This window comes from Hordeum vulgare, chromosome 4H, assembly GCF_904849725.1.
Source record: "Hordeum vulgare subsp. vulgare chromosome 4H, MorexV3_pseudomolecules_assembly, whole genome shotgun sequence".
NCBI classification, from domain to species: domain Eukaryota; kingdom Viridiplantae; phylum Streptophyta; class Magnoliopsida; order Poales; family Poaceae; genus Hordeum; species Hordeum vulgare.
Genome location: NC_058521.1, coordinates 147,432,220 through 147,504,308, shown reverse-complemented (window position 1 = coordinate 147,504,308; position 72,089 = coordinate 147,432,220).

Sequence of the window (72,089 nt, the reverse complement as noted above, 5' to 3'; positions counted from 1 at the left end):
CCGGGATTCGCGACGCACATACCTTCCCGGCGCCTCCCGTCGCCTCTATAAGAAGCCCCACGTCCTCCTCGTTCCATTCCCGTTGAAACCGCCGCCTCTCCTCGCCTCTAGCTCGCGCACCCCTCGCCGGAGTCGGCACCGGAGAAACATTACAGGAGCTCTCTGCACCTCCTCCACCTCCACCCTTCGGCCACCTCTCCCCACCACCTCGGCCCCCTCCACCGCCGCCCCCTTGCCCCCCTTCGGCCCCCACCCTTCGGCTCCTCCCCCTGGAACCAGCGAGCAGCAGCACACCAGTAACTTTCACCTCGCCACCCCACCTGCAGACCCCCCCTCCACCTCGCCACCCCATCTGCAGACCCCCCCTCCACCTCGCCACCACCCCCTCCCTCGAGCCCCACCTTCGCCCCCCCTTCCCCACTCCCGCCGGCCCCTCCCCACCCCACCGACACCCCACCCCACCTCGACGAGGAGGCCAGCAACTCCCAGCCGAGGTAACCTTCCCCCTCCTATTTCTTGTTTTTTTTGTGTAGTAGCCCTTAGATCCATAATCTATGGTATAGATTAGAGTGACTTACCTCTTCGGTTTAGATTAGAAAAAACCAACGGTTTTTTTAGCCAGCAGGTTTACTAGAGCTAGGCCGTTTGCTACTAGCTTTGCAACAAACACCCCTCTCGGCCTATAGCAACATGGCACGTGTACCCTCTTTTTAGAACTAGTTATCTTCAGTTTTTTTTCTGCCTGTTTGTAAAAAACAGAAAGTTTCTGTTTTGTTTTGGCCACAACTTTTGATCCCGAAGTCCAATGATAGTGATTCTTGTTATAGTAGCTCACAAATTTCCTGTAGTTTTTAAAAACATATAATTTGTCTATGTTTGAAATTTGCAAATATAAGTTAGATCAGATTTAGTTTAATTTGATTCCTTTTGGTACTGTTCACTCGTGATCTTATTTATAAGTGGTAGAAATTTCAGATTTGTTTGATTATTTTAGCTCACTGTTTCATGTGAAACAATTTCTGTTTCACCTCTTTTAGGATTTCGGCTAATACCTTTTCTACTTTTGTTTTAAAATATTTTCTTTATTATTTCAGAGACATTATTATGTTTTGTTTCTGTTAGTTAAACAGTAGTTTTGCAACAAGTTTTTATTTTATATTTATTTGTTTTCACGCAATCAATTCTAGTTCCTTAGTAACTTGCAATTGGTTTCCGCATTGTTTCAAATCCCGTTTGGGAATACTTTCAAAAGGTTTTGTAAAAATTCCTTAGTTTAATAAAAATACTTTATTTTATCTTAGTTAAATTTATATCTTAGTTCGTTGTTATTATTTTCTATTAGACAAAAACTATTTAGTGTTTCACGTAGTAGAAGACTCCCTAGTCTTATTTGAAGTTTCTTTCAGAATTCCTATTCGCTCTCTCTTTTGTTTTGATTGCTAGAATGATTCCTAGTATGAGTGCTTATGTGAATGATATGTTTGTTATATAGATTTCATCGGAGAGTGGCGAGTAGTCTATCAAGTTATTTTCTCGAGAAATTCTTCTTGGTCAACATCACAGGCAAGTCACTTTGATCATACTATCACCTATGTTTTATGCATCATAGTTCTACCATCCTATGCCCAATTGCATGCTGCTTAGGTACTTGGAAATTTTAGTATAGATTGTAGTATCATGTGATAGGCACACAACAACCCCGATACATGGCCTCGGGACGACAAATTTCATATTGCTATGCTTGAGTTGACGGGATTTCGGTTGAGTGCATAACACGAGTGATGCGAGGTTGATTAAATAATCAAGACCGGTTAAGACAAGATTTTCAAGACCTCGGACGCAATGCAACTCTGGGTGAAGGACGGTTGATCGGCTCCCTGGAGAACCCAGTGGATGACCCGGGATGCTAGAGAGGCCATGACATCCTGCCGAAAGCTTCACCCAGGCTCAAAGGGACGGACGGATATTTTCAATACCCAAGGCTTACCTGCACAGCCACAAGTCTTTATGGGCTCTGGCTTGGTTGGACAACGGGGCGACTCTGGACAGGCGGTGCTAGCAGATGTAGAAGAACGGTAGGAATGGATGGGCACCGACAGGGATTCAGAGGCACCCGTTGAAAGACCATGTTTTGATCATCCGGTCTTCAAACATCCTGAAGTGCGAGGATATACACGGAGGCGATCAAATCTTGTGGGGAATGTGTGCAAAACTCTGCAGAGTACTCAAACCTAATCGATTAGTCGTGTCCACGGTCATGGACAACTTGAGCCAAAGGAACTGAAGTTATCTGGATTTCACAACACCATTATATATATTTGATGAGGGTAATTATTGACAACTCGGGTACGAGAACTGGTTGGCGGAACCATCTCGTTAACAACCAACAAAGTAGTAACATTTTTCTTTTAGCCCTCTCTTGTTGTAGGAGAAAAATTTGCTTTACGCTAAAACTTACAACCCCACCTGCCATATATGCATATAGAATAGATGAGATTTTACCCCTCTCTTATGTGACTTGCCGACATATTCAATATGCTGACCTACACGGCTGCAACGTCTTATGTTGCAGATATTTTTCTTCGACGAGTAATAGTACGATTCAGGGTTACGGTCTACGCTCAACTTGCCGTTGGTGTTTATTGGGACTCCACTCCCTTGACTGCTTCCGCTGAGATATTTAAGGTATATATCAGTTTTACGCTATTTACATGTGATTGCACTTTGATATATACATTGATGTACTGTGTGTGCCAGCATACTGATCCAGGGATGGCACAGATACACAGAGGCTTGACTCGTCTTGAGTCGGGTCGCTACACCCATCTTACCAAACTACACGATATAGCCACCCTTTTCACTAGTGAGGAGAAGATCCACTACTACTATATCCTTAAGCTGTTTCCTTTCTCTCTAAAGGATGACGCTAAAGCCTGGTTCACTTCTCTTGCTCCTGGATGTGTGAGTAGTCCCCAGGATATGGTCTATTACTTCTGTGAGAAATATTTCCCTGCCCATAAGAAGCAAGCTGCCTTGCAGGAAATATACAACTTTGCTCAACTCAAATAAGAGAGTCTCCCACAAGCTTGGGGGAGGCTCATCCAGCTACAGAATGCTTTTCCTAATCACCCTCTTAAGAAGAACGAGATACTTGATATCTTCTATAACGGACTTACGATGCTTCTAGAAACCACCTAGATAGTTGTGTCGGTCGTGTTTTTAGGGAAGGAACTATAGAACAAGCTGAGATTCTACTGAATAACATCTTGATCAATGATAATGCTTGGACTATTCCCAAACCACCTCCTAAGCCAACTCCTAAGAAAAGAGGTATTCTATTCCTCAGTCCCGAAGATATGCAAGAAGCCAAGATTTCTATGTAAGAGAAAGGCATTAGATCTGAAGAAGTCAAAAATCTACCGCCATCGAAGAGATCCATGGCCTCGATAACCCGATACATGTAGCAGAAGTAAATTCCTGCGTAGGTTTGATGAGAGTGATGTTCCTTTTGACAAACCTGCTAGCCTATGCTTTGATGAATTTGACAACTTTGTTGCCAAACAACAGAGTTTCAATGATTATGTTAGCAGACAATTGGAACAAAGTACTCGTATGCTTAGTCATTTAAGTGCTTGTGTAGACCGAAATGTCAATGATCTGAAGCTTCTGAGTAAACATGCCTCTATGATTACTACTCAGGTAGAACAAGTAATTAAAGCTCAGAATGACTTGCTCGACGAATTAAATGACAACTCTGTCAGAGTCATTACTAGAGGAGGCAAAATGACTCAGGAACCTTTGTATCCTGAAGGCCATCCTAAGAGAATTGATCAAGATTCTCAAGGAATTAATGCTGATACACCCAGTCATCCTAAGAATAAGAAGAAGGATGATAGAAACCTACATGTCAGTTCACCAAATACTGTCACACCTGAAGGACCAAATGATATTTATGCGTCTGATGCAGAAACACAATCTGGTGATGAACATGAACCTGGTGACAATATGGACAATGATGTTCATAACAATGCTCAACCTAGCAATGATAAGGATGTGGATATTGAACCTACGGTTAATCCTGATAACCCACAACATAAGAGATACGACAAGAATGACTTCACTGCTACGAAGCATGGTAAAGAAAGGGAGCCATGGGTACAGAGACCCATGCCCTTTCCTCCTAAGCCATCCAAGAAAAAGGATGTTGAGGATTTTGAGCGCTTTATTCAAATGTTGAGACCCGTCTTTCTGCAGATGCGGTTAATTGATATGCTCAAAATGTCTCCATATGCGAAGTACATGAAAGATATCGTGACCAATAAACAGAAGATAGCAGATCTTGAGATCTCCACCATGCTTGCCAATTACACTTTCAAAGGTGGAACTCCTAAGAAACTTGGTGATCCTGGAGTGCCCACTATACATTGCTCCATTAAAGGAAACTACGTAAGAAATGCCTTATGTGACCATGGAGACGGTGTTAGTGTTATGCCTTTCTCTCTTTATCGTAGACTTGAACTGAATAATTTGACACCCACTGAAATTTCTGTGCAAATGGCCGACAAATCAACTGCTTTCCCTATCGGCATTTGCGAGGATGTGCCTCTTGTGGTTGCTAACACCACTATCTTAACAGACTTTGTTATCTTGGACATTCCCGAGGAAGATGCCATGGCTGTCATCCTCGGAAGACCCTTTTTAAAAATTGCAGGGGCTGTTATAGATTGCAACAAAGGCAATGTCACTTTCCATGTCAACGGTAATGAGCATATAGTGCACTTTCCGAAGAAACGTCATCAAGTACATTGCATCAATGCTATCGAAAGAACTTCATCGATTCTTATTGGGACCTTTGAATGCCCTATTCCTCGTGTTAAGATGAAGTATGATTTGCTTGTTGGCGAGATACACATCCCCATTGAGGTGACCTAGTGAATATTCGAAAATTCTCCATTCTCTTTTGCAATTTGAAAAGTTTTATCATGAGGATTTGATCAACCCCATTGACGAATTTCTTTCGATGACCATGAAATGGATGAATAAAGGAGTCACAAATCTCTGTTTTAAGCTTTCACTTTCTGTTGCTTAGAAGAAAAATGATAGATTTAGTTTAGTTTTTCCTGTTTTCTGTCTTAGCGTCCCGGAGAAAAGTACCCCAAAAATAAAGTTCTCCGATGGTCCTGAAAATCAAATATGATTTGTTTCTGGATTTTTTGAAAAATACTGGGACTAAGAGCTGACCTGGGGGCCACACCAGTGGGCCACAAGCCCTGACGCCGCAGCCTCTCCCATGGCCGCGACCACCAAGCTTGTGGGGCCCACAGGGACCCCATTCACTCATTCCAGCTCCCATCCCCTTCTTCTACCTCCAGAAAAGATTGTTTCGCAGCCCAAACCCGTGTTCTTGCTCATTTGGCTGTGATTTTCGATCTCCTTGCTCAAAGCACCATACTCCGCACCGTTTTGGGGAAATTACTCCTTGGTAAGTGACTCCTCCATTGGTCCAATTAGTTTCTACTCTAGTGCTTTATCCTTCGCGTATTCTTGTTATCTTGGTGACCCTGTTCTTGAGCTTGAAATGTTGATTTTAGCTGGTCCCAAGTAGTTTTAGAGCATGATACGGTCTCTAGGCACTAGTAGGAGTAGTTGCTACGAGTTGAGTTAATCCTTACTCACTTTTCTTTTGAAGTCTCTAAAAATTTCAGAATTTTTCAGAGTTAGAAAAGGGAAAAGATGACGAGGTTCTCGAGAGGCTCTTCAAGACGTAACCCCAAGGAGGATGAGAAGAACCATCCCAAGTACGTGGTTCCTCGATTCACGGAATTTCGAGCGTGCGAGTGGCCAAGTGATGAATTTTTGCGTGCTGCTGGGCTTTATGAAGACTTTTATTACTTGGGGGAGAACGCAGGTCTTACCACGTTCGTTGAAGATAAGTGCCCACAATACCTCCTCCTCACCAATATTTTCGTTCAAAGCTTCAACTTTTATCCGAGGAAGAATCCTCGTATGGTTGAGTTCATGTTATACGATATCCCCCAGTGCATGACACTACAATATTTTTGCAATGTATGCAAATTACCTTATGTTGGGGATATTCATGATCCTCGTCCACGGGACTTGGAGGATTTCATAGGTTCTGTTGCTGTTGGAGAGGAGAGAGGAGTGTCTCACGCTACAATTGCTAGCATACACTTTCCTGTGCTTCGGTACTTCTCATTATTTGTGGGAAAATGTTTGATTGGCCGTGGGGAGGCTGGATCACTTAGCTCTCCACACCTTGCGGTTTTGCGCGAATGCCTTTATAAAAATAAGACTTATAGACTAGGTGCTATAGTAGCTCAGCGGTTGAACACAAACCGTTCCAAATGTGTCGTCTACGGAGGTATCTATGCTACTCGTCTTGCTAGACACTTTGAGATACCTATTAGACTTCGCGAGGAAGAAGAAATGCTTCTTCCTGATGAAATATCAGGATTATGACAGCATGGTTCGCCACAATTTTCTGGATAGAGATGCTAGTAGACGGATGATTTATAACCTGGTATTTAGTCAGGGTACTCGAGAGACTATTACTTTGCCTACTCCTTCTTTGTTCAACCTTTATGCAGGCAGGTACACTATTATGCCCTCGGACATCTACGCATATTGGGGTTTGGTCCAACCACAGGGGCCCGTGCCCGAGCCGCCAGTCGAGTACCAGACGCCAGTTTATCAGTGGGAGCTAGAGGAGCTCACATAGCAATGGCATCCACAATCCGCTCCGGAGTATCCCGGAGCTGGTTATTTTCCTCCTTGGGAGTAGACAAAGCTAGGCCAAAAGCATAAGCTTGGGGAGTACGTGTTTGCACCAACTTTACATTCATGCTTATTCTTTCACTTTGTTAGTCGGTGTTTACACTTTGCCACTGTATTATCCATGCTAGTTTATTTTCATTTTCTTGTTTTCTTGTTTTGTGTCCTTTTGAGAAAACCCGAAAAGATTTTCCTTTCTTATTTTATTTGTTGGGAGCTTTCTCGTGTAAATAGTTTTCTTTTTCTTTGGGTCAAGGTAGAAGACATTGTTTACAATGTTTAGTGGCTCTTGCATGCATACCTGTTTAGCTTTCAAAGAGCCATATTACTTTGTCTTCTCCTATTGTTTTCCTGCAGATTTAATCTTAGTCCAATGCACGAGCACTCTTATTATTGTTCACATTGTTCGATCGTGCAAGTGAAAGGCAATAATGATGATATATGATGAAGTGACTCAGACTGGAAAAGCTGGTATGAACTCTATCTATTTTGTTTTTGTAAATATGACTAGCTTGTCATCCTAGATTCAGCTTTGTTGAGAGAGAACCATGTTTGCAATGACAACTTCGAGATCATAGTTTCTGATGCCATGCTTATTTAGCTAGGAGCTTATAATGGTTTGTCTTGAATGCCAACATAGATTTTGAGATGACTATGATGTAGTATGATAGGATGGTATTCTCCTTTGAATGATTCAAGTGGCTTGACTTGGCGCATGTTCATGCATGTATTTGAAACAAAATCAACATACCCTCTATGATGTTCGTGTTCATGGTGATTTATATCCTGCTCATGCTTGCACTCAATGTTAGTCAAACTCATTGCATCTTGATGACTGTTGTCGCTCTGTAGTTGGTCGCTTCCCAGTCTTTTGCTAGCCTTCACTTGTACTAAGCGGAATACTGCTTGTGCATCCACTTCCATAAACCCAAAAGTTTTTCCATGAGAGTCCACCATACCTACCTATTTGCGGCATCTACCTGCCGTTCCAAGTAAATTTGCATGTGCCATACTCTAAACCTTCAAGAAATAATCTGTTTTGCATGCCCGAACCGCTCATGTGGCGATAGGGGGCTATTGGTATCTTCCATGTTAGGCGTGTTATCCTCGACATGTGTTTATTCACTATCATTCACGAGAAAGAGGCCGGTAATTGGAAGGACCAGTTCCACGCTTAAATCAAAAACATAACTGTAAAACAAGACTCCCCCCGGATTGATGTTAGTATGGACGGTACCCGAGGATTCGGCTTGCCGTGGAGTGTGATTGATTGGTGGTTGGGGAGTTAAAACTTTACTTTTCTGTTTGGGAACCGCCTATAGCATGTGTAGCGTGGAAGATATTTAGAACTGTTGGTCATTGTGTTGACAATGAAAGCATGCCACCCAAAATTATTATCTCTGTTTTTAAAGCTTGAGCTTTGGCACCTCTGCAAATCAATGCTTCCCTCTGCGAAGGGCATGTCTATTTATTTTCCTGTTGACTCATCCTCTTCTTATATAAGCACCAATCAAAGAGAACCTCTGTCATTTTGATGCTTTGATTTTGGTTGGTATTGAGCATGACTATGACTGGATCTTCGTTGCTATGAATTACAATGTTTAGTCAGCCCTTGATCTTTGAAAGTGCTCTGCATTTATGTTTTGAGGTCTTAGAAAGAGCTAGCAAGATACCACCTATTCATATTGCTTCATGCTTGTTTTGATTGAATTGTTGGTATCTGAAACTCATTATTATTTGCTCGCTAGCTGATTATGCCATTGATATTAGTTTACCGTGAGACCTATGTTTCACTTGCTAATGTGGTTAACTTGTGATCTTGCTGAAATTCTGGTTATGAGTTAGACATAGTTGCAACAACAAGATCAAACAGAGTTTGTCAAAGTTTTTCTTTCTCTTTCAGTTTGTCAACTGAGTTGCTTGAGGACAAGCAAGGTTTTAAGCTTGGGGGAGTTGATACGTCTCCATCGTATCTACTTTTCCAAACTCTTTTGTCCTTGTTTTGGACTCTAATTTGCCTGATTTGAATGGAACTAACCCGGACTGACGCTGTTTTCAGCAGAATTGCCATGTTGTTTTTGTGCAGAAATGAAAGTTCTCGGAACGTCCTGAAAATTTACGGAGAATATTTCTGTAAAATATGAAAAATACCTGCGTAAAGATCAAACGGAGGGGACGGGCCAGTGGGCCACAAGCCCTGACGCTGCGGCCTCCCCCCTGGCCGCGGCGACCAGGCTTGTGGGGCCCACGCGGCTCTGCCACCCCCAAACTCAGCTCTATTTATTACCTTTTGTCCCAGAAAAAATCAAGAGAGAAGATTTCATCGCGTTTCACGATCCAGAGGCGCCGCCACATCCCGTTCTTGCCTTGGAGGGCAGATCTGGAGTCCGTTTTGGGCTCCGGATCAAGGAGATCGTCGCCATCGTCATCATCAACCTTCTTCCCCTCTCCAATTCCGTGAAGCTCTTCATCATTCGTGAGGAATCTATTCGTAGGCTCGCTGGGCAGTGATGAGTAGGATGAGATCTATCATGTAATCGAGTTAGTTTTGACGGGGATTGATCCCTAGTATCCACTATGTTCTGAGATTGATGTTGCTACTACTTTCATGCTTAATGCTTGTCTCTAGGGCCCGAGTGCCATGATTTCAGATCTGAAATTATCATTTTGTCACCAATATATGTGTGTTTTAGATCCGATCTTGCAAGTTGTAGTTACCTCCTTGTGTTATGATCCGGCAACCCCGGAGTGAAAATAACCGGAACCACTCCCGGTGATGACCATAGTTTGAGGAGTTCATGTGTTCACCAAGTGCTAGTGCATTGGTCCGGTTCTTTATTAAAAGGAGAAACTTAATATCCCGTAGTATCCATTTGGACCCCGCTGCCATGGTAGGGATGGACAATAGATGTCATGCAAGTTCTTTTCGCTAAACACGTATGACTACACACGGAATGCCTGCCTACATCACATTGACGAACGGGAGCTAGGCACATATCTCTCCGTGTTATAACTGTTGCATGATGAATGTCATCCAACAAATCACCGATCCATTGCCTACGAGTTTATCCCACTCCTCTGCTACTACTTCTGTTACTACTGTTGCTGCTACTGTTACTAGCTTTGTTCTGCTGCTGCTGCCACTACTGTTGCTACTGCTGCTACTTGCTACTGCTGTCACTATTGCTGTTCCTTGCCACTGATGTTACTCGTTACACTACTGCTACCTGCTACAATACTTTTCTGGCGCCGTTGATACAATTGTTAGGAATAATCTGCCTTGTCACCAGATCTTTTCTGGCACCGTCTCTATCGTACTACTTTCCTTGCAGACACTAATCTTTCAGGTGTGGTTGAATCTGACACATTCAGCTGCTAATACTTGAGAATATTCTTTCACTTCCCGTCGTGCGAACCAACAAATTTGGGTTGAATACTCTATCCTCGAAAACTGCCACGATCCCACACGTTGGTGGGGCCATTGCAAGACAATTGCTAGTTGTTGAGCAACTATGAGCAGCTCTTTTCTGGCTCCGTTGCCGGTGAGGCATCAAGTCAGGAATAGTTGCACATCAACAGGCCCCTCCACCTCGGAGCTCCGGTCGATCTTTGGCTACACGACGGCTCCTGCGTCCCTCGACCCACCAAATTGATCCCCTCGACCTCAGGAAGCTTTCCCCCAACTTTCCCAAGCATTTCCGTGCCCCTAGCTACCCTCTCGACTACCTCCGAAACTCCTCCACCGTGGCCTCCTCGTCGCCGGCGAACCCGTGTCTTTCCGTCGTTGTTCCGACCATCGGTAGGTAGGTGGCGTCGAGCGGAACCCATTTTTTTCCTCGTTGGGGCTTGAGAACGTCGACGGCCTCGCCGGCGTGCTCCTCCTCCTCTCTGGACAGAGGTAGGAGATGACCCCGACATGTGTGCCCCACCCATCAGTGGCCCAGCTCTCTCCCCCTTGCTGCCCGCAGCTGCTGACCATAGGGCCCCGCACGTCAGGTTCAAACCTAACGACACGCGCGCTTGGGCAGGCTGTCGGCTGGCCTTGGGCTGGCCTAGCTCTAGGCCGAGCCAGGCCAGGGACCTAGCCCATTTTTCTTTTCTTTTTAAAATCTGATTTCAAAGATTTTTATAAAAATATTTAACTAGTGTAAAAATACAATTTTTCCACTGATATTCTTCTAAAATTATGTAGTATTTAATGAGACCATTGGATGAATTCTTCAGCAACTATTCTATTTAACAATAATAAAAAGGACTAAATTGGAATAGTTTTGCTTCTGTTTGGTTGATTTTAAAAATGTTCCTTCATTGGAATCAGAGGCAAATATTTTTCAAAATAACCACTTAGATTTATCAAGAATAAAGAACATTTGTAAAATGACTTTGTGATCTGTTTTTGAGTGAGCCATTTCTTATGTTTTTTCTTTTGACGATGATAGAAAATCCGTGACGAGGGAATCGGAGCGGAAGACCTCGAAGACCCAGGATACCTAGCTGACCAAGGCAAGCATCCCTTTGACCATGACTGAGCATATGTTATATTGCATATTAAGATAGCAAATATTTCCATTCCATATGATCATAAGTGCCAGTAAATCATTGATGTGATGTTACCGATGGCTCCTTCGGAGCACATGCATAGAGCTTGATCCTACCACCTATGAGGGGCATGCTAGTATCTTGTTGACAAGTAAAGCTAGAGTAATAGTATCATGAGCATGTTGTTGGTATAAATCAAAGACTTAAGAAAACCCCGTTGGCTGCCACTAATGCCCGAGGGTGATGATGAGTTAGGTGGCCACTTTTGGTGAAGTGGTGCACCGGGTATTGTGTGAGTATGGTTTCGGAAATGGGAATAAAATTTTGATGTGTCGACCGTCCCAACCTTACATGTACGACCACCTTACCCCTTTATGGGACGGGGTTGTGTTGATTACTCTGGTCAGTGCTAGCAAAGAGCCACATTACTAGTGGCGGGAGTCATGTGTGGTCACTCTCATCATGGGGTCGTGCCAGGTAGGGCGACTATGCCATTTTTATGAGTTCCAGGCACACCGTTGGTCCCTGCATGGTTTATACTGTCTAGAGTTGGTGCTCGTAATACGTATAACATGTGGGCTGGGTACCAATGAGTGGACCTCTTTGTCTAGTATCGTCAGGGGAAAGGCATTGATCGGGACTTATCTCGGGTATGATATGTACCTCGAGTCGTGGATGTCACGGAAGTTTCCCGGATCTCGTGGGTCCAGCGTACTACCTCTACAGAGTGTAAAACTATTCGAATAGTCGTGTCCACGGTCAAGGATAGTTGGGTGGTGCTGCTTAAACTACGTACAGTTGTTTCCACATAAATCAAGTGTGTGTGCGTATGAGTTACATGGAATTATTATGAAAGTAATGATATGACCAAGCTTGGTGACTTGGCATATAGGGTGAACCCGGATGGTTCAGCCCTCAACAGATATATTGATATTTGTAACTTGTTTTTCAAAAGTAGTTCTTAACTTATGATGCATACCTGTGATCATGTTTATTTACCACCAAGAGATATCCACCAAAGATGCATGGTATTGTTATCCTTCACTTTCATTGTTCATATCATCGGCTGTTTGCGAGTACATTCAAAAGTACTCATTGGCTTGCCAGTGGTTATATTATTGACCAGACATGGAAGGACCGGAGTTTGGAGATGAGTATGTCTTCGGAGATGCCCCTGCGAACTAGGACGCTTTGAAGTCAGAATGCATGTCGGTGTAGGCTTGATGGCATGGGCACCCGCTTAGCCCCTATGATTTCTGCTATTACTTGTATAAGTATGATTTGGCCTTAGGCCCAACCTTGTGAACTTGACCGTTCGGTCACGTGATGTAATAATTCGGTACTTGGATGTAAGACTCTTATTATTCAGTATCTGTTTGTTCGGTGAGCATTGATCTCTCGGATCACTAAGCATGTACATTCGGCTATCTTGACTTGTAAGTCGGGGTCCCCACTCTTCTACCTCCAGACAGAGGAGAGGGGCGGCTCACCGGCGACAACTCTGGGGTTCTTGAGTCCAGGTGAGCACGGGAATGGATTCTTTGCACTCCCGCCTACCAGATGGGATTGAGGGGACGGGGGAGGTGGCCTGAGTTGCCGGCGAGGATGAAGCCACGGTGGAGACCTTTCGGGAAGGTGCTGGAAATGGTGCTCCGAGCGGGGAGAAGGACGAGCGAATGGTGGAGAAGGCTCGGGAGGTCTTCGCGGTCACAGGGGGAGTGAAAGGAACTCAAGAGCGTGCCTGTAGCCCGAGATCGACGGAGCCCCGACGCGGCGGCGCCTCGATTGATCTTGAGTACCGAGGCTCTCTTAGCTCAAGGGGGTCCTCGGGGTAGTCGATTGTAGTGTAGAGGAGGTTCTGGTGGTGTGAGGGAGATTTTAAATAGGCGGGCGACGAGTCACCGAACGGTGACGCGCCTGTGGTTTTGTTGTGGCGGGAGGAGAGGGAGAGAGAGCTCGGGGGTGAAACCGTGCTATTGCAGACACAGTTTAGTACCACGCAACATCTTCAGGAGGAGCGGGGGCAGTCTGTTGGCGCGCCGAGGTGGCGGGGTTCTTCTGGCCGCTTTGGCCACGCGCAAGCACGCGTTGCAAGGGGCCGAGGAGAGGGGAAGAAGAGGGGCCCGATGTGTCCCTGGACTTGGTTCATCGGTATGGTCAAAGAGGGGCAATGGATGGAGGCGAGAACTGGTCGGCGCTGGTCCCCTTGGGCTCGGGTGCACCCTGTAGCGTGTCCAGAGCGCACCTTTGTCATGCCACGGCATGCTGGCGTGCTCTGGCGCATCTTGGCCGTGCGTGGGATGTTTGGGAGATGGGGTGGATGCTCCTTGGATGCTAGGAACCGAGAGGAATCAAGCTAGCCAAGCGGGGAGAGGTAAAGTGGTGTTGTGAGTCTTGGTTCAGGAGCTAAAATGGAGATTTTGGCTCCCTCTCATTGAACAGGTGCTAAGCCTCTCGTTTGCAGTTGTGGAGGGGCACATGCAACCCATGGGAAGAGTTTGGAGTGAAGGGAGTAACTCTGGTGGGTGCTAGATGCTGCTTTTCAAATCTGGCAGAAGGTGTTTGATGCATGTTTGGGGAAGTTAACCTCCTCCAAATGCATTGATCGTTAACAAGATTTGGTCTTGGATATAATTAGGACGCTCTACCAAATTTTAGCTCCATCGGACAAGTTAGGCAATGTAAACTTAAAAATACCTACAAATGGAAGATCTGCTTTCTTGTGAGAAGATGTGAGGAAATCAATCCCCAAAAATCCAATTCTTGGCATCATCTCCTTATATTGGGTATTGATCACTCCTGCAAAGTTTCAGACCAAATGGATAAACTTGGTAATGTAGAGTTGCTCCAACTTGATTCTGGACAGAAATGGTTTCTGAATTATTTGGTGAATCAAATCACCTTGGATGGAGGTGAAACTTGGCATGATCACCAAATATAGCATGTGGGACATGCTAGAATTTTCTAAGAATTTATTGAGAATATTTCCTTTGGAAACATTCCAAAAGGTCAAAATAGACAGAATTGGTTTTCAAAGGTTTTCTCAATTATTTTGAACAGTACTAGGGGTGGAAACTCTTATGTATGGAAAATATATGTCCTCTCAGTATTCCCAATTTTCCTCAGATTTTTCTAAGGTAGAGAAATAGTTTTTCACCCAGAAATACCATTTGTGCCCTTAGAAAAAGACATACAAATAGAATAGAAAAATAACTTTAAAAATAATAATTTTATGGTTTTGAAGAGTTATAATAATATTATAATCAAAATACAATCTTTGGGTGAAGGCACTCCCTTAAATCGAGGGACTTGTAGTGCAAACCCCAAAGCAAGGTTTTGGTTTACCAAAATAAATAAAAAGAATTTCTATGGAAATAATATTTTATAAAAAATGTTTTTGGAGATATACTCACAAGCATACATAAAAACAACGACAATCAATGCACTGATATCGTTCACTTAAAAAATTAACTTATACCAATTTTTTAAAGGAAAGACAGTAGAGACAAAGTGAGGTGAAAATAGGGTGTGACAATATGCCACCAGACCGAGCGATAGAATTCTTCATTGAACTTGCTCCTGGTACAACCCCAATATACAAGAAGCCTTACCGTATGGCACCGACCAAATTGGTTGAATTGAAGAAACAAATAAAGGAACTATTGGACAAAGGGTACATCAGACCTAGCTCCTCACCATGCGGATCGCCACTACTATTTCCCAAGAAGAGAGATGGAACCCTAAGGCTATGCGTTGATTATCGAGCCCTCAACATGGCCACCGTCAAGAACAAGTATCCTCTGCCCCGAATAAATGATTTATTCGACCAACTAGCACAAGCAAAGGTGTCCTCAAAGATTGACTTGCGGTCGGGGTATCATCAGCTAAAGATACGCCCGGAAGATATTCCCAAGACAACTTTTACATCACGATACGTACTGATTGAGTTTACCATGATGTATTTTCGACTAACAAATGGCCCGGCATATGTCGTGCATCTAACTAACAAAGTCTTCATGAAGTACATGGATAAGTTTGTCGTAGTATTCATCGATGACATACTTGTCTACTCCAAGAACCCCGAAGAAAACGCACAACACCTAAGGATTGTATTAGGTGAGTTGCGTAAGCATGAGTTGTATGCCAAATTCATCAAGTGTGAATTTTGGCTAAAAGAAGTTGCATTTTTGGGCCACGTAATGACCCAAGAAGGCATAGTGGTGGATCCCGAGAAGGTCAAGGCCGTAAATGGATCGCCGGAACCGGCCAACATGATAGACGTGTTCAGTTTCCTCGGGATGCCAGGATATTATTGGAGATCCATTGAAGGTTTCTCCACCATTGCCAAGCCCATGACCCAGCTACTCAAGAATAACAAATGGTTTGAATGGACTAAAGCATGCGAGAATAGCTTCCAAGAGCTGAAGAATGGACTAACCACTACACCAGTGTTAATCGTCCGAGATCTACACAAGAATTTAGAAGTATATTATGACGCCTCAAGGAAAGGCCTTGGATGTGTACTTATGCAAGAAGGAAAAGTCGTGGCTTATGCCTCAAGACAATTACGACAACATGAATAAAATTACCCCACTCATGATTTGGAATTAGGCGTTGTAATACACGCTCTCAAGGAGTGGATACATTTCCTACTTGGAAATTGTTGTGAGATATACACAGATCACAAGAGTCTCAAGTATATTTTCACTCAGCCAGATCTCAACCTGCGGCAATGCCCTTGGTTAGAATTGATTAAGGATTATGATGTGGGCATTCATTACCATCCCGGTAAAGCCAATGTGGTAGCCGATGCTCTTAGGAGGAACCCCACTCCAGACAATGGCACTATGTAAAGTTTAAGATCCGAGTTCATCCAGGTGTTTGCTCGGCTAAACCTGCTTCTCGTCCCAAAAGGCACTTTGGTACAACTGGGAGTACAACCCACTCTAAATGAGCAAATCAAGAAGGCTCACAACAAGCACCCTAGTATTGAAGGCACCAAAAGAAAGGTGAGCCTAGGCAAGGCCCCCGAGTTTATTATTGATGAACAAGGAATATTGTGGTACGACGACTCATTATGCGTACAAGACCAAGAGGACATCAAAGTTCAAATTTTGGAAGAATCTCACTATGTGTTGTATTCAATCGATCCAAGAGGAACAAAAATGTACAAGGATCTACAAACAAAATATTGGTGGCACGGATTGAAGTAGGATATCACTTCTTTCCGTGCACGCTGTGATTCTTGCTAGCGAATCAAACTAGAGCAACACAACCCAGCATGACTATTACATCCTATGAAGGTACCCGAATGGAAATGGGATGAGGTCGGCATGGACTTTGTTGTCGGACTACCCCGGTCCTGACACTGACACGATGCTATAGGGGTCATCATAGATCGACTCACCATGGTGGCTCATTTCATTCCAGTAAAGACCACCTCCTCCACTCAGAAGCTAGCCATATTGTATCTCACTCGTATTGTCTGCTTACATGGGATTCCTAAAATCATAGTGTTTGATCGAGGCACTCAGTTTATATCAAGGTTTTGGGATTATTTACAACAAGCCTCGGGGACACAATTAGTGTTCAGCACAACATATCACCTTCAAATTGGAGAACAGAGCGAGCATGTGAATTAGACTCTCGAGGATATGCTCACGGCATGTGTACTAACATATGGGAATAGTTGTGAGGATAGTTGCCTTACACCGAGTTTTATTACAACAAAAGCTACCAGGCAAGTGTGCAAATGTCACCTTTTGAAGCTTTGTACGAACGAAGGTGATGTACACCACTAAACTGGCCAGAGACCAGAGATATCCATATCTTTAGCCCGCAGACGCTTCAAGAGGCTGAGGACAACGTAAAACTCATCAGGGACACACTCAAGACATCCCAAAGCCGCCAAAAGAGCTATTACAATAACAAACACCGTGACGTCGTCTTTGAGCTGAACGATTATGTGTACCTCAAAGTATCACCAATGAGGGGATTACAATGATTCATGGTCAAAGGAAAGTTGGCATCCCGCTTCATCGGACCATTCCGGATAATTGCTCGAATAGGTCAGGTTTCCTATTAGCTCAACCTACCCACAGAGTTGTCAGATGTACACGACGTGTTCCACATTTCTCGGCTAAGGAAGTGTGTGCGAAATCCAGACCAACATGTAACAAACGATAGCATAGAAGTGCAACCAGACCTCTCCTACCAGGAACACCCCATAAGAATACTAGAGGAAGTAGAAAGAAGGACACGTCAGAAGGTCACCAGACTATTCAGGGTACAATGGAGTAACCATTCATAGGATGAGGCCACTTGGGAAAGAGAAGACTTTCTGCAGAAGGAACACCCGCAACTACTTGAGGACTAGCTGAAATCTCGGGGACGAGATTTTTCTTAAGGGGGTAGGTGTTGTAACACCCACAAATTTTCAATTTGGATTTTTCCGATCTTTATTATTATTAAAGTGGATTCCAAATTTATTTTGACAAAAAATCCAAAACAACTTTGGTTCTCGTCTTCAAATTTTCTGTTGAGGTTTCTTGCCTGCAAAAATTCTCCTTGGCAATTTCATTATTTTATTTTAGAATACTTTGGAGAAATTATTCTCAAATATTTTGCTTGCGGACCATATTTACCCTTGGCTTTCCCTGCATTTCAAAACCCTCTCCTCTAAAATTCCTCTCTAACCTAGGAAGGCAATCCAACTTTTCTCAATAGTGCCCAACAAGGAAAAATATATTTTTCTTCACAAAATATTTGATAAACTATTTCTGCCATTTATTTTGGGGGCTCAAGATTTAGAAAGAAAGTACCAGATTCCTTTCGAATTTGACCTCAAATAAATTACCACTAGTACACCTTAGTACCTACAACCTATTTATGCAAAAACCATCTCATCAATAGTTCAAAATTTTCAAATTGTATTCAATAGCAATTTGGACCACAAACCATTTCCTTGCTAGTTACATGTAACAACCCAGATGCTTTCTTTCATATTTTGTAAGCATTTCCACTTGTGGCAACATTGTTGAACCTATGTTATGGAGGTGATTGTCATTTCATGTTGTTGTCATTTCATGTGCATCTCATGCATCATGCATATCATCTTGTTCTTGTGGTGGTGGCTTGTGCTTGTGAAGTGTGGTGTGGGTGCAACAAGGTCCTTCAAATTCTTAGTTGCACCATAGCCTAAATAACCCCCCCTCTCCTTTATATTTTTAGGCAGAATTAAGTTACTATTTTGGGGCTTTAAAAATGTTCATCTTCTTTGGAAATTCTTTTAAATATTTGTGGGTGACAACCCTCACTTATCTAAAGTTATTTTACTTTTTGTTTTAATTTTAAACAGGGATTATTTAATAAAAACAATTAATTTACTTAGCTCTAAAATGCCTCCTTTATTTTTATAAATAGGAGCAGCATTCTAGAGACTTATATTCATTTTCATTTTCATTCCTTTTTTTCCTTCCCTAGCTTTATTCCAAAGCTGGTTTGATTTATTTGTAAAAGAAAAACCTGCTTTGTTTTAAAAGAGAGGTGAGGCAGTTGGATGGGCTCCTCGCCCATGGCTTTCTCCCTGGCGCTAGAGCCCACGATCCTTTCCATCTTCCTCCTCCTCACGGCGTGTTCCCTCTGTTGCTTTCCGTTAGAGTGCAGAGAGAGAGGGAGAAGCCGAGCCAACGCCACCAGCCGTCCCATCAGTGCCTATTTAGATCCTTGCCCTCGACGTGCGTGCTAGGGTTCCCTCTCCGCCGCCGCCAGCCCCTCTTCCTCCCTCTTTTTCCCCTCTGCATGTAAGAGATTCAGAGAAATTTAGAGGGAGAGAGGTTCAGACAGAGCATCTTCGCGTCGCCATCGTCCCTCCCCTCGTCGCCGGTGCTTCCCCGTCGAGTCCAAGCATGCAGGGAGGATGTTGGATCCTCCCTCGTCCGTTCCCGATGGTAGGAGTGTAGATCCCCTCCTCTGTCGGCCCCTCCTCGTCGTCCTCGTCAGGAGACAGAAGGAGGCAAAGAACGTCGCCCCCGCCTCTTAATCCTCTTCGCATAAGCCAAGCGCGCCCCTGAGAAGCCCCAAGGTGAGCGTCGTTCCCCTCTCTTCTCTCCCGCATGTAGAATATCCCCTCTGAGTGCCATAAGTTGCCGGATCGAGCTCCGTTCGGGCCGGAGCAGAGGCCGCATCGAGCCGGCGCTACGGGCCGGAGTTAGGCACGGGAATGGAACCGCCTATGGTTCCCGCATCCCCGCAGGTCCCTAGGTGTAGCCGCCGCATCATCACCGAAGCCAAGCTCCTCCTTCCTGGGCTGGAGGTAGAAGACGATGTGTAGGAGTCGTGTAGTTTAGCTTGTCTGGGGCAGAACCCCTTCTCGTTCAGAACCCCCCTCGTAGCCCAATGGTTCCAGCACCGCGCTCCGACCAGAGAGGTCGTGGGTTCGAATCCCCTGGCTCCCCTTTTATTTTCAAGTGATTTTGTTCCTTGTGTGATTCGATGACAGTGTAGGATATCTGGTTTGCTCCCTCTGTTCTTTCAGCAACGAGGTACTAGCCCAGTGGTGGGAGTAGGCTAGCTCCACTAGAGAGGTGGGTTGGTTCGATCCCCCCTCTAGCACCTTTTATCTTTTATTTTTTTTCCTTAAGTGCTGCAACTTATGTTTTCATGCCTTGTTTAGAGCTTTGTATTAGGTGGAGCTTTGATCTATTGATATTGATCCCATGGTAGTGGGTGAACCCCTCTACAACATGGGACATATATTTTGTTCATAGGATTTTTCATGTTGATGTTACACCTTGTCAAAGTGGGCACTTGACTGAAAATGACAGTTTCGAGAAAAACTATGAATTTCACCATGTCTGGGAATCTGGAGTTATTTTCTTCCCGTGTTGTGTTGTTCATATTTGCTCCTGTGTTGGGAATTAGCCCAAGCAACAAACTAATGTTTGTTTGATGGTATGTTTGTCTAGCTCTCTGTCAAATTTCATGCCCAGATACCTCCTGTGGATATCATTTTGGAGGCTGCCAAAATGCTTCAAAGCATAAGCAGCTGGTGAAAATCTATAATTTTCACTAAGTCCCAATTTGTGATATTTTGTCCAAGTTAGAGGTTGTATATCTTCGGATGTGTGATTTCTTTGCCTTGGATTCTTGTGATAGGTTGTAATGCAGTTGGATGGCTTCAGTTTCTTGTCTTGTTTGAATTATTTAGAGGGCTATAGCAGCTATAGATCTTGTGGTCAAAGTGCTATGTTGTTGTTAAAAACAGTTTGGTGTAAAACTGAGTTTTGAGCTTGTGTGAGCTATGGGTGATGGTTTTGTGTGTTCTCAAACACCATTCCACTTGTGTTTTGGTGCTTGTTCATTTGGCAACCTGGTTACACCAGTGAGTGCCCATATAATTGTATTTGTGGCTGTTTTGGACCCGTAGGCCTTCGAAACTTGTTTTGTACTTTCCGGTTAATCCGAGACTCCATTCACGACGTTCTTTATATGTTTTTGCATTGTTTTCTTGTGATGCAAATGTTTATGCCATGTTCACGCATGTCAAGATAAATTAACATGAGGTTCTGTCCAGAATATAAACAACTCAACTAATGCATGTGAAAGTGACTAGAATAGTGATGCATGCCTTCTTCTTCACACATGCATCATATTGGTTGTTGCATTTTGTTGTCCGATGTTCATTTGCTGTTATATTATCTTTGGGTAGCATTGGGAACGGTGAGCGAGTACGTGGATTCTGGAGAGTTCGTGCAGGACGAACAAGAGCACTTCCAGTCTGAAGAAATCCCAGGCAAGATGACTGTGACCTTGACACTGTTTCTAGCTTTGTTATGCTTAGAGATACGTTTCCTTCGTTACATGCCCACTGCCTACCACATGACATATATATGCCATCCGTCTTTGCCATGAAACCTCAACCACTTCCCTTTCCTAGCAAATATTGTTTGGCTAAGTAGGCTTGCTCAACCACTAATGGATAGATTGCTAGTTGTAGGTGCCAGCTGGTCCATGTGATAACATGGGTATATTGATATCATTATGTTTAACAACTATTTAATTAATGCACGTATATACTTGGTAAACAACGGAAGGCCTAGCCTTTTTGCCAGGTGATTTGTTCCGTTGTTGCCGCCTTAGTTTCGGCTACCCGAATTTTATTCCATAACTGAGCGCTCCTAACATGTTCGGGGTTGTTATGGGGACCCCCTTGATAAATCGTATAGTGTTAAGGCTTGTGTGGCAGGACCCAACTTTGGTTTTAAACTGTTAATAACTTAATAATTAACTACATATGGAATAGCTATCCCGAGGAATCTAATCAACCCCGGGGCCAGTGCTCCTCATGAGTGTTGGTCCAAACTAGAGCTGTTTGCGGGGCCAACCCAGGGCAACCCGGGAGATGTCTAACAGGCCACCATACGTTGTGCTTATCTGTCTTGTCCTGAGAATGAGATACGTGGCTCCTATCGGGATCATCGACACGTCGGGAGGTCTTGCCAGATTTGTCTTACCTTAGCAATATATCTTGCGCATTGGGATTCCGGTGAAACTTTGGGTCTCCTCAAAGTTGAGGTTTTCCTCCAAGGAATCCGACGAGATCACGAGTTTCGTGATGGAGGATTACTATGCGGCCTATGGTAATTTGTAATGGACTAGTTGGAGCACCCCTGCAGGGTATAATCTTTCGGAAAGCCGTGCCCGCGGGTATGTGGCAAATATGGATATTTTGTTAACATCCGGTTCTAGACAACTTAAGGTAATTCTAATAAAACAGCCAACTAAGTGCATAACCATGGTTGTCCCTTTCGGAGCTCCTTCTCTGATCGAGAACACGGTGTGGTTATGTTTGATGCAAGTAGGTGTTCAGGATCACTTAGTGATCAAACTAGTCTTCGACCGACTTGTGTAGACCACCATATGTTTACTCTGATCATCTTTAGATAGCCACCATATATGCTTAGGTTGCTGCAAACCCATACACATAAACTTCCTCACCCATTAACTCGGCTAGATTCGATACCAAGGTCATTCGATTGTTGAGTCCTCGTGGCTGACAGTTTACTCCAAACACCCACAGGTACAGGTACGCCTGATGTAGGAGAACCTGATGACAACCAGTTGAAGTGGGAGTTTGATGACGACTCTTGTAGACTGTACGTGACTTATCCGGAGGACTAGAGGTCGTCATCGTGATCATGGGGCCAGCATGCGGCATATCATAGCTTTATTTGTTTTCATCTTGTCCGTAGCTGGACTATACCATGTTTCTGAATAAGTGTGCATGTTTTCATCTTGTCCGGAGATTACTCTGTCACGCCACCCGCCTCGAAACCCCTATAAATAGGAGGCCCCGAGCAGCTAGCCAACACAACATAACTCCACCTCCTCTAGGAGCCACACTCGAGCCAACAGAGAGCCTCGGGGAGGTCTTCTTCCCCAACTCCGACCGCCTCGATCCGCCTCGAGTACCGGCAAAATTCCCTCTGGTGAGTGGATCTGTGCACCCCAAACTTAGTTACTAGCCTTTGTTGAACCCATCCCCCTTAATTGTGCCTCAATTTGGTGGCAGGTTCTCCCTCTAGTGAGATCATGATTTGCCCGCTGCCGCTGTCCACCGGAGAAGAAGCCGACGTGGATGAGGTGCTCGCCGAAAACCATTTCCACCCGCCACCAATGCGGAAGGACACGGTGTGTGCACCTGTGCCCTTAGTTCCCCTGATGACCCACAAGTATAGGGGATCTATCGTAGTCCTTTCTATAATTACGAGTGTTGAACCTAACGAGGAGCAGAAGGAAACGACAAGCAGTTTTCAGTAAGGTATTCTCTGCAAGCACTGAAATTATCGATGACAGATAGTTTTGTGATAAGGTAATTTGTAACGGGTAACAAGTAACAATTGTAGAAAAGGTGCAGCAAGGTGCCCCAATACTTTTTGTAGCAAAGGACAAGCCTGGACAAACTCTTATATAAAGAAATACGCTCCCAAGGACACATGGGAATTTATGTCAAGCTAGTTTTCATCATGATCATATGATTCGCGTTTGTTACTTCGATAATTTGATATGTGGGTGGACTGGTGCTTGGGTGCTGCCCTTACTTGTACAAATCTTCCACTTATGATTAACCTCTCTCGCAAGCATCCGCAACAACGAAATAGATATTAAGATAAATCTAACCATAGCATTAAACATATGGATCCGAATCATCCCCTTACGAAGCAACACATAAACTAGGGTTTAAGCTTCTGTTACTCTTGCAAGCTATCATCAACTTATTACTTACCAATGCCTTCCTCTAGGCCCAAATAATGGTGAAGTGTCATGTAGTCGACATTCACATGACACCACTAGAGGAGAGACAACATATAACTTATCAAAATATCGAACGAATACCAAATTCACATGATTACTTATAACAAGACTTATCCCATGTCCTCACGAACAAATGTAACTACTCACGAAGCATATGCATGTTCATGATCATATGAGTATTAATAATCATTAATGATATGAACATATAGTCTTCCACCAAATAAACCAAATAGCATCAACTACAAGGAGTAATCAACACTACTAGCAACCCATAGGTACCAATCTGAGGTTTTGAGACAAAGATCAGATACAAGAGATGAACTAGGGTTTGGAGAGGAGATGGCGGTGATGAAGATATTGATGGAGGTTGACTCGCTCTTGATGAGAGGATCGTTTGTGATGACAATGGCTTCGATTTCCCCCTTTAGGAGGGAAGTTTCCCCGACAGAATAGCTCCGCTGGAGCTCTAGATTGATTCGGTCGAAGTTCCGCCTAGAGACGGCGGCGCTGCATCCCAAAATCTTTCTTATGATTTTTCTAGGTCAAAACCCTTGATATATCAGAAGATGGGCACCGGAGGCCTGCCAGGGCCCACAAGCCTGCATGGCGCGGCCAGGGGGTAGGTCACGCCCCCTGGTTTGTGGCTTCCTGGTGGGTCCCCTCTGGGACTTCTTTCACCCATTATTTTTTACATACTAAAAAATAATTCTTCTTAACTTTTCAGGACTTTTGGAGCTGTGCAGAATAGGTCTCTCAGATTTGCTCCTTTTCCAGTCCAGAATTCCAGCTGCCGGCATTCTCCCTCTTCATGTAAATCTTGTAAAATAAGATGGAAAAGGCATAATTATGGCACCATAATGTGTAATAACAGCCCATAATGCAATAAATATTGATATAAAAGCATGATGCAAAATGGAGTATCAACTCCCCCAAGGTTAGATCTCGTTTGTCCTTCAGCGAAAGCCGAGATCGATAAATATGCCCACATGTTTAGAGACAGAGGTGTCGATAAAATAAAATACGGTCATGAAGGCATTGATGATTATCTATAGAATAGCAACACATGTTGACATAGAGTAACAATTCATTCACGAGGCAAAATATGAATCAAGAACTCTATTGAGAACTAACAAACTATGATTTCAGTCATTGAAGCAATTCCAATTTATCGCAACGTAGGAAAGAGTCAACATAAGAGCTTTAAAGCAAATCCACATACTCAATCATCTTATAGTCTTTCATAATTGCTAACACTCACGCGGTACCTATGAGGTCAAAGCTTCAATCAAACACAGAGAAAGATAGGGGCATATAGTTTTGCCCCCCAACTATTTACCTCAAGGGTAATGTCAACAATAATAACTCATGATCACCCACATCCAAGTGGATACATTTGTCTAGATCATTCCCCAACACATGACGCTTGCCAAAAGATAAAGACGAAATAAAGGTAGTGGTGATGATCACCACGACTCTTACAAAAAGGTAAGTACTAGAAAGTAAAAGTAACAGATATGCCCTTCGCAGAGGGAAGCAGAGGTTGCCATGCGCTTTTATAGTAGGATGCACAATCTCTTAATGCAAAAGAGCGTCACTTTATATTGCCCCTTGTGATAAAGAACTTTATTATGCAGTCCATCACTTTTATTTCTTCTATATCACAAGTTCGTATAAAGTTTTTTTCCTTGCACTAATAAACCACACATATTTAAGGAGCAATTTTTATTGCTTGCACCGATGAAAACTTACTTGAAGGATCTTACTCAATCCATAGGTAGGTATGGTGGACTCTCAAGGCAAAAATGGGTTAGAGGTCTTGGGATGAACAAGTAGTATCTCTACTTGGTGCGGGAGTTTCTTTTGGCTAATATGAGGTGAAAGCAAGCGACACATGTTGAAGGATCTACGACAATATAACTTCTATTCGGAAAAAGCAAAGACAACTCATTATGTTGTCTTCCTTGTCCAACATCAACTTTTTAGCATATAATATTTTAATGAGTGCTCACAATTATAAAAGATGTCTAAGATAATATATTTATATGTGAACATATCTTTCTTTGTTACTTCCTTTTAATTACAACGATGACCAATAGCTTTGTTTGTCAACTCACAACAAATTTCAATCAACATACTTTTTATATGTGAAGTCATCACTCCCATAAGATCATTGTGTATGCACTTTGGCTTTTATTCTATATTTCTTTCTATTTCCTTTTTTAGATCATAACAAGTGATGATGAGTTGATGGATATACTTATCGCCCCTCGTTGGTTATCCCAAGTGGAAGGTGGAGATGTAGTGAGCAGCAGATTTCCCTTACACGGGGACTATAAAGTTTATCGAACCACGAGGACTCCGAGGATCAACAAGTAGGTGTCTGTTGCTCTGGCGCTAGCATAGGACGTGGATCTGCACACACAACAAATAACTTTGCTCCGAATGAGTTCAGAGAGGTTGTTAATCTCTCCGGTCATGTAGTTTGCAAAGGATCAAAACACAAGCGGGAATAGCGATAGTGATTGCAACGGAAAAGTAAATAAAAGAAGGAAAAGGTGGAGGAGTAAACAATGGTGGTAATATGGACCAGAGTCACATGATGTTCACCACTGATTTCTGTCTCCCGAAAGACAATAAACAACTATGTTGGGTAAACAAAATAAAGCTCGGCAATTGACAGAATTACAAATGCACCGCAATGCGAATCATGCTACTAGAAAGTTAGAGGCTCAAAAGTAATTGGCAATATGCCAAGACAAGTAGACCGTTTATCCATCAGCATCTACTCTTTAATCATCCACCTTGAGATATCTATCCAGAACGTCTCGCTGGTATTAAGTTGCGAGCCCCACCCAAAGTGTAAACTCAAAGCAACGGACAACTGCATTAACGAACTTTGTGTAAGGTAAACAATACTTGCAACCGTGGTCACAAGCACCATTCTTTTCTCCTTGGTGGCAACATCACGTCCCCTTGTCTCATGTTTCTATCACTCAAGCTAGACGTCAGGGGGCATGAACCCACAATCATGCATAACACTCCCTCTTGGAGTTACAATCTACTACTCGGCCAAAGCAATAAAAAGCAACAGAGAACATGCATGAATTACTCAAGAACATAATATAAAAGGAGAACCAAATATATAACACATCACAATCTGAACATAATCTCAAAATCCATCGGATCCTAGCAAACCAAGCATAGCAACAGCAGGTAAATTACATAGATGCCCTGATCATGTAGGGAATCTCACAAGGGCTAAACATTGAAGCACAAGATTGGAGAGAAGACATCACATAGCTACTGGTCATGGACTCATGGTCCAAGGAGGACTAATCACGACATGTCCGGGAAGCATCCATGGTGGTGGAGAAGCTCTCGGACGTACATCCTCCCTCCGACAGAGTGTCGGGAAGAGGTCTTCTGGAGCTCCCGATGTCGGGAGCGCTGTGGTGGCGGAACAATGGAGAAATTCATGATTCTGGATCTGTTCGAAGGGTTTCCTATTGGAGAGGTAAATAAAGGCCGAAGGAGGGCACCATAGGAGGTGGGCCCCACCCAGGAACCCTAGTGGTGCGACCAGGGGTGGGCCGTGCAGGGAGGCCGCCTGGGCAAGAGGGGGCGGAGAGGTAGAAGAGTTCTCCGGCAGAGTGATGGCGCGCCGGTGGTGGTGATGATCTACTCCGGCAGGGCTGAAAGTGCGTTATATCGACTAGAGGGGGGTGAATAGGAGATTTTTAGAGTTTCATCACTGAGGAAATTCCTCACTGATGACTAACTTAAAGTGGAAACAGTAAAGGATCAGAAGTGCAAAGTTTCACAACAGCGGTTTTTCAGAGTTAAGAATGTGAAAACAGATTGCACTATGAGCAGGCACGCAGAATACAGATGAGGATAACTGACGTGAAGAATTTGGGGTTGAGGAAATTCAGAGAAAGTCTTCAGCAAATTCTTCAAACAATCACAGTGAAAGTCATCAACACATAATACGAGGAAAGTAAGGAGATGAGGAATTAGAACCCGTTTCTCAGTGAAGAAAGTCGTTGATGACCGAGTTCGCACTGCTGTGACAGTCGTACATCTGGTTTGGAGCAGCTTGGTATTGAAACCAAAGGACACACAGTCCCGGGACACACAGTCCCTACCGTGTTCTCCTTGAGCTAAGGACACACAGTCCTCGCCCAACACTCGTGGTAAGTCTTCAGGGCAGACTTCCAAACCCTCACAAACTTGGTCACCCGGCGATCCACAATTGACTGCTGGAAAGCTCTAGACCATGACGCCTAACCGTCTGGAGGATGCACAGTCCTCAAAGGTAAAAGGCTTCAGTCCCACACAGGAACAACTTCTTCAGTGATGCTCAATCACTAGGTTTGGTTTGTGGTTTCGGTGTATGGTATATTTCCACACTGATGAATTACTCTCGAAGACTCTGAGGAATTGGGTTGCTCTTATGACAAGTGTCAGTTTCTAACGGATCAGCCAACCAGCTAATGGTTGTGGGGGGTGGCTATTTATAGCCTGGGAGCATCCCGACATGATTTGACACTAATGCCCTTAAATAATATGACCATTGTGGGGGGTGGCTATTTATAGCGTGGCTACCGAAACGGTCGGAGCCCTCAACTGTGAGAGTCCTCATGTCACTCGTATTCCTCACTTGAGGCTTTTGGTAGGTTTAGGCTTGGGTTGAGCATCATGAGGAAATTCATTCCAAAGTGTAACTTCGACCCCCTTTAACAGTACGGTGTTCCTATTACTCAAATGCGAAGAAAATAAAACATAAAGTGTAAATCTTCATGCTTCAAATTCTTCAAAGTGATTTTCTTCAGGACACACCGGATTCCTCAATTCCAGTATCTTCATGAGGAATATCAATTTCATCGCAGATTCCTCGCGATTCATTTCTTCAGCTTCAGACCAATTTCTTCAACTAAAGAAATATATTTTTAGGGGTCAATATTCTTCAAATATCTCAAACTCCTCAATGACTTATAGATCCTGTGTACACTCATAAACACATTAGATACTTAACCTATAAGTCTTCAAACCACCAAAATCACTAAGGGGCACTAGATGCACTTACAATCTCCCCCTTTTTGGTGGTTGATGACAATTAGGTTAAGTCTTCAATAGGGATCGAAAATATGAAGTGTAAATACTCATTTTCAGGAATTTGAAATCAAGATTCAGAGAGACTCCCCTGAAGATGTGCATATCTTGAGAATTTTGCTTTTCACAGCAAATGCACATTGATGATTTATATCATGGGAGATCTCCCCCTGAGTCTTGTAAATCATGCATACATGTAACATATTATATGAAGAAAATGAAAATGCATGATGAAAAATGGTATCTGACGAATTTCAGCATGCGTGGATTAAAACTTGAGGAATAAGCATGCGAAGAAAAACATTCAAAAGCATCAGAGTACCATCGGGCTTAAGTTACAACTCATTACATAAAAACTTCAGAAGAGGCAAGAGTTTGTAACTTAAATATAGTTCAGAGTTCATAAGCCCCAAAAATATCCTGCTTGAAGACTAACTCTCAAGTTTCTCCCCCTTTGTCATCAAGTGACAAAAAGGGACAAATTAAGGACTAACGCCCGGAAAGACTTCACTTCTTGGCGGTTGAGGAAGAGCCGTGATGCTTCTTGGGAGTAGTCTTCTTCCTTGGACCGGTAGCAGTGTCGAGCTGTTCTTCATCAGTTTCAGCAGTGCGAAATGAAGAAAAGAGCCCTCTTCAAGGTCTAGAACTGGAATAGGCCTGAACTTCTTCTTGGGAGGCCACGACCATTCAAAGTCTCGCTCAAAGTCCATTTCTTTAAGCTCAGTCTGAGTCTTCAGATGTGCAAGGGTAGCCCAGGTGCGATCGAAAACCTCATGCAGATAATGATGGTTGAGCTTCACAGAGCTCTGTGTTTTAGTGAGGGTTTTCACAATGGCACCAAACTGGCATTTGACCCAGTTGTGATTCCGATCCACCTTCTGGTGAAGACCGAGGAGGAGCTCTCTGGTATTCATCACGCGAGGAGGAACGGGGCTTGCCGGACGAGTCTCAGTATCATCCCATGAAGAATAAGCTTCTGGCTCTCTGAACTGGCCATTAAGGGGCCTATTGCCTTCTTCAATTACTAATTTGCCTTTTCCTTCAATGGGCTCGAAAGTCTTCTTGTTGACCTGGATAGCAGGCATATAACCAACATCCTTTTGGAAATCAGCGTGGAAGTTGATGCGTGTCCTCGTCCTGATGAATCTCATAATCCACGGGGCATATATCTTGTGATCAAAAGGACACATTGCATTGTCGGCCAAAGTCCTCAAGAAGAAATCATGGATGTTGATAGGAATACCATGAATGATGTTGAAGAGGATATTCTTCATGAGGCCTACAACATCTTCTTCATCATCATGGCCTTTGATCGGCGCGAGCACACTACAGAGGATTCTATAAACAGATCTGGGTGTGTACTTGAGCTGGTGGATGAGGAAGGTTGTTCTCGGAGGTTTTCCTTCAGCCAAAGGCTTCATGAGGACTTCCATCATCCCATTGGGCAGCTCACTCTCACCATAAAGCTTCACAGCCTCATCTGAGGGAATTGGTACAGGTAGTTCTCGGAGGAGTTCAGTAGCAGGAGCCTTGTAGTGAGTGTTTTGTGTCATCCAATCAAACACCCAAGTGTTAATGTCTTCAGGGTTGCTGGATATGTGAAGAGTGGCATAGAACTGAAGAATTAGCTCGTTGTTCCAGTCAGAGATGTCGGAGCACATAGGTAGTAAACCAGCATCATGGAGTACATTGAGGACTGGCTCTAGGCACGGTATTGCTTCAAGTTCAACATGAGGAATATGCATGTGCTGGAATATCTTGTTTCGTCCACATAGCACAGAGGCATAGTAATTCATCTGAGTCCTAGTCCAAAACTTTAGATGCCTCATTTGAGGCTTTTCATAGGGGTTCTCTCCAATGAAGTACATGCGTTCTTCAAAGAAATTTTCTTTTTGAAACTTTGGACGCTTGGAGAATGGCTGACACTGAACTGGATGAAGATTGTGCTGAGGAACAGGAGGGGAGACAACAATGGCAGTCTCTGGGTTGAGCACGACGAATGCATTGTCTTGGTCCGGTGCATTTTCCTCAGCATTTTCCTCAGGGTGAGGAATTTCAGCAGCTGCTACTTCAGGCTGAGGAGATGGCTCTCGCTGTGCATCAGCCTGAGGAATAGCTTCTTCTTGCTCAGTTAGAGGAGTTGGGTCAGCCTGTTCCTCATCTTGAGGATTTTTCTGAGAGCGTTGAATTTCATCAGCATGAGGATTGTCATGTTGTTCTTCCTCAGCTGGCTTGGTGGCAGATGCAGTTTCATCAGCTGGTGCAGCTGATGCTTGAGCAGTGTCTTTCTGAGGAATGAAAGGCTGAGGACTGTCGTCTATATGAATTTCCTCGTCAGTGTGTTCCTCAGAGGCGGCATCCTTCATTTCCTCATCTGCCTTTTTCGCTGGATCATCAATGATGACCATTTCATAAGAAGGAGCGACATTCAGGGGCACAGGGTCCAGAGGAATAATTTCTTCAAGTGCTTTGAGGCGCTTGGCCTCTGTTTCTTCTTCTGTTGAGGAGGCCTTTCTCTTTTTGGCTTCCTTCTCAGCAGCCCTGGTTTTCTTCACGTCTGATGCAGACGGAGTCATCTTCTTCACCTTTGAAGCTTTTGGTGAAGGGGTTCTCTCTATAGATTCTTCAGCTGGTATTGAGGAACCAGCTGGAACAGAGTCATCAGCTTGCTTTGATGAAGCAGCAGGGTCAGGGGTAGTCTCATCAGCTGCACCAAATTCATCAGCTGGAGCTTCCATGATGATTTCTTCAATAGCCGGTGCATCTACACGGCTTTCTTGGTGTACATCCTCAGCTTGAGGAGTTTCCTCATCCTGAGGAGATTCATCTGCTGGCTCCTCAATCAAGGACGGAGAAGTTGGTGCTGGGGGTGCAGCCTTCTTGTTGTAGTCATCAACAACTTTTGTGGCCAGCTTGATGAAATTGCTCTTGAGACTCTTACGATCTGACAACTTGGAGTATATGTCAGTCAATTTCTTCAGTTGTGCCTGTGTTGATACTAGTGCATCAGGAGTCAAGTTGAGGAGATTCTGCTTGAGGAATTTCTACTTTTTAAGCTTTGCAACTTTGGCCTGCTTGGCCTGCTGTTCTTTCCACTTGGCTTCATTGATGAAAGTGGCCACCATGTGGCTGATGCCAGGGGGATGTTTCAAATCATCAAGCGGAGTGTTTGGGTCCTCATACCAGATGTTGATGTAGTCAAGGAGGACTTTGGGGTCCATTGCCAGAGGAATGGCACTGCCCGATGCTTGAGCTACTCTTTCCTGCTTGTTCCTGATGATGGCTTGCAGTGTTTGATCATCATATTCATCACGGCCCTCTGATGCAGACGGGACGGTGATGATTTTGCTGGGGCTTGGCAGAGTTGCACGTTCAGCAGACACCTGAGTCTTTGCCGGAGGTGGTGAAGACTTTGTCTCCGAGCTAGTTGCAGCTGGGAGTGAGGAGCTGGAGCTGGCAGTCATAGGCTTCATGACTTGCTTCTGTACTGGTTTCTCTTGAGGCTTTGGAGGTGGAGCTGAGGATTTTGGAGCTGAGGAGATTGGCACTGAGGGTTTTGGCGCTGAAGGTTTTGGTGCTGAGGGTTTTGTAACTTATGCCTGAGAAGACTTCTCTTGAGGCTTTGGAGCCCTTGGCTTTGACGGCACAGACTGCATTTGAGGAATTTCTGAACCAGAGGTCTCAGCGGCAGAGGAAGTAGCAGCAGCTGAGGTAGCAGCTGAGGATTCATTGAATTCCTGACTGTAGTTTCTGCCTGCTTCTTGAGCTTAGCCAGAAGCTTTTCCTTCTCATCTGGATAGTCATCAATGGTCTTGAGGCTTGAGGGATGTGCTACTTGATGATCCTCAAGTGGGGCCCGTCTGACAGGGGGCTTCAGTGCGAATTTCTTCGCTTACTTGGGAGTCACAAACCTGTATTCCTTCCATTCCTTCGCTCATCGATGTTCTATCTTCTGCAGCCGTATCTTTCTCTTGGCCATTGTCTCATTTTCATCAGGCGTGCAATAGTCCAAGTAAATATCCACAGGGATATCCGCAGATGCGTTTTGCTCAAGTTTCTTTCCTCCCTTCTATTTTCTGTCATCCTCCATTTTCTTCAGCTGATGAGATTGAACTCTTGAGGATTCTGATGAGACTTGAAGATTTTCTTCCAGAAACACTGCAAATGAGTTAATGTGATGAGAACCGAGAGATTCATCAGCTGACATGTGTGTACCTGTGAACAGAGTATAGTTGCGAGGAATTTGGAGAGGTCATATGCGTTCTCAGATTTGAAGAAAATGAAAAAGTTTGACAGTTGAGGAATATAACCAGTGGTTGAGGAATTTGCCTAAGCATACTGTTCTTGGGTTCTAGAGTTGTACAGATTCGAAAATTCGCATAATTGAGGAATCTCGTGAAAATCTTAGATGCTTAGCATAGTTCATCAATGATGTGGTGATAGGCAGTGTTTGAGGAATCAAGTGCTTATCGATTCTTGAGGAAAAACAGATTTCACATAGAAGATGTAAAATTTTAGATCTAACTTGCAGTAAAAATGGGATTTTATTTACCCTTGGAAGGTGCGCACGAAGAACACAGAAAGGTGTGTAGGGAAGTTCTTCGGACGCGTGTCCAATGCACCCTAACCTGGCGATAGAGGACGTCTACGGCGGTGGCGGACGAAGATGATCCGACTCCGGCATGGTTCCGGCGACGGAGAAGTCGAGGCAGTGAAGCTCTTCCTCACCGGCGACGAGACTACTAGCGATGGCGCTAGGGTTCGGTGGTGTTTGTTGTGGCAGGAGAGCGATGGAGCGAAGAAGAGTATGCCGAGGAGGATAAGGACATATTTATAGCCAGATAGTTACTGTTGGCGTGAAAATTTTGGACCAAACATCCCCTGCCTCTACGTCTCCGTAGGACACGTGTAGCTCCCGAACAAGGCGGTGGAGATAGTGGAGGTCGTGGTTATCTGATCGTGGGAAGTGCGGTTCAGTTACTGTGCATTAAAGAAACAATTTTTGTAGATTTGAGGATTTTTGTTACAAAATCATCAGCTGACAAGGACGCAGTGAGGATTTTGAACAGAGTTTCAAGTAGAACGCATATGAAGAATTGAATAGACTGGATGAGTATAGCATAGAGGGAAAGTAGGGTCCGATCACATTCACTTAGCAGAAATATCAACTTGAAGAAATAGCTATAAGTGAATGTTGTTGAGGACTTGAAATCACAGTCTATCTTGTCAAATGAAAGTCATCAAGTGTTTTTCAAGATTTTGTGATAAATCGTCACAATGAAGAACAACTGTTTTGAAGAAAAACACATTTTGAGGAAATGGAACATTTGAAGAAAATCAACTTGAGGAATTTCACATTGGGCCGTGGCGTGACCCACCATATAAGAACGTTGATTACACACGCCGTGTACAATTGTCGTAGGGCCCTAAGAATCAATTTCTTCTTTGATTTCTTCACATTCAGAGTGACATTCTTCATCAGCTGAAGAAAATCGATTCATCATGTGTTGCACATCTAAGTCAGCAATTTTGCATAAGTGTTAGGATGTGTGCATGTTTTTACAAAACATTTGAAGATTCTAGGATATTTAGCTCACACCGCAACTTGCAAAACCTTTTCTCATCCAAGGGCTTAGTGAAGATATCTGCCAGTTGATCATCAGTCTTCACATGGTCGATGAGGATATTGCCCTTGAGGACATGGTCCTGAAGAAAATGATGACGAATCTGGATGTGCTTGGTCTTCGAGTGTTGTACTGGGTTGTATGCAATCTTGATAGCACTCTCATTGTCATAGTAGAGAGGCACATTCTTCATGTTGATGCCGTAGTCCTTGAGGGTTTGCTTCATCCATAGTAATTGAGCACAGCGAGAACCAGCAGCAATGTACTCAGCTTCGGCAGTGGAGAGTGATACGCAGTTCTGCTTCTCTGAGGACCAGCAAACTAGTGATCTTCCAAGGAAATGGCATGTGCTAGAAGTTGACTTGCAATCCACACGGTCACCAGCATAGTCAGAATCAGAATACCTTACCAGATGAAGATTTGAGCCCTTGGGATACCATAATCCTAGTTTTGGTGTGTGAGCTAAGTATCGAAGAATATGTTTCACAGCCTTATGGTGTGATTCCTTCGGTTTTGCTTGAAAACGTGCACACATGCAAACACTAAGCATTATATCTGTCCTAGATGCACATAGATACAATAAAGAACCAATCATAGAACGATATACCTGCTGATCGAAATCTTTACCATTTTCATTAGTGCCGAGGTGGCCGTTGGTAGGCATTGGAGTCTTGGCACCTTTGCATTCATGCATGTCGAATTTCCTCAGAACATCCTTGAGGTATTTCTCCTGTGATATGAAGATTCCATTGCTTCGTTGACGAATTTGAAGACTTAAGAAGAATTTCAGCTCCCCCATCATGGACATCTGATATTCTTCACTCATCATGTAGGAAAATTCGTCACTGTGTCGTTTGTCAGCACAGCCAAATATGATATCATCAACATATATTTGACACACAAATAGCTCATTATCATAGGATTTAGTGAAAAGAGTTGGATCGAGTGAACCAGGTTTGAATCCTTTCTTCATGAGGAATTACTTCAATGTATCATACCATGCCCGAGGGGCTTGCTTGAGACCATAAAGAGCCTTTTTGAGTCTGAAGACTTTGTCTGGATTCTTTGGATCCTCAAAACCTGGGAGCTGAGCAACATATACTTCTTCCTCAAGCTTACCATTGAGGAATGCACTTTTCACATCCATTTGATATAGGATGATGTTATGATGATTAGCATAAGCAAGTAGTATTCGAATAGCTTCAAGTCTAGCAACAGGTGCAAAAGTTTCATCGAAATCTATTCCTTCAACCTGGGTGTAACCTTGGGCTACAAGTCGTGGCTTGTTCCTCACCACTTGACCGTCCTCATCTTGCTTGTTTCGTAAAATCCACTTGGTGCCGATGATGTTGTGCTTGCGAGGATCTGGTCGTTTGACGAGCTCCCATACGTCATTCAGCTTGAATTGAAGAAGTTCGTCTTGCATAGCTTGGATCCACTCCGGTTCCAGAAAAGCCTCAGCAACTTTTCAGGGTTCTGTGATGGATACAAAGGAAAAATGCCCACAAAAGTTAACTAAGTGTGAAGCTTTTGAGCGAGTGAGAGGACCTGGCGCGTTGATGTCATTGAGGATTTTGTCAAGTTCTACTTCGTTTGCAATCCTTGGATGAGCTGGTTGAGGATTTCATCTAGGCTGAGGAATTGGTTCTGGTGCAATTTCCTCAGGAGCATCTTCTTGATTTTCATCAGTGATGGGGATCGTTTCTTCACCAATTTCCCCAGTGAGGACAATGTCTTCAGTAGGTTTGAGCTTTATTGCTTCCTCAGGAGACAATTTATATGGATCAGAAGGCAATTGCTCTTTTGCGAGCCATTAGTTTCATCGAACCGCACATCTACAGTCTCAACAACTTTGTTGTGATAGTTGTTGAAGACTCTGTAAGTGTGCGAGTCCTTTCCATAACCGAGCATAAAACCTTCATGTGCCTTAGGTGCAAATTTTGAGCTATGGTGAGGATCTCTAATCCAGCATTTTGCACCAAAGACTTTGAAATAACTTACATTGGGTTTCTTGTCAGTGAGGAGTTCATATGAGGTTTTCTTGAGGAATTTGTGAAGATATACCCTGTTAATGATATGGCATGCAGTGTTGATTGCTTCAGGCCAAAAGCGACGAGGAGTCTGATATTCTTCAAGCATAGTTCTTGCCATTTCAACCAGAGTCCTATTCTTTCTTTCGACGACACCATTCTGCTGAGGAGTATAAGGAGCAGATAATTCATGAGTAATACCAAGTTCATCAAGATAATCATCAAGACCAGTGTTTTTGAACTCGGTTCCATTATCACTCCTGATATGTTTGATCTTGATGCCAAAGTTCGTCGAGGCCCTTGAAGAAAATCGTTTGAAGATTTCCTACACTTCAGTTTTATACACTATGATATGCACCCAAGTATATGTGGAATAATCAACAACTATGACGAAGCCATATAAAGATGCTGCATTGGTTAGTGTGGCATAGTGAGTAGGTCCAAATAAATCCATATGAAGCAATTCGAATGGACGTGTAGTGGTCATGATAGTCTTCGAGGGATGCTTGGATCTGGTCATTTTCCCAGTTTCACAAGCACCGCAGAGATGATTCTTGAGGAATTTGACTGATTGGATGCCGATGACCTAGTCTTCGGTGCCACATGATTCGCGAGCATGTGCAAATTTCTCATGCCTGCATGACCTAGTCTTCGGTGCCACAACCATCCTTCTGGGGTTTTTGCTAGTAAGCAAGTGGCTGGTTGAGGACCTGTAGAGAAATCAACAATGTACAAATCCCCTCTTCTTACACCTTCGGAGACTTTGGATCTGTCAGATTCCATGATGACTACACATCTATATCTACCAAAGATAACAATCATATCAAGATCACAAAGCATCGAGACTGAGGTTAAAACCAAGGGATTCAACAAGCATCACTTTGTCATATGCCTATCCTTGGAAATAGCCACTTTGCCAAGTCCCAATACCTTGCTTTTACCTTTGTCAGCATATGTGATTTGCTTCAGAGGTGATGGAGTTAGTGGCATATTCATCAGTAAGCTTTTATCACCAGTCATGTGATGTGTGCAACCACTATCAAGAACCCACTCAGTATTCTTGGGTTTGTCATCCTGCAGATGAATTAGTACAGCTTACCATCTCATATGCTTCAGATTTGAAGAATATGATACTAATTCCATCAGAACAGTAATTTCATCATAACAGAAATGTAAGGACGTGTGAAATATTTCTATTTCATCAATCATTAGCTTGCGTCCTATCAAGCATTTCCTCAGGTCACCAGCAAATTCTTCAGATGATGGTTTTCATCTGGAGACCTGACCTGTAGAAGTGATTAGTTCGATTTCTTCACCACCCACATGTGAAGGGGTGGCAAAGCATTCATCATCCTGCGAGCACCATATGAGAATGGTGGCATTGAGGCCAATGCACTTCTCTTAATAGTAGGGGGATTAAAGTACTCATATGAATATGCAGAGAACTGGTTTGAGGATTTATGAACATAATGATTTGAGGAGTAACGCTCATATTCATATTCCTTGTAGTTTCCCTGCATGTTAGAAGCATTGGCACGGGTACGAGCATAGTTTTGACCAGTTGAGGATTTTGATCCTCTTGAAGACTGTGGTCCTCCTGAGGAATTTGATCTGAGGTTCAGATTCTTCAGTGGTGGTGTCATGATGACATTCACCTGAAGATTTTCAAGACAACTTTTGGGAACCCAAATTTTCCTCAAGGGAGGGCCATTCCTGCAGTTAGTTCCAACATATCGAGCAAATACTTCACCAGATTGATTTTTGAACGGTTTATAGTTGGAGTCAAATGACTCATCTGAGGAATAGGACAATTCACATGAAAAGCCAGTTAGATTAGATGGATCAAAAGGAGGCCAAGTAGCAGAAACCCATGAGGTTTTGGGATACTGCTCAGGTTTCCAATAAGATCCATCAGCATTTAATTTCCTCTCAAAGGCAATTCCTTCTTTCCTCGGGTTCCTATTCAAGATCTGCTTTTTGAGCGCATCACAAAGGGTTTGATGTCCTTTGAGGCTTTTGTATATGCCTGTTACGTACAATTCCTTCAACCCTGCATTTTCATCAATAACATTTGTGATTTCCTCAAGTGAGGAAATAGACACAACAGGTGCAGTGGAAGAATTTGTAGCAATGGTAGCATTTGATGATTCTGGTGAGGAATTAGCAGTTTCGCGTTCAATGCATTTAAGATATGGAGGAATGAATTCAACTTGACCAACACTGATCTGCTGAGCTAGTAATGAATCATTTTCCACACGAAGATCATCATGAGACATCCTCAGCTTCTCAAGATCAAGCTTCCTTTCAAGAAATTCATAGGAAAGCTTCGCATGATCAGTGAGGAGTGTATCATAACGATCCTGGAAATTATCAAATCTAGACTGAAGACTTTTCACATCTTCAGTGAGGATTTGGGTAAGGTTCATTTCATCATTCAACAGATCATCACTTTTATCTAGCAGTTTCTGAAGCTTTTCCAAAGCAGTTTGTTGTTTAGTGGCAATGATAGCAAGTTTACTGTAAATGGGTTTCTTATAATCATCAGGTTCACAGTCACTTGAATCAGAGGAGGAGGCATTATTTGGTACCTTTGAACCTTTTGCCATGAAGCAATAGGTTGGAGCGAAGTTATCAGCATAATCATCAGTATGGATGGTGCAATCATTTTCTTCAAGATTGAAGATTGACTTGCTGACGAAGGTGGTTGCCAGTGCAAGACTAGCCTGTCCGGATTCTGAGTCTTCATCAGAACCCTCTTCTTCATCAAATTCCTCTGATTCTGCCTTGGAGTCCATTTCCTTGCCAATAAGTGCCCGAGCCTTTCTGAAACTAGTCTTCTTGTCCGATGAGGGCTTTGAAGATGAGGATTTTGAAGATTTCTTCTTCTTCTTCGAGTCATCAGAACTGTCATCCTTGTATTTCTTCTTCTTTGATTCCTTTCCCCAACGGGGACAATCAGCAATGTAATGACCTGATTTCTTGCACTTGTGGCAGGTCCGTTTCTTGTAGTCCTCAGATGAAGATTTCGATTTCTTCATGTCTCTTCTTGAAGATTTACCGAACTGGCCACGTCGTGTAAATCTCTGGAATTTCCTCACGAGCATTGCAAGCTCCTGTCCAAATTCTTCAGGGTCACCAGTGTTGTCATCTCTGTCTTCTTCTTCAGATGAGGAAATTGCTCTAGCCTTCAGTGCACGTGGTCTGGAATAGCTTGGTCCATATATATCTTTCTTTTCTTCTAGCTGGAATTCATGAATATTTAGCCTTTCAAGTATATCAGCTGGATCAAGCATATTGTAGTCTGGTCTTTCTTGAATCATCAGAACTAAAGTATCAAATGAAGAATCCAAAGATCTCAGCAGTTTCTTCACAACTTCGTGATCAGTGATGTCTCGAGCTCCCAGTGCTTGCAGTTCATTTGATATGTCAGTGAGGCGATCAAAGGTGTCTTGGCAGCTTTCATTTGTCATGTCTCTTGAAGCGATTGAAGAGATTGCAAAGAACATCAACACGAGAGTCACGCTGGGTTGATACTCCTTCATTTACCTTGCACAGTCTCTCCCAGATCAGTGTTGCAGAGCCCAAAGCACTTAATCTTCCAAACTGGCCTGGGCTCAGATGGCCACAGATGATGTTCTTCGCTTGAGAATCGAGATGCTTGAATTTCTTCACATCAGCAGCAGAGACACTGGCAGAGATGATGGGGAAGCCATGTTCCACAATATACCAGAGATCATTATCAATAGCTTGTAGATGCATTTGCATTTTGTTCTTCTAGAAGGGAAAGTTATTTCCTTCGTAGGTAGGACATGCTGCAGTCACCTTAAACATGCCTGCAGTCGACATAACTAAAACTCCACGTGGTTAAACCAAAATCACACAGAACAAGGGAGTACCTTGCTCTGATGCCAATTGAAAGTGCGTTATATCGACTAGAGGGGGGTGAATAGGAGATTTTTAGAATTTCATCACTGAGGAAATTCCTTTTGAGAAAATTCCTCACTGATGACTAACTTGCAGCGGAAACAGCAAAGGATCAGAAGTGCAAAGTTTCACAACAACAGTTTTTCAAAGTAAAGAATGTGAAAACAGATTGCACTGTGAGGAGGCACACAGAATACAGATGAGGATTAAATGACGTGAAGAATTTGGGGTTGAGGAAATATAGAGAAAGTCTTCAGCAAATTCTTCAAATAGTCGCAGTGAAAGTCATCAACACATAATACGAGGAAAGTAAGGAGATGAGGAATTAGAACCCGTTTCTCAGTGAAGAAAGTCGTTGATGACCGAGTTCGCACTGCTGTGACAGTCGTACATCTGGTTTGGAGCAGCTTGGTATTGAAACCAAAGGACACACAGTCCCGGGACACACAGTCCCTACCGTGTTCTCCTTGAGCTAAGGACACACAGTCCTCGCCCAACACTCGTGGTAAGTCTTCAGGGCAGACTTCCAAACCCTCACAAACTTGGTCACCCGGCGATCCACAATTGACTGCTGGAAAGCTCTAGACCATGACGCCTAATCGTCTGGAGGATGCACAGTCCTCAGAGGTAAAAGGCTTCAGTCCCACACAGGAACAACTTCTTCAGTGATGCTCAATCACTAGGTTTGGTCTGTGGTTTCGGTGTATGGTGTATTTCCTCACTGATGAATTACTCTCGAGACTCTGAGGAATTGGGTTGCTCTTATGACAAGTGTTAGTTTCAAACGGAGCAGCCAACCAGCTAATGGTTGTGGGGGGTGGCTATTTATAGCCTGGGTGCATCCCGACATGATTTGACACTAATGCCCTTAAATAATATGACCGTTGGAGTGGATAAGACCAATGACTTGGCGTGGCTATCGAAACGGTCGGAACCCTCAACTGTGAGAGTCCTCATGTCACTCGTATTCCTCACTTGAGGCTTTTGGTAGGTTTAGGCTTGGGTTGAGCATCATGAGGAAATTCATTCCAAAGTGTAACTTAGACCCCCTTTAACAGTACGGTGTTCCTATTACTCAAATGCATAGAAAATAAAACAGAAAGTGTAAATCTTCATGCTTCAAATTCTTCTGAGTGATTTTCTTCAGGACACACCGGATTCCTCAATTCCAGTATCTTCATGAGGAATATCAATTTCATCGCAGATTCCTCGCGATTCATTTCTTCAGCTTCAGACCAATTTCTTCAACTAAAGACATATATTTTTAGCGGTCGATATTCTTCAAATATCTCAAACTCCTCAATGACTTATAGATCCTGTGTACACTCATAAACACATTAGATACTTAACCTATAAGTCTTCAAACCAACAAAATCACTAAGGGGCACTAGATGCACTTACAAGGGCTTCGGCTAAGCTCCGTAGAAATACGATCTAGAGGAAAAACTGTGTGGTATAGGGTCGAGCAGCACGTGGCAAAGTTGTGTCTCAAAAAACCCCAATACCTCTATTATATATAGGAGGGAGGGAGGGGAGGAGGCAGCTTCAAACCCTCAAGGTTTGGCCGAAATTGGAGGTGGAGGAGTCCTACTCCAAGTACAAAGTTGTGTCTCAAAAAACCCCAATACCTCTATTATATATAGGAGGGAGGGAGGGGAGGAGTCAGCCTCAAAGCCTCAAGGTTTGGCCGAAATTGGAGGTGGAGGAGTCCTACTCCAATCCTACTTGGAGTAGGATTCCACCTTCCCACTTGGAAACTCTTTCCACCTTGTGTTTTTTCCTTCTCAAACCTTATGGGCCTTAGTGGGAACTTTCTCCAGCCCACTAGGGGCTGGTTCATCTCTTCCCATAGCCCATGAGACCCCTTGGGGCGTGACACCCCTCCCGATGGTCCCCGACACCCCTCCCGGCACTCCCGATACACTACTGATGAGCCCGATACTTTTCCGGTGACCAAAACAGGACTTCCTATATATCAATCTTTACCTCCGGACCATTCTGGAGATCCTCGTGACATCCTGGATCTCATCTGGGACTCCGAACAACTTTCGGTTACCAACACCTATAACTCAACTATACCAAAACGTCACCGAACCTTAAGTGTGCAGACCCTGCGGGTTCAAGAACTATGTAGACATGACCCGAGGTACTCCTCGGTCAATATCCAATAGCGGGACCTGGAATCCCATATTGGATCCTACATATTCTCCGAACATCTTATCGGTTGAACCTCAGTGTCAAGGATTCATATAATCCCGTATGTCATTCCCTTTGTCCTTCGGTATGTTACTTGCCCGAGATTCGATCGTTGGTATCCGCATACCTATTTCGGTCTCGTTACCAGTAAGTCTCTTTACTCGTTCCTTAATACAAGATCCCGTGACTTACACGAAGTCACATTGCTTGCAAGGCTTGTGTGTGATGTTGTATTACCGAGTGGGCCCCGAGATACCTCTCCGTCACACGGAGTGACAAATCCCAATCTTGATCCATACTAACTCAACGGACACCCTCGGAGATACCTGTAGATCAGCTTTATAGTCACCCAGTTACGTTGTGACGTTTGATACACACAAGGTATTCCTCCAGTGCCAGTGAGTTATATGATCTCATGGTCATAGCAACAAATACTTGATACGCAGAAAACTATAGCAATAAAACGACACGATCAATATGGTACGTTCATAGTTTGGGTCTTGTCCATCACATGATTCTCCTAATGATGTGATCCCGTTATCAAGTAACAACACTTGCCTATGGTCAGAAAACCTTGACCATCTTTGATCAATGAGCTAGTCAACTAGAGGCTTACTAGGGACAGTGTTTTGTCTATGTATCCACACAAGTATTGTGTTTTCAATCAATACAATTGTAGCATGCATAATAAACGATTATCATGAACAAAGAAATATAATAATAACTAATTTATTATTGCCTCTAGGGCATATTTCCAAGAGTCTCCCACTTGCACTAGAGTCAATAATCTAGTCCACATCACTATTTGATTCTAACGAATCGAACACCCTTACAGTTCTGGGGTTTGATCACGTCTCGCTTGTGAGAGAGGTTTTAGTCGACGGTTCTGAACCCTTTCAGATCCGAGTGAGCTTTACAAATATTTATGTCATCTTATAGATGCTTCTACTACGTGCTATTCGGAAATACTCCAAATATCTACTCTTTTATCCGAATCTGTTTCACTACATATAGTTATTCGGATTAGTGTCAAAGCTTGCATCGTCGTAACCCTTTACAACGAACTCTTTAACCACCTACACAATCGAGAAAAATTCCTTAGTCCATTTAGTTACTAAGGATAACTCTGACCGCTAATCAGTGATTCAATCCTGGATCACTCTCTGTACCTCTTAACAGACTTGCTGCAAGGTACACATCAGGTGCGGTACTCAGCATGTCATACTTTAGAGTCTACTGCCAAGGCATAGAAGACAACCTTCATCTATTCTCTTTATTCTGCCGTGGTCGGGTTTTGAGTCTTACTCAAATTCACACCTTACAACACAGTCAAGAACTCCTTCTTTGCTGATCTATTTTGAATTCCTTCAAAAACTTGTAAAGGCATGCATCTTGTTGAAACTTCTATTAAGTGTTTCGATCTATCTCGATAGATCTTGATGCTCAACGTTCAAGTTTCTCAATCCAGGTATTCCTTTCAAAAACTCCTTTCAAACAACCTTTTATGCTTCACAGAAATTCTACATTACTTCTGATCAACAATATGTCAACCACATATACTTATCAGAAATTCTATAGTGCTCCCACTCACTTCTTTGGAAATACAAGTTTCTCATAAACCTTGTACAAACCCAAAATCTTTGATCATCTCATCAAAGTGTATATTCCAACTCCGAGATGCTTGCACCAGTCCATTGAAGGATCGTTGCAGCTTGCATACTTGTTAGTAACCTTAGGATCGACAAAACATTCTGATTGTATCACATACAATCTTTCCTCAAGGAAACCGTCGAGGAAACAATGTTTTGACTTCCTATGTGCAATATTTCACAAATAATGCATCAACTACTAACATAATTCCAATAGACTTTTAGCATCGCTACGAGTGAGAAAGTCACATCATAGTCAACTCTTTGATCTTGTCAAAAACATCTTTGCGACAAGTCGAGCTTTTCTTAATAGTGACTTATCACCATCATCGTCTGTCTTCCTTTTAAAGATCCATCTTTACTTAATAGTCTTACTACCATCAAGCAATTCTTCCAAAGTCTACACTTTGTATTATATATGGATTCTCTCTCGGGTTTCATGGCCTCCAGCCATTTGTCAGAATCCGGGCCCACCATTGCTTCTGCTTAACTCGTAGGTTCATTGTTGTTCAACAACATGACCTCCAAGACAACGTTACCGTACCACTTCGTAGTAGTACGCGACCTTCTCGACTTACGAGGTCTGTAGTAACTTGATATGATACTCAATGATCACTATCATCAGCTTCCACTTCAATTGGTGTAGGCGCCACAGGAACAACTTCCTGCACCCTGCTACACACTAGTTGAAGTGATGGTTCAATAACCTCATCAAGTTCTATCACCCTCCCACACAATTCTTTCGAGAGAAACCTTTCCTCGAGAAAGGACCCGTTTCTACAAACAAACACTTTGCTTCCGGATCTGAGATAGGAGATGTACCCAACTATTTTGGATATCCTATGAAGATGCATTTATCGGCTTTGGGTTCGAGCTTATTAGACTGGCACTTTTTCACATAAGTGTCGCAGCCCCAAACTTTCACGAAACGACAGCTTAGATTTCTCTAAACCTCAGTCTATACTGTGTCATCTCAACGGAATTACGCGGTGCCTTATTTAAAGTGAATGCAGTTGTCTCTAATGTATAACCCATAAATGATAGTTGTAATTTCGATAAGAGATATCATAGTATGCACCATATCAAATAGTCGCGGCTATGACACCCTCACACCATGGTGTTCTTGGTGGCATGAATTGCGAAACAACTTCCACATTGTCTTAACTGTGTACCAAAACTCACAACTCAGATATTCATCTCGATGATCATATCGTAGACAGTTTATCCTCTTGTTACGACGACTTCACTCTGAAACAAAATTGAACTTTTTCAATATTTCAGACGTGTGATTCATTAAGTAAATACTCCTGTATCTACTCAAATCGTCATTAAAGTAAGAACATAATGATATCCACTGCGTGCCTCGGCACCCATCGGACTGCATACATCAAAATGTATTACTTCCAACAAGTTACTATCTTGTTTCATCTTAATGAAAACAAGGCCTTGCTCATGTGGTATGTTTGGCATGTCTCAAGCGAATCAAAATCAAGTGAGTATAAAGATCCATCAGCATGGAGCCTTTTCATGCAATTTATACCAATATGACTCAAGCGGAAGTGCCACAAGTAAGTGGTACTATAATCATTACCTTGTATCTTTTGGCACCAATATCATGAACATGTGCATCACTACGATCGAGATTCAATAAACCATTGAAGGTGATTATTCAAGCAAATAGAGTAACCATTATTCTCTTTAATGAATAATCGTATTGCAACAAACACGATCCAATTATGTTCATGCTCAACACAAGCACCAAATAACAATTATTTAGGTTTAACACCAAACCCGATGGTAGAGGGAGCGTGCGAAGTTTGATCATATCAACCTTGGAAACACTTCCGACACGTATCGTCACCTCGCCTTTAGCTAGTCTCCGTTTATTCCGTAGCTTTCATTTCGAGTTACTAATCAGTGAGCAACCAAACCAGTATCCAATACCCTCGTGCTACTAGGAGTACTAGTAAAGTACACATCAATATCATGTATATCAAATATACTTCTTTTGACTTTGCCAACCTTCTTATCTACCAAGCATCTAGGGTAGCTCCGCCCCAGTTCCCGTTCCCCTCATAACAGAAGCACATAGTCTCGGGTTTGGGTTTAATCTTGGATCTCTTCATTAGTGCAGCAACTTTTTTGTTGTTTCACGAAGTATCCCTTCTAGCCCTTGCCTTTCTTGAAACTTAGTGGTTTTACTAACCACCAACTATTGATGCTCCTTCTTGATTTCTACTTTCGCGGTGTCAAACATCGCGAATCGCTCAAGGATCATTGTATCTATTCTTGATATGTTATAGTTCATCACGAAGCTCTGACAGCTTGGTGGCAGTGACTTTGGAGAACCATCACTATCTTATCTGCAAGATTAACTCCCACTTGATTCAAGCGATTGTTGTACTCAGACAATCCGAGCACATGCTTAACGATTGAGTTTTTCTCCTTTACTTTGTGGACAAAGAATCTTGTTAGAGGTCTCATACCTCTTATCAAGGGCACAAGCATGAAATCACAGTTTCATCTCTTTAGAACATCTCTTATGTTCCGTGACGTTTCAAAAACGTCTTCAGCGCCTTGCTTCTAAGCCATTAAGTATTTTGCACTGAACTATCGCGTAGTCATCAGAAACGTGTATGTCGGATGTTCACAACATCCACAGACGATGCTCGAGGTGCAGCACACCGAGTGGTGCATTAAGGACATAAGCCTTCTACGCAGCAACGAGGACAATCCTCAGTTTTACAGACTCAGTCCGCAAAGTTTGCTACTATCAACTTTCAATTAAATTTTCTCTAGGAACATATAAAAACGGTAGAGCTATAGCGCAAGATACATCTTAATTCGCAAAGACCATTAGACTATGTTCATGATAATTAGTTCAATTAATCATATTACTTAAGAACTCCCACTCAAAAAGTACATCTCTCTAGTCATTTGAGTGGTACATGATCCAAATCGACTATCTCAAGTCTGATCATCATGTAAGTCGAGAATAATTTCAGTGGTAAGCATCTCTATGCTAATCATACCAACTATATGATTCATGCTCGACCTTTCGGTCTCTTGTGTTCCGAGGCCATGTTTGCACATGCTAGGCTCGTCAAGTTTAACCCGAGTGTTCCGCGTGTGGAATTTTTTTGCACCCGTTGTATGTGAATGTTGAGTCTATCACACCCGATCATCACGTGGTGTCTCGAAACGATGAACTGTAGCAACGGTGCACAGTCGGGGAGAACAGAATTTCGTCTTGAAATTTTAGTGAGAGATCAGCTCATAATGCTACCGTCGTTCTAAGGAAAATAAGGTTCATAAAAGGATTAACATCACATGCAATTCATAAGTGACATTATATGGCCATCATCAAGTGCTCCTTTGATCTCAATCACCAAAAGCACCGGCATGATCTACTTGTCACCGGCGCCACACCATGATCCCCATCATCATGATCTCCATCATCGTGTCGCCATCTAGGTTGTCGTGTAAGCTATGATATTACTACTAAAGCTACATCCTAGCAATATAGTAAACGCATCTGCAAACACAAATGTTAGTTTTAAGACAACCCTATGGCTCCTTTCGGTTGCCGTAGCATCGAAGTGCAAGTCGATATTAACTATTACAACATGATCATCTCATACATCCAATATATCACATCACGTCGTTTGGCCATATCACATCACAAGCATACCCTGCAAAAACAATTTAGACGTCCTCTAATTGTTTTTGCATGTTTTACGTGGTTGCCAAGGGTATCTAGATGGCGGAATCTAGTAGGATCGCATCTTACTTACGCAAACACCACAACGGAGATGTATGAATTTCTATTGAACCTCTCTGCAAGGACCTCCTCGGTCAAATCCGATTCAACTAAAGTTGGAGAAACCGACACTCGCCAGTCATCTTTGAGCAACGGGGTTGCTCGTAGCGATGAAACCAGTCTCTCGTAAGCGTACGAGTAATGTCGGTCCGAGCCGCTTCGATCCAAGAATACCGCAGAATCAAGAAAAGACTAAGGAGGGGAGCAAATCGCACATCATCGCCCACAAAAACTTTTGTGTTCCACTCGAGGTAACATCTACGCAAGAACCTAGCTCTGATACCACTATTGGGGAACGTCGCATGGGAAACCAAAAATTTCCAACGCACACGCAATACCTATCATGCTGATGTTCACCTACGAGAGGAGATTTTCGATCTATGTACCCTTGTAGATGTTGGGTAACGTAGCATAAATTCAAAATTTTCCTACGCATATTCAGATCTTCCTATGGAGAGACCAGCAACGAGAGAGGGGTAAGAGCACCTTCATACCTTTGAAGATCGCTAAGCAGAAGCGTTGCTAGAACGCGGTTGATGGAGTCGTACTCGCAGCGATTCCGATCTAGTGCCGAACTACGGCACCTCCACGTTCAACACACGTGCAGCCCGGTGACGTCTCCCGAGGAGGAAGAGGTTGGGGAAGAACTCCAGCAGCACGACGGCTGGTGTTGATGGAGAGACGAGGTCTCCCGGTAGGGCTTCGCCAAGCACCGGCAGAGAGGAGGAGAAAGAAGAGCAGGGCTGCGCCGAGGGACAGGGAAAAGTCTAATCTCCAATGGCCAAAAGTGCCCACTATATGTAGGGGAGGGGAGAGGGGGTGCCACCCCTAGGGTTCCCACCCTAGGTGGTGCGGCAGCCCCCCGGATGGGAGGTGCGGCGGCCAGAGGGGGAGGAGGGGTGGGGCACCACCTGGTGGGCCTTAGGCCCACCTGGCTTAGGGTTTGCCCCCCTTTTCTCTCCCTTGCGCATTGGGCTGAGTGGGGAGGCGCACCAGCCCACCTAGGGGCTGGTTACCACCCCCACTTGGCCCATCTCACCTCCCGGGGTCGTTGCCCCCCTTCGGTGGACCCCCGGGGCCACCTGCGGTGGTCCCGGTGGTCCCGGTACGTTAGCGGTGATGCCCGAAACTCTTCCGGTGTCCTAAACCATCCGTCCTATATATCAATCTTTACCTCTGGACCATTCCGGAGCTCCTCGTGACTTCCAGGATCTCATCCGGGACTCCGAACAACTTTCAGTAACCTCGTATAACAATTCCCTATAACCCTAGCGTCATCGAACCTTAAGTGTGTAGACCCTACGGGTTCGGGAGACAGGCAGACATGACCGAGACGCCTCTCCGGCCAATAACCATCAGCGGGGTCTGGATACCCATGGTGGCTCCCACTTGCTCCACGATGATCTCATCGGATGAACCACGATGTCAAGGATTCAATCAATCCCGTATACGATTCCCTTTGTCTGTCGGTATAGAACTTGCCCGAGATTCGATCGTCGGTATACCTATACCTTGTTCAATCTCGTTACCGGTAAGTCGCTTTACTCGTTCCGTAGCACGTCATCGTGTGACTAACTCCTTAGTCACATTGAGCTCATGATGATGTTCTACCGAGTGGGCCCAGAGATACCTCTCCACCACACGGAGTGACAAATCCCGATCTCGATTCGTACCAACCCAACAGACACTTTCGGAGGTACCCGTAGTGCACCTTTATAGTCACCCAGTTACGTTGTGACGTTTGATACACCCAAAGCATTCCTACGGTATCCGGGAGTTGCACAATCTCACGGTCGAAGGAAAAGATACTTGCCATTAGAAAAGCTTTAGCATATGAACAATACGATCTAGTGCTATGCTTAGGATTGGGTCTTGTCCATCACATCATTCTCCCAATGATGTGATCCCGTTATCAATGACATCTAATGCCCATGATCAGGAAACCATGATCATCTATTGACTAACGAGCTAGCCAACTAGAGGCTTGCTAGGGACACATTGTGATCTATTTATTCACACATGTATTATTGTTTCCTGTTAATACAATTATAGCATGAACAATAGACGATTATCATGAACAAGGAAATATGATAACAACCATTTTATTATTGCCTCTAGGGCATATTTCCAACAGTCCCCCACTTGCACTAGAGTCAATAATCTAGTTACATTGTGATGTATCGAACACCCATAGCATTATGGTGTTGATCATGTTTTGCTCGTGGAAGAGGTTTAGTCAACGGGTCTGCAATATTCAGATCCGTGTGTACTTTGCAAATATCTATCACTCCACTCTGGACATGGTCCTGGATGGAGTTGTACTGGCGTTTGATGTGCTTCATCTTCCGGTGAAACCTTGGCTCCTTGGCTATGGCAATGGCCCCAGTGTTATCACAGAAGAGTGTCATTGGACCCGACGCGCTTGGAACCACTCCAAGGTCGGTGATGAGCTCCTTCATCCAAATTCCTTCATCAGCTGCTTCTGAAGCAGCTATGTACTCCGCTTCACATGTAGATGCTTCCATGACTTCTTGCTTGCTGCTGCACTAGCTCACTGCCCCACCATTCAACACATATACGTATCCGGTATGTGACTTAGAGTCATCCGGATCTGTGTCGAAGCTAGCGTCAACGTAACCCTTTACGACGAGCTCTTCGTCACCTCCATAAACGAGAAACACTTCCTTAGTCCTTTTCAGGTACTTAAGGATATTCTTGACCGCTGTCCAGTGTTCCATACCGGGATCACATTGGTACCTCCCTACCAAACTTATGGCAAGGTTTATATCAGGTCTGGTACACAGCATGGCATACATTAGAGAGCCCACGGCTGAAGCGTAGGGGACAGAACTCATCTTCTCTCTATCTGCTGCCGTGGTCGGCAACTGAGTCTTACTCAATCTCACACCTTGCAAAACTGGCAAGAACCCTTTCTTTGAGTTTTCCATATTGAACTTCTTCAATATCTTGTCAAGGTATGTACTTTGCGAAGGACCTATGAGGCGTCTTGATCTATCTCTGTAGATCTTGATGCGTAATATGTATGCAGCTTCTCCAAGGTCTTTCATTGAAAAACTTTTGTTCAAATAGGCCTTTATGCTCTCCAACATCTCTATATTATTCCCCATCAATAATATGTCATCCACATACAGTATGAGGAAAGCTACAGATCTCCCATTCACTTTCTTGTACAGACAGGCTTTTCCGTAAACCTGTATGAACCCCAACGCTTTACTCACCTCATTAAAGCGAATGTTCCAACTCCGAGATGCTTGCACCAGCCCATAGATGGAGCGCTGGAGCTTGCACACTTTGTTAGCACCCTTAGGTTCGACAAAACCTTCTGGTTGCATCATATACAACTCTTCCTTAAGGTTCCCGTTAAGGAACGCTGTTTTGACGTCCATTTGCCAAATATCATAATCATAAAAGGCGGCAATTGCTAACATGATTCAGACTGATTTCAGCTTCGCTACGGGAGAGAAAGTCTCTTTGTAGTCAACTCCTTGAATTTGTCGAAAACCCTTTGCGACAAGTCGAGCTTTGTAAACGGTTACATTACCGTTTGCATCAGTCTTCTTCTTGAAGATCCATTTATTTTCTATGGCTCGCCGGTCATCGGGCAAGTCCACCAAACTCCATACTTTGTTATCATACATGGATCCTATCTCGGATTTCATAGCCTCAAGCCATTTGTTGGAATCTGGGCCTGCCATTGCTTCTTCAAGTTCGAAGGTTCACCGTTGTCTAACAATATGATTTCCATCACAGGGTTGCCGTACCACTCTGGTGCAGAGCGTGCCTTTGTGGACCTTTGCGGTTCAGTAGTAACTTGATCCTAAGCTTCATGATCATCATCATTAACTTCCTCTTCACTCAGTGTAGGCGCCACAGGAACAACTTCCCGCGCTACGCTACTATCCTGTTCGAGAGAGGGTGTAATTACCTCATCAAGTTCTACCTTCCTCCCACTTACTTCTTTCGAGAGAAACTCTTTCTCTAGAAAGGATCTGTTCTTGGCAACAAAGGTTTTACCTTCAGATCTCAGATAGAAGGTATACCCAATAGTTTCCTTAGGGTATCCTATGAATACGCATTTCTCCGCTTTGGGTTCGAGCTTTTCTGGTTGAAGTTTCTTCATATAAGCATCGCAGCCCCAAACTTTAAGAAACGACAACTTAGGTTTCTTGCCAAACCATAGTTCATACAGTTTCATCTCAACGGATTTAGACGGTGCCCTATTTAAAGTGAAAGTTGCAGTTTCTAATGCTTATCCCCAAAATGACACTGGCAAGTCGGTAAGAGACATCATAGATCGTACCATATCTAATAAAGTGCGATGAAGACGTTCAGACACTCCGTTGCGTTGCGGTGTGCCAGGCAGCGTCAGTTGTGAAACGATTCCACACTTCCTTAGGTGTGTGCCAAACTCGTGACTCAAATATTCTCCTCCACGATCATATCGTAGACACTTGATTTTTCTGTCACGTTGATTCTCGACCTCACTCTGAAATTCCTTGAACTTTTCAATGTCTCAGATTTGTGCTTCATCAAGTAGATATACCCATACCTACTCAAATCATCGGTGAGAGTGAGAGCATAACGATAGCCACCGCGAGCTTCAACGTTCATTGGACCACACACATCAGTATGTATTATTTCCAATAAGTCGGTTTCTCTCTCCATTATACCTGAGAATGGAGTCTTAGTCATCTTGCCCATGAGGCACGGTTCGCATGTGTCAAATGATTCAAAATCAAGAGACTCTAATAGTCCATCAGTATGGAGCTTCTTCATGCGCTTTACGCCGATATGACCAAGGCGGCAGTGCCACAAGTATGTGGGACTATCATTATCAACTTTACATCTTTTGGTACTCACACTATGAATATGTGTAACATCACGATCGAGATTCATCAAGAATAAACCATTCACGAGCGGAGCATGACCATAAAACATATCACTCATATAAATAGAACAACCATTATTCTCTGACATAAATGAGTAGCCGTCTCGCATTAAGCAAGACCCTGCAACAATGTTCATGCTTAAAGCTGGTACGAAAGAACAATTATTAAGGTTTAAAACTAATCCCGACGGTAGATGTAGAGGTAGCGTGCCGACGGCGATCACATCGACCTTTGAACCATTCCTGACACGCATCGTCACCTCGTCCTTGGCCAGTCTCCGCTTATTCCGCAGTTCCTGCTTTGAGTTGCAAATGTGAGCAACAACACCGGTATCAAATACCCAGGAGCTACTACGAGCGCTGGTAAGGTACACATCAAAAACATGTATATCACATATACCTTTAACGTTGCCGGCCTTCTTGTCCGCTAGGTATTTGGGGCAGTTCCGCTTCTAGTGACCTTTACGCTTGCAATAGAAGCACTCAGTCTCCGGCTTGGGTCCATCCTTTTTCTTCTTCTAGGCATCTGGCTTACCGGGCGCGGCAACAGCTTTGCCGTCTTTCTTGAAGTTCTTCTTACCCTTGCCCTTCTTGAAACTAGTGGTCTTGTTGACCATCAACACATGATGCTCTTTCTTGATTTCTACTTCTGCAGACTTGAGCATCGAGTACAACTCGGGAATGGTCTTCTCCATCCCTTGCATGTTGTAGTTAAGCACAAAGCCTTTGTAGCTTCGTGGGAGAGACTGGAGGATTCTGTCAATTATAGCATCATCCGGAAGTTCGACTCCAAGTGAAGTCAGATGACCGTGTAACCCAGACATTTTGAGTATGTGCTCACTGACAGAACTTTTCTCCTCCATCTTACAGCTAAAGAACTTGTCGGAGACTTCATATCTCTCGACATGGGCATGAGCTTGAAAAACTAGCTTCAGCTCTTGGAACATCTCATATGCTCCGTGTTGCTCAAAACGCCTTGGAGCCCCGTTTCTAAACTGTATAACATGCCACACCTAACCAGAGAATAGTCATCACTCCGCGTTTGCCAGACGTTCAGAATGTCCTAGCTGCTGCGGGAGCGGGAGGGTCACCTAGCGGCGCATCAAGGACATAAGCCTTTTTAGCTGCTTCAAGGATGAGCTTCAAGTTGCGAACCCAGTCCTCATAGTTGCTACCATCATCTTTCAGCTTGTTTTTCTCTAGGAATGCATTGAAATTGAGGTTGACGTTGGCCATCTACAATATTTATAAAGACAACTTTTAGACTCAGTTCATGACAATTAAGTTCAGTTAATCAAATTAAGTATGAACTCCCACTTAAATCGACATCCCTCTAGTCATCTAAGTGATACATGATCCATGTTGACTAAGCCGTGTCCGATCATCACGTGAGACGGACTAGTCACCATGGTGAGCAACTTCATGCTGATCGTATTCAACCATATGACTCATGTTCGACCTTTTGGTCTCTTGTATTCGAGGTCATGTCTGTACATGCTAAGCTCGTCGGTGTTTCGCGTGTGTAAATCTGGCTTACACCCGTTGTATGCGAACGTTAGAATCTATCACACCCGATCATCACTTGGTGTTTCGAGACAACGATCCTTCGCAAGGGTGCACACTTAGGGGAATACGTTCTCGAAATTTTAAGAGGGATCATCTTATTATGCTACCGTCGTTCTAAGCAATAAGATGTAAAACATGATAAACATCACAATGCAATCATATAGTGACATGATATGGCCATTATCATCTTCGCCCTTTCGATCTCCATCTTCAGGCATCGCATGATCATCATCGTCACTGGCGTGACACCATGATCTCCATCATCATGATCTCCATCATCGTGTCTCCATGAAGTCGTCACGCCAACTACTACTATCACTACTACTATAGCTAACCGTTAGCAATGAAGTAAAAGTAGTAAGCACATGGCGTTGCATCTCATACAATAAATTAAGACAACTCCTATGGCTCCTAACTGTTGTCATACTCATCGACATGCAAGTCGTGAAACCTATTACAATAACATGATCATCTCATACATCATACATGCAACATCACAACTTTGGCCATATCACATCACATGTCAAACCCTGCAAAAACAAGTTAGACGTCCTCTAATTGTTGTTGCAAGTTTTACGTGGATGATTTGGGTTTCTAGCAAGAACGCCTTCTTACCTACGTGACAGCCACAACGATGATATGCCAAAGCTATTTACCCTTCGTAAGGACCCTTTTCATCAAATCCAATCCGACTAGAGTAGGAGAGACAGACACCCACTAGCCACCTTTATGCACGGTGTGCATGTCTGTCGGTGGAACCAGTCTCACGTAAGCATACGTGTAAAGTCGGTCCGGGCCGCTTCATCCCACAATACCGCCGGAAAATAATAAGACTAGTAGCAGCAAGCAAATTGACAAATCATCGCCCACAACTTTTGTGTTCTACTCGTGCATAGAATCTACGCATAGAAAACCTGGCTCGGATGCCACTGTTGGGTAACATAGAATAAATTCAAAATTTTCCTACGCATATTCAGATCTTCCTATGGACAGACCAGCAATGAGAGAGGGGTAAGAGCATCTTCATACCTTTGAAGATTGGTAAGCGGAAGCATTGCTAGAACGCGGTTGATGGAGTCGTACTCGCAGCGATTCCGATCTAGTGCCGAACTACAGCACCGTTCAACACACGTGCAGCCCGGTGACGTCTCCCGCACCTTGATCCAGAAAGGAGGAGGGAGAGGTTGGGGAAGAACTCTAGCAGCACGACGGCGTGGTGTCGATGGAGAGACGAGGTCTCCCGACAGGGCTTCGCCAAGCACCGGCAGAGAGGAGGAGAAAGAAGAGCAGGCTGCGCCGAGGGAGAGGGAAAAGTCTAATCTCCAATGGCCAAAAGTGCCCACTATATATAGGGGGAGGAGAGAGGGGGTGCCACCCCTAGGGTTCCCACACTAGGTGGTGCGGTAACCCGACCAGATGGGAGGTGCTGCGGCCAGAGGGGGGAGGAGGGGTGGGGCACCACCTGGTGGGCCTTTGGCCCACCTGGTTTAGGGTTTGCCCCCCCTTTTCTCTCCCATGCGCATTGGGCTGAGTCGGGAGGCGCACCAGCCCACCTAGGGGCTGGTTCCCACCCCCACTTGGCCCATATCACCTCCCGGGGTCGTTGCCCCCTTCGGTGGACCCCCGGGGCCACCTCCGGTGGTCCCGGTGGTCCCGGTACGTTACCGGTGATGCCCGAAACTCTTCTGGTGTCCGAAACCATCCGTCATATATATCAATCTTTACCTCATGACCATTCCGGAGCTCCTCGTGACGTCCGGGATCTCATCCGGGACACCGAACAACTTTTGGTAACCTCGTATAACTATTCCCTATAACCCTAGCGTCACCGAACCTTAAGTGTGTAGACCCTACGGGTTCGGGAGACAGGCAGACATGACCGAGACGCCTCTCCGGCCAATAACCATCAGCGGGGTCTGGAAACCCATGGTGGTTCCCACTTGCTCCACGATGATCTCATTGGATGAACCACGATGTCAAGGATTCAATCAATCCTGTATACGATTGCCTTTGTCTGTCGGTATAGAACTTGCTTGAGATTCGATCGTTGGTATACCTATACCATGTTCAATCTCGTTACCGGTAAGTCTCTTTACTCGTTCCGTAGCACGTCATCGTGTGAATAACTCCTTAGTCACATTGAGCTCATGATGATGTTCTACCGAGTGGGCCCAGAGATACCTCTCCATCACACGGAGTGACAAATCCCAATCTCGATTCGTACCAACCCAACAGACACTTTCGGAGGTACCCGTAGTGCACCTTTATAGTTACCCAGTTACGTTGTGACGTTTGATACACCCAAATCACTCCTACGGTATCCGGGAGTTGCACAATCTCATGGTTGAAGGAAAAGATACTTGACATTAGAAAAGCTTTAGCATACGAACAATACGATCTAGTCCTATGCTTAGGATTGGGTCTTGTCCATCACATCATTCTCCCAATGATGTGATCCCGTTATCAATGACATCTAATGCCCATGATTAGGAAACCATGATCATCTATTGACTAACGAGCTTGCCAAGTAGAGGCTTGCTAGGGACACATTGTGATCTATTTATTCACACATGTACTATCGTTTCCTGTTAATACAATTATAGCATGAACAATAGATGATTATCATGAACAAGGAAATATGATAATAACCATTTTATTATTGCCTCTAGGGCATATTTCCAACAGTATATCGCATAGGAGGAAGCGTTAAGAAACGCGGTTGATGTAGTGGAACGTCTTCACGTCCCTCGAACCGCCCCACGAACCGCCCCGCGATCCGTCCCACGATCCGTCCCGCGATCCGTCCCACGAACCGTCTCGCGATCCGTCTCATGATCCGTTCCGATCTAGTGCTGAACGGACGACACCTCCGCATTCAGCACACGTACAGCTCGACGACGATCTCCACCTTCTTGATCCAGCAAGAGGGGGCGGAGAGGTAGAAGAGTTCTCCAGCAGCGTGATGGCGCGCCGGTGGTGGTGATGATCTACTCCGGCAGGGCTTCGCCTAAGCTCCGTAGAAATACGATCTAGAGGAAAAACTGCGTGGTATAGGGTCGAGCAGCACGTGGCAAAGTTGTGTCTCAAAAAACCCCAATACCTCTAGTATATATAAGAGGGAGGGAGGGGAGGAGGCAGCCTCAAACCCTCAAGGTTTGGCCGAAATTGGAGGTGGAGGAGTCCTACTCCAATCCTACTTGGAGTAGGATTCCACCTTCCCACTTGGAAACTCTTTCCACCTTGTGTTTTTCCTTCTCAAACCTTATGGGCCTTAGTGGGAACTTATTCCTGCCCACTAGGGGCTGGTTTATCTCTTCCCATAGCCCATAAGACCCCTTGGGGCGTGACACCCCTCCCGATGGTCCCCGGCACCCCTCCCGGCACTCGCGATACACTACCGATGAGCCCGAAACTTTTCCGGTGACCAAAACAGGACTTCCTATATATCAATATTTACCTCCGGACCATTCCGGAGACCCTCGTGACGTCCTGGATCTCACCTAGGGCTTCGAACAACTTTCGGTTACCAACACCTATAGTCAACTATACTGAAACGTCATCGAACCTTAAGTGTGCAGACCCTGCGGGTTCGAGAACTATGTAGACATGACCCGAGGTACTCCTCGGTCAATATCCAATAGCGGGACCTGGATGCCCATATTGGATCCTAAATATTCTTCGAAGATCTTATCGGTTGAACCTCAGTGTCAAGGATTCATATAATCCCGTATGTCATTCCGTTTGTCCTTCGGTATGTTACTTGCCCGAGATTCGATCGTCGGTATCCGCATACCTATTTCCGTCTCATTACCAGTACGTCTCTTTACTCGTTCCGTAATACAAGATCCCATGACTTACACTAAGTCACATTGCTTGCAAGGCTTGTGTGTGATGTTGTATTACCGAGTGGGCCCCGAGATACCTCTTCGTCACACGGAGTGACAAATCCCAGTCTTGATCCATACTAACTCAACGGACACCTTCGGAGATACCTGCAGAGCATCTTTATAGTCACCCAGTTACATTGTGACGTTTCATACGGACAACGTATTCCTCCGGTGCCAGTGAGTTATATGATCTCATGGTCATAGGAACAAATACTTGACACGCAGAAAACTATAGCAATAAAATGACACGATCAATATGCTACGTTCATAGTTTGGGTCTTGTCTATCACATGATTCTCCTAATGATGTGATCCCATTATCAAGTAACAACACTTGCCTATGGTCAGGAAACCTTGACCATCTTTGATCAACGAGCTAGTCAACTAGAGGCTTACTAGGGATAGTGTTTTGTCTATGTATCCACACAAGTATTGTGTTTCCAATCAATACAATTATAGCATGGATAATAAACGATTATCATGAACAAATAAATATAATAGTAACTAATTTATTATTGCCTCTAGGGCATATTTCCAACACAAAAAAGACATCAGCAGACAGAAACTGGCACTGGGTGCACTGAGTTTGTAGGTTAGTCCAAATATGTGTAAAAAGGTATGAAAGTGTAGCAAAACATATAATAATGTCACGCAAAAGATCATGTAACAAACATAAATTATATATACATTTGGGATGTATCAACATCCCCAAGCTTAATTCCTGCTCGTCCTCGAGTAGGTAAATGATAACACAAACATTTTTTGTGATGACATGCTAACAAACATAAAAGAACTTCAAAGTAAAGCAAGTAAGGTATGAAATTCAAGTCAAGACAATAACAAGCAAGAGTCTATATTTGGTATTAAAATTAGCAAAGTAAGAACAGAAAGGTGCAAGAGCTCTCGCTGTCCGTGACTCGAATGTCTCCAGATGGTGTTTGCGTGCAAGAAGTGGGAGATGCGTTTAGAGCATAAAATATTATATAGTTTAATTGAGAACTCAATCTACTAAAACTTCACACTTGGTGTCCTTCAGAATCTTATTTTGACTTATCCCCAGACCACTAGTCAGGCACAAGTCAAAATGATCCTCTCCCTTTCGACTTTGAGCACTCATGCAATGGATGAGCGCAAGCAAGATATGTTGGCACTTAGGATGGCAAAGAGAATAATGATGGGCAAGGAAGACAAAAAGGTGTGTTAGGCTCACATCAATGTGGACAATCATAGGCGAGAGAAAGCCAAATGATAGATATGATGTGAGGAGTAGGGATTTCCATGCAACCCATATGAGCTAAGGTATGCTCTCCAATGGAACTACTGGGGGTGCATCCAACATGCTTACTCATGAAGACCTAGAGCTCATTTGAGGAGGCTCATCATTGGAATATACAAGACAAGTTCTATAGTGTAAGGGTCCCCACATAGTTATGCACGAATGATAATCTCTATGGAGTACAAATATAACAATGGAGTACGAGTGTGGATCTTTCAAAAGGAATAACAATGTTGCCCCCTGCTCTCTTTTTTTCTTCTTTCTTTTTATTTTTTTGTGGCCTCTTTGGCTCTTTCTTTTTATCTCTCATTTGTCCTCTTTGGGATCTTTTCATGTGTCCTCTTTTGGGATCTTTAAGTTTGTCCTCTTTGGGATCTTTTCCTCACTTAAGGGCAACACTCTATATTTTACAAGAATGAAGAGAAGATCTTCACACTTTATAAGAAGTACTCAACATAAAGACAAATGAAAACTATCATGATGTATGCAAATGTATGCCTTTGCCAGTGTAGTAGGATATGCAATGAAACTAGCACATCATGTAGCAATAATAAGGGCAAGGCCCAACTAGCAAAAACATGTATGACATGAAGATCAAATCATGAGATGGTGGATATTGCATGGGAATGTATCTCGGAAAGGCTACGGAAATGCCTTAATAGGTAGGTATGGTGGCTGTTTTGAGAAAAGATATAATGAGGCTTATGATGAGAGAGCGTATCATGCCAAGGGTTTGGACGCATCACCGAAGTTTGCACCAACTCTCAAGATGAGAAAGGGCAATGCACGGTACCGAAGAGGCTAGCAAAATATGGATGGTGGAAGTGCCAACAATCGAATACTCACATTAGTCCGAAGAACTCATGCACTTATTATCCGTAACTCTCTATCTAGTCAGGATATTTACAAAGAGACAAGTACCCCGAGGAGGAGTGTTTGGGGGTTTGGTTATCCTTGCACATCCTCGACCCATGATAACGTGAGGGTACTCTATATATTCCAACCGCTCGAGAGGTTGGCGATCCATCTGGTAGCTAGAGTTCTCAACTATTTTTTTAGTTTTGAAAAACACACGGATTTCCGAAAATATGAAACCTATAACTAATAGGCTCAAGCCCTTGACATCAATATTCCAAACATTACTCAAATCAATACCTCAAAACTATTGCAAGTTACTACTACACTTAAATAGCAACCTCCATTACCTACTCATGCAAGACACATAACTCATTGCAGCAAGCCAACTCTCTAAACAAGATAAGCATGATAAATCAAGATATTTACAAAAGGAACCAGAATAAAACCTCTTAAAAAGAATAAGCATGAAAACTAAGAGCTAAACATGACAACAACTATGAAAAGATAAAGAACACACAAAAAGATAAGCAAGAAAACCTATGTTGTGTTCTAGGGTGGAGTGGAGCGTGTTTATCTCCGAAACAAAGAAGGCTAGGTTCCAAATTGTTATGAACAGCAAGAAAAACTAAAACAAACTAAAAAGTAAAGAGTGGTATGCTCCAAGCTTAGAAAATAACATATGAAGTGATAAAAATATAACATGGAGAAGGACGAACTGATGATTGTTGATGGAGAAGGGATGCACGGGGGTATCCCCAATCATAGATGCTTGAGTCTCCTTGAATATTTCTTGCGGGTGCATGGGGGCATATCCAAGATTGAGCGCTTGACACTCCTGGATCGTCTTTCATCATCTTCCATCGCATACTTGAAAACTCCCTTCATACGAAGCTCATCATAAGCTGATTAGAGTGGTTAGTGCACAGGATAAAATAATTTATTATCTACTGGAAATAAAGATTTTCATGAAGAGCTACTGTTTGTCAAGATTGCCAAAAGGTTTTTGCAAAGAAAAAGCAAGCTTAAAATTTCCAAAACAATGAAAACGCAGAACAGGGCAGAATCTGTGAAAAACATAACAACAGGTAGTAAATAATTTTTTCGTGACACTTATGCAACTCAAATAAAAAAACTCAGAACAGATGCGAGAAATAAAATTATATCGAGCAAACTGTCCAAAACATTCACATCGAACAGATGATCTGGTGATTTTTGGCGATTTTTTCCGTCAAGCAGATAGAATCTGTTTCTGGACAGCATGTCACAACTTTTGAAGTTTCTTGCAATCGGAGGCTAAAACTTGGCACAAAGCTTGAAAATAAAGATGCAATGATATTGCTACAGTATTAGCAAGCATCAAGACCACTAATACTGGAAATAAAAACAAATTGGGTTGCCTTCCAACACGCGCTTTCTTTTATGCCTTTGAGCTTGGCATGATGCAAAAAGATCAAGTATTATCAACTCCAAAAGAATAACTTGCCCGAGTAACGGACTCATAAGGTAACTTAATATTCTTTCGAGGGAGGTGTTCCATTCCCTTTCAAGGGGAAATTGGAATCTAATGGTCCCTTCATTGATGTCAATGATTGCACCAATGGTGTGGAGAAAAGGATATCCCAAAATAATTGGACATGAGGGATCACACTCAATGTCCATAATTAGAAAATTAACGGGAACATAATTATCATTGAAAAAAATAAGAACATCATAAATTCTCCCTAAAGGTTTCTTTATGGATGAATCAACAAGACAAACACTAAAAGAACATTGATCAAAATGTTTTAAATCAAGCATATCGTACATTCTTTTGGGAATAACGGAGGCACTAGCTCCAACATCACATAAAGCAAAGCAAGAGAAATTATTCAATTTAATCTTGACCATAGGATCCCAACCATGTTATAGTTTTCTAGGAATAGAAGTCTCTAGGTTGAGATTCTCCTCCCTAGCTTTGATAAGATCATTGGTAATATGCTCGATGAAGGAAATATTGAGTGTACTAGTGTGGGAGTCTTTAGCCATTCTTTGCAAAAAAGTGGTAACTTCGGAAAGACTAGAATTATCAAAATCAAAATTACTACCAGTCATTAAAGTGGTGGTGATTTCATCTAAGCTCATTCTTTTGGTAGTCTCTAAGTTCAAAGGACCTTCTTGTCCTAAAGTTGAGGTATTAGCATTACCATTAATAGGTCCATTGGGACTAGGGATGTGATGGGTGCTAATAGTTTTGAGATCCCCAACAATAAGTATAGTAGCAAGGGTAGTGTGTGTAGGAAGGCTCTTAATCTTATCTTCCTCTTCTTTTTCTCTAGCCCATCTATCCTTAAGTTTGGCTAGCATTCTTATGTTCTCATTAATTTGGACATGGATAACATTCATGGGTGTGGTTTTACTTTCCTCAAGGGGGTAAGTTCTAATTTTAAGCATCTCTACATCATGAGCTATGTTGTCTACCTTCAAAGAGAGACTATCTAATTTTTCTAGTTTCTCTTCTACACTCTTGTTGAAGGCTTTTTGAGAAGTGGTAAAATATTTAAGCATGCTCTCTAATTCAGAAGTGCAGCTTTTAGTGCTAGGATAAGTGTTGTTGTTCCCATAGTTCTTGGATGGGAACGGTCTAGGATTGCTACCAAAATTACTCCTATAAGCTTTAATATTAAAGTTGTTCCTAGAGATAAAATTAACATCAAATTGCTCTCTTTCTTGAGCAACCAAAGAATTTAAAGGAACATCATGAGGAACGATAGTTGCTTGCTTAGGAAGTAAAGTCATGATAATGTCAACCTTGTCATTAAGGGAGGAGATCTCCTCAACAGAGTTTACCTTCCTACCTATTGGAGCTCTCTCGGTGTGCCATTGAGAATAATTTGTCATCATCTCGTCCAGTAGCTTCGGGGGTAGCACCAAGTGTAGTTGACATAAAGGTTCTTCCCGCGGCCGAGTCCAATAGATTCCGCGAGGTAAAGTTCAATCCTGCATAGAAAGTGTGGATAACCATCCAAGTAGTCAAACGATGTGTAGGGCAATTCTTAACAAGATATATCATACGTTCCCAAGCTTGGGCAACATGTTCATTATCCAGCTGCCGAAAATTCATAATGTTATTTCTTAGCTGGATAATCTTAGTAGGCGGGTAATACTTCCCAATAAAAGCATCTTGGCACTTATCCCAAGAATCTATGCTATTCCTAGGCAAAGATTGAAGCCACACTTTAGCTCCTCCTCTCAAGGAGAAAGGAAAAAGCTTAAGTTTAACAATAACACCATCTACTTCTTTGTACTTTTGCATATCACAAAGCTCAACAAAATTATTCGAGTGCAAAGCAGCATCATCTCCAACACCAAAGAATTGATGTTCCATAACAAGGTTCAGTAAAGCAGGTTTAATCTCATAGGAGGTCTCCTCAGTGGAGGGAGCAGCAACAGGAGTGCAGAAAAAGTCACTGTTGTTGTTACTAGTGAAGTCACACAACTTAGTGTTCTTAGTGGAACCCATAGCAACAACAACAAGCAAGAACATAGCAACTAATTTTTTGTGGTTTTTGGTATTAGACTCTAAAGCAAAAACTAGAAAGCAAACTGACAATACTAAAAAGCAAAGGTAAAGGATACTGCGCAACTCCCTTATCTTGAAGACTGGAGTCCCCGGCAACGGCGCCAGAAATTTGCTTGATGACGAGTTGATGGATATACTTCTCGCCCCTTGTTGGTTACCCCAAGTGGAAGGTGGAGATGTAGTCAGCAACAGATTTCCCTTACATGGGTCTCTGAGTTTTATCGAACTAGGAGGACTCTGAGGATCAACAAGTAGGTGTCCGCTGCTCTGGCGATAGCAGAGGACGTGGACCTGCACACACAACAAATAACATTGCTCCCAACGAGTTCAAAGAGGTTGTCAATCTCTCCGGCCTTGTAGTTTGCAAAGGATCAAAACATAAGAGGGAATAGCGATAGTGATTGCAACGGAAAAGTAAATAAAAGCAGTAAATGGTGGAGGTGTAAAAAATGGTGGTAATATGGACCAGAGTCACATGATGTTCACTAGTGATGTCTCTCTCCCAAAAGACGATAAACAACTATGCCGGGTAAACAAATTACAGTTGGGCAATTGAGAGAATTATAAAGGCATTGCAATGCTAATCATGCTACTAGAAAGTTAGAGGCTCAAAAGTAATGGGCAGTACGCCAACACAAGTAGACCGTTTAAACATCAACATCTACTCTCTAATCATCCACCTTGAGATCTCTATCTAGAACATCTCGCTGGAATTAAGTTCTGAGCCCCACCCAAAGTGTTAATTCAAATCAACGGACAACTGCATTAACGAACTTTGCGTAAAGTAAACAATACTTGCAACCGTGGTCACAAGCACCGTTCTTTTCTCCCTGGTTGCAACAACACATCCCCTGGTCTCATGTTTCTGTCACTCAAGCTAAACATCAGGGGGCATGAACCGACAATCATGCATAACATTCCCTCTTAGAGTTACAATCTACTACTCGGCCAAAGAAAGAAAAAGCAATGGAGAACATGCATGAATTACTCAAGAACATAATATAAAAGGAGAACCAAATATATAACTCATCACAATCTGAACATAATCTCATAATCTATCGGATCCTAGCAAACCAAGCATAGCAACAGCAAGTAAATTACATAGATGCCTTGATCATGTAGGGCAGCTCACAAGGGCTAAACATTGAAGCACAAGATTGGAGAGAAGACATCACATGGCTATGGGTCATGGACTCATGGTCCAAGGAGGGCTACTCACGACATGTCCGGGAAGCGCCCATGGTGGTGGAGAAGCTCCCGGAGGTCAATCCTCCCTCTGGTAGGGTGCCGGCAAGAGGTCTTCGGGCGCTCCCGATCTCGGGAGCACTGTGGCGGCGGAATGATGGAGAAATTCATGATTCTGGATCTGCTCGAAGGGTTCCCTATCAAAGAGGTAAATAAAGGCCGAAGGAGGGCACCACACGAGGTGGACCCCACCCAGGCACCCTGGTGGCGCGGCCAGGGGGTGGGCCGCGTAGGGAGGCCGCCTGGGCAGGCCCTGGCTCCCCTTTGGCCCACCTTTGGTGCTCGTGAAGCTTCCGTCACGCAGATTTTTATATATTTTCTCAGGATTTTTGGGACTCTGTAAATTGGGGTAAAAGTCCGTGCAAAAAAGACATCAGCAGACAAAAACTGGCACCGGGAGCACTAAGTTAGTAGGTTAGCCCAAATATGTGTAAAAAGGTATGAAAGTGTAGCAAAACATATAATAATGTCACCCTAAAGATCATGGAAGAAACAAAAATTATAGATACGTTTGGGACGTATCAGCAGGCAAGCTAAGCCCTCAACTCAAAACTACTCTTTATTATATAACTCTCGGACTTGCTTACATAGGGGGAACAAAAAGAAAAACTTAAAACTAGATCATAGTAAAACTTTATCCTACTAGATCAAGATATAACAAAAGGATCGGACACTGAAAATAAGCTTTATACGGACCTGTGATGAGTAAGACACAAAAGCGACAGACTGCATTATAAAGTTGTTTATCACAGGAGGCAATATAAAGTGACGTTCCTCCGCACTAAGAGGAAACGCATCCAAACCTCAAAAGCGCATGACAACCTCTGCCTCCCTCTGCGAAGGGCCTATCTTGTACCTTTAGTTTTTGCCCTTGAAAGAGTCATGGTGATCTTCACCAATTCCTTTTTTTCGCCTTTATCTTGGCTACCGTCATATGCTTGGGAATGATCTATATTCATATATCAACTTGGAGATGAGTACTTATGCTTTATTATTGTTGACTTTACCCTTGAGGTAACTTGTTGGGAGGCAAAATTATAAGCCCGTATCTTTCTCTGTGTCTAACTGAAACTTTGATACCATTAGTACCACGTGAGTTGTAACAATTGTGGAAAACAAAATAGATGACTGAGTATGTGGATTTGCTTTACAAGCTCTTAATTGATTCTTTCTGATGTTATGATAAATTTCAATTGTTTCAATGACTATGGACTGTTGTTGGCTACTTCCCAGTAAGGTTTTTGTTTCATGCTTTGCTTTGTGAAGGAATTGTTACTTTCCCATAAGAATATTTATGATGTATTGCTGTTCTATGTGTGATCATGATGCCCTCATGTCCGTATTATGTTTTATCGACACCTTCATCCCTAAACATGTGGACATGTTTATGGATCTTGGTTTTCGCTTGAGGACAAGCGAGGTCTAAGCTTGGGGGAGTTGATACGTCCATTTTGCATCATGCTTTCATGTTGATATTTATCGCTTTATGGACTGTTATTATACTTTGTGGTACCATACTTATGCCTTTTCTCTCTTATTTTGCAAGGTTTATTTCAAGAGGGAGAATACCGGCAGCTGGAATTCTGGACTAGAAAAGGAAAAAGTCTGAGTCCTCTATTCTGCGCAACTCCAAACGCCCTGAAAATCAACGTGGAATTTTTTGGGAATATATAAAAAAGACTGGGCGAAAGAAGTGCCAGAGGGGAGCTGCCAGGGGCCCACAAGCCTAGTGGTCGCGGCCTCCCCCCCTGTCCGCGGCGTCAGGGCTTGTGGGCACCTTGGTGGCCCACTGGCCCCCCTCTTTTGCTATATGAAGGGTTTCGTCCGGGAAATAAATCACCGCGGAGCTTTTTCATGGATTCTCCGCCGCCACGAGGCGGAACTTGAGCAGAACCAATCTAGAGCTCCGGCAGGACGATCCTGCCGGGGAAACTTCCCACCCGGAGGGGGAAATCGTCGCCATCGTCATCACCAACACTCCTCTCATCGGAGGGGACTCGTCACCATCAACATCTTCATCAGCACCATCTCATCTCCAAACCCTAGTTCATCTCTTGTAACCAATCTCCGTCTCGCGACTCCGATTGGTACTTGTAAGGTTGCTAGTACTGTTGATTACTCTTTGTAGTTGATGCTAGTTGGATTACTTGGTGGAAGAGTTTATGTTCAGATCCTTGATGCTACTCATTACACCTATGATCATGATTATGATTATGCTTCATGAGTAGTTACTTTTGTTCCTGAGGACATGGGATAAGTCATGCTAATAATAGTCATGTGAATTTGGTATTCGTTCGGTATTTTGATATGTTGTATGTTGTCTTTTCCTCTAGTGGTGTTATGTGAAAGTCGACTACATAACACTTCACCATATTTGGGCCTAGAGGAAGGCATTGGGGAGTAGTAAGTAGATGATGGGTTGCTAGAGTGATAGAAGCTTAAACCCCAGTCTATGCGTTGCTTCGTAAGGGGCTGATTTGGATCCACTAGTTTAATGCTATGGTTAGACGTTGTCTTAATTCTTCTTTCGTAGTTGCGGATGCTTGCGAGAGGGGTTAATCATAAGTGGGATGCTTGTCCAAGTAAGGGCAGTACCCAAGCGCCGGTCCACCCACATATCAAACTATCAAAGTAACGAACGCGAATCATATGAACATGATGAAACTAGCATGACAGAAATTCCCATGTGTCCTCGGGAGCGTTTTACTTCCTATAAGACTTTGTTCAGGCTTGTCCCTTGCTACAAAAGGGATTGGGCCACTTTGCTGCACTGTAGCTATTACTTGTTACTTGTTACTTTTCACCTGCTACGTTTCACCTCACTACACCATCACTTGTTACCGCTACTTTCAGTGCTTGCAGTTATTACCTTGCTGAAAACCGTTTATCAGAGCCTTCTGCTCCTCGTTGGGTTCGACACTCTTACTTATAGAAAGGACTACGATTGATCCCCTATACTTGTGGGTCATCAGCGAGCGGGGGTGCGTTCCCTGTCAGGTTTTTGCCACCTATGAGCTCACCATGGATTGGGGTCTTGACACACCCGTGGACGGATGTCAACAGGTTGTAATCTGTCTTCCGGCACACCGCCACATAGCTAGTGAAAGACACCTAGCCATCTGGGATCTCGACACCTCATCAATAAGTGACCGGTGTAGCGATGAGGTGGAGTTGTGGCAGGTTGGCCCGCACTTGCCGGGGAGGCGCCTTGCCGGGTCTTGGTGAGGATGGTTGCACCTTTGCCCTCGGCAGGTTCAAGGGGTTCTTGGCACGTCATGGGCTATTGGTGTTGGTCTTGCCGACAGCTGGTTCTGGCTCTTCGCTAGGGTTGGTGGTTGCACAAGTCAGGGGCACTAGACACCCCATTACTAGTGCACCGATAGGAGCCCCCGGGCCTAGCCCATATGCACTCGCTTAGCGCTGTTGGGTTAGGCCCAAAGTTCGTGCATGGGTGTAAAATTCGCAAAGAGGTAACCGCCGTCCCACTATTCCACGTTGTCCCACCACTTCAGGCCATTTCCGCCACGTGTATCACATGCATTGTGCGAATCTCGCGGCGGGTGCGCGTGGCTTAAAGGCCCGGTCGTGGTAGAAGCCACATCGTAGTTGATTATATTGATTGCACAACTAGTTGTTCACCCGTGATGGTTGATACGTCTCCAACGTATCTATAATTTTTTATGGTTCCATGCTATTATTTTGTCAAACTTTGGATGTTTTGTATGCATTTTATATCTTTTTTGGGACTAACTTATTAACTCAGTGCCAAGTGCCAGTTCCTGTTTTTCCGTGTTTTTGACCTTTTTTAGAGGAGAATATCAAACGGAGTGCAAACGGAATAAAACCTCCAAAAAGATTTTTTCCGGAACAAAAGATACGCAGGGAGCTTGAGAACCAAGGCAAAGGGTCCCGGGGGAGGCCAAAAGCCCCCTAGCCGCAGCCTCGGGGGCGCCTAGAAGGCTTGCGGGACCCCCGTGGCTCCTTTGCCCTACTTCTTCCGCCTATAAATCCCCGAAAAATCTGAAACCATAGGAGAGAGCCACAAAAATAATTTTCCGCCTCCGCAAGATCCAATCTAGGGCACATTCCGGTGCCGCACCGGAGGGGGATTCGGACACGGAGGGCTTCTTCATCAACACCATTGCCTCTCCGATGATGTGTGAGTAGTTCACCATACACCTTCGGGTCCATAGCTAGTAGCTAGATGGCTTCTTCTCTCTCTTGGATCTTCAATACAAAGTTCTTCATGATCTTCATGGAGATCTATCCAATGTAATCTTCTTTTGATGTGTGTTTGTCGAGATCCGATGAATTGTGGATTTATGATCAGATTATCTATGATTATTATTTGAGTCTCCTCTGATATCTTATATGCATGATTTCGTATCCTTGTAATTCTCTTTGAGTTGTGGGTTTTGTTTGGCCAACTTGATCTATAATTCTTGCAATGGGAGAAGTGCTTGGTTTTGGGTTCATACCGTGCGGTGACCTCACCCAGTGACAGAAGGGGTAGCGAGTCACGCATCATGTTGTTGCCATCAAGGGTAAAAAGATGGGGTTTATATCTATTGCATGAATTTATCCCTCTACATCATGTCATCTTGCTTAAGGCGTTACTCTGTTTGTTATGAACTTAATACATTAGATGCATGTTGGATAGCGGTTGATGTGTGGAGTAACAGCAGTAGATGCAGACAGTATCGGTCTACTTGTCTCGGACGTGATGCCTATATGTATGATCATTGCCTTAGATATCGTCATGACTTTGCGTGGTTCTATCAATTGCCCGACAGTAATTTGTTCACCCACTGTAATACTTGCTATCATGAGAGAAGCCTCTAGTGAACAGTATGGCCCCCGGGTCTACTTCACATCATATTTTAAACTCTACACTTTTACTCTGTTGCACTTTCCGCCTTCAGATCTCACTTCGCAATCAATCGTGAAGGGATTGACAACCCCTTTATAGCGTTGGGTGCAAGTTTGTTGTTTTTGTGTAGGTACTTTGGAGACTTGCCTTGATACTCCTACTCGATTGATACCTTGGTTCTCAAACTGAGGGAAATACTTACTACTACTGTGTTGCATCACCCTTTCCTCTTCAAGGGAAAAATCAACGCATGCTCAAGAGGTAGCAAGAAGAATTTCTGGCGCCGTTGCCGGGGAGGATCAAGTCAAGAATAGTCTCCCGTCAACGATCCAATTGCTGGCACCGTTGCCGGAGAGGATCAAGTCAAGAATACTCTCCCGTCAACGTGCCAATTTCTGGCGCCGTTGCCAGGGAGGATCAAGTCAAGAATAATCTTCCTTCAACGTGTTAATTTCTCGCACCGGGGACTGTTCTAGGAGAAGCTTATCCAAGTAACTGTCGCAAACTCATCTCTTGCATTTACTTTTTGCCTCTCGTTTTCCTCTCCCCCACTTGTGAAAAACAAAAATTACAAAAAAATATTTGCCTTTTTCATTCACCCTTTTCTTTTGCTTGCTTTCTGTTCGCTTGTGTGCTTGTCTGCTTGCTGAAGTCACCATGACTAAAAACACCAAAATTTGTGACTTCTCGAATACTAATAATAATGATTTTATTAGTACTCCGATTGCTCCCGCCACTAGTGTGGAATCCTATGAAATCAATGCTGATTTGCTGAATCTTGTTATGAAAGAGCAATTTTCCGGCATTCCTAGTGAAGATGTCGCATCCCATCTTATAACCTTCATTGAGTTATGCGATATGCAAAAGAAGAAAGATGTGGATAATGATGTGATTAAATTGAAGCTATTTCCGTTCTCATTGCGAGATCGAGCAAAAACTTGGTTTTCATCTTTGCCCAAAAATAGTATTGATTCTTGGAACAAGTGCAAAGATGCTTATATATCCAAGTATTTTCCACCAACTAAGATTATCTATCTCCGTAATGATATCATGAATTTTAAGCAACTAGATCATGAACATGTTGCACAATCTTGGGAGAGAATGAAATTGATGATTAGAAATTGTCCCGCTCATGGCTTGAGTCTTTGGATGATTATACAAATCTGCTATGCTGGTTTGAATTTTGCTTCTAGAAATATCTTGGATTCCGCCTCCGGTGCAACTTTAATGGAAATCACATTAGGAGAAGCCACAAAACTCCTAGACAATATCATGACAAACTATTCTCAATGGCACACTGAAAGGTCACCTACATGTAAAAAAGTGCATGCTATAGAAGAAATTAACTCTCTGAGTGCTAAGATGGATGAGTTAATGAAATTGTTTTCAAGTAAAGGTGCTCCTTTAGATCCAAATGATATGCCCTTGTCTTCCTTGATTTCGAGTAGCAATGAGAGCTTGGATGTTAATTTTGTTGGTAGGAATAATTTTGGCCACAACAATGCTTTTAGAGGTAACTATATCCCTAGGCCTTTTCCTAGTAATCCATCTAATAACTTTGGAAATTCCTGCAACAATGCTCTTGGAAATTACAATAAATTACCCTCTGATCTAGAGAGTAATATTAAAGAGTTTATCAACTCGCAAAATATTTTCAATGCATCCATAGAAGAAAAACTACTCAAAATTGATGACTTGGCTAGGACCGTTGATAGAATGTCTCTTGATATTGATGCTTTGAGAGTGAGATGTGCTCCTCCCAAGATCAATATGGATGAAACTTTGAAAGCTATGCGTGTTTCCATGCATGAGAGTAAAGAAAGAACCGCCCAAATTTGTGCTAGACATGAATGGCTTAAGAAGGCGTGTTCTCGTGATGAGAATCACGAAGATCTTAAAGTGCTTGGTGTGGCTCCCAT